Source organism: Oncorhynchus tshawytscha, linkage group LG14, assembly GCF_018296145.1.
Source record: "Oncorhynchus tshawytscha isolate Ot180627B linkage group LG14, Otsh_v2.0, whole genome shotgun sequence".
Taxonomy (NCBI): domain Eukaryota; kingdom Metazoa; phylum Chordata; class Actinopteri; order Salmoniformes; family Salmonidae; genus Oncorhynchus; species Oncorhynchus tshawytscha.
In genome coordinates this window covers 7566458-7638546 of record NC_056442.1, presented here as the reverse complement: position 1 = coordinate 7638546, position 72089 = coordinate 7566458, and positions in this window count along the sequence as shown.

The following is a 72089-nucleotide window of genomic DNA, read 5'->3' as shown; positions in this document are numbered from 1 at the left end:
GTTTGATTTCACAGAAGTGTGATTGACTTGGAGTTACATTGTGTTGTTTAAGTGTTTCCTTTATTTCTTTTGAGCAGTGTATATTGTGTTGTGCACTTCTGGCATTGAAATTGAACCCTGTCAACCCAGTATTCTACTTGTGTCGTTCTATAAATAAATGGGTCAATGTGTGACATCAGGGTCAACATTTCTTGCAGCTACACATGTCTAGTTACAGGAATACGAGTTATGTAGGCAGAATGACAACAAAACATCTACGTCATTCAATATGTCACATGAAACTTATTCTGTTTGTGCTTTAGTCAACTTCTGTATCATTTATAGCCACGCTAAACATTACAGAAGAATGAAAAAGCTAAACAACAGTTTTTCTATATATTTTTAGAGTTGCTATAATAATTTAATACATTAATATAATACAAATGGCTTCTGTCAATGAATTCAGCAGCACGACACTTAAGAAATTGGTTTGATGTTTAATTCCATTGCTATACACACACACATAGTTGCACAGGTGTAAACTGGATACGCCCACGGCAACCTTTAAGGCTGATCCGACAGGTCTGGGTAGCTGGAGACCTGATGTAAACAGTGATAGGATATATTTGCATGTCTACTATTCACACCCTTTCTTCATTCCAGCGAGTTAGATGTGCAACCACTTACTAACTATAGCTCGGGGCATATCTCCAGTCTACCAATAGATACTGTTGTTTTGGCTGTACAGCATCAAATACTAAGATCACCAATGGCTAGCTAGGTGGCTAACACATATCAGCCAGCTAACCATTTACAGTAATAGCTGTTAATGAATAAGTCAATACATACTAAATCTTATGGAGAAATTGAAAAATCTTACCTTATCTTGGCACTGTGGCACGGTATGTGCAGCTGTTAATCAATTAATTCATATATTATAGATTCATAAATTAAAGATAATGCAGTTAGAAAGGTGAACTTCTACTTTGAAAGGATAGGAAGTGTTGGCTGTGCGCTTGACCAGGCATTACACATTTAACCCCACCCACATTTGAACGTAGAAATATCAAGTTGTTTATGGTTTTATATGCAAAAGCGAATAAATGGGCCATTTTCACGTTTGCCGATTGGTCCGTTTCAACTCGGAAACAAGCGATCAAAACGTACAAGGACCATAATCGTACCGCTAAACAGCGAGACATCAAACAACTGTTACATGTAATTATTGAAGAACCCCATTAATGACAGTATACATTTTTGTTTTATTAATCCTATTAAAGTTACTTTCTGTTTGAAGCGTTGGATTTTACAATCACATGCATTATTTTGGATATGTGTGCCCATGAAAAATGATTTCACATTATCACAGAGAGATACCACATGTTACGAGGTTACAATACACTTCTGAGATACAAAAGAGTCTGACAGCAGTATCCAGGAAATTCACAGGATCCTCTTCCCTGTAACTATTTCCCAAGTCTTTGCTGTAAATGAGAATGTGTTCTCAGTCAACTTACCTGGTAAAATAAGGGTAAAATACGCTTAGTATTTGATATAACAACAAATAGAAATTGGCGACGACTTCAAGCATGAGAAAGGGTTCAAACATAGGTTGATTCAACTCATGACTTATATTGAAATGATCTATTATCTCTTTATATCATAATGTATTAACTTGATTGTATTACATCTAATGCATTTATGAAGCCCTTTTTGCATCAGCAGATCACCAAGTGCTTACACAGAAACCCAGCCTAAAACCCCAAACAGCAAGAAATGCAGATGTAGAAGCACAGTGGCTAGGAAAAACATCCTAAAAAGGCAGGAACATAGGAAGAAACCTAGAGAGGAACCAGGCTCTGAGGGGTGGCCAGTCATCTTATGGCTGTGCCAGAAGGAGATTATAAGAGTACATGGGTATTAAGGCCAGATTGTTCTTCAAGATGTTCAAACGTTCATACATGAACCGCATGGTCAAATAATAATCACAGTGGTTGTAGAAGCTGCAACAGGTCAGTACCTCAGGAGTAAATGTCTTTTCAAAGTTGAGCTTTTAGAGATTGAGACAGCAGGTGCGGAGAGAGAGAGAAAGAGAGGGAGGGAGAGTTGAAAACAACAGGTCTGGGACAAGGTAGCATGTCTGGTGAACAGGTCAGGGTTCCATAGCCGCAGGCAGAACAGTTGAAACTGGAGCAGAAGCACGACCAGGTGGACTGGGGACAGCCAGAAGTCATCAGGCCAGGTAGTCCAGAGGCATGGTCCTTGGGCTCAGGTCCCCCGGGAGGGAGAGAGAATACTTAAATTCACACAGGACACCAGATAACACAGGAGAATTATGCCAGATATAACAGACTGACCCCTAGCCTCCCGGCATATAGACTATTGCAGCACAGGTACTGGGAGGCTGAGACGGGGGGGGGGTCGGAGGACACTGTGGCCCCGTCCGACGATACCCCCGGACAGGGCCGAGCAGGCAGGACATAACCCCAACCACTTTGGCACAGTACAGGCCCACACCACTAGAGGGATATCTTCCAACATACCACCAACTTAGTACTACCCTGAGCCAAGTCTGAGGGGGCGCAAAACTGGACAGGAAGATTGCGTCGGTGACTCAACCCACTCAAGTAACACACCCCTCCTAGGGACAGCATGGAAGAGCACTAGAAATGCGCATGTACCAACATTGTTTTATGATCTTAATCATAGAAGTACATATAGAATCCCTATTAATTCAATTGAATCTCTGTGGGGCTAGTCGTAAAGATTTGTCATTTAACTATTAAAATGTATTACCTTTTATTGTGGCATAAACACAACCAGTCATGACCTTTTCATCTGATTGTCAAGCAATCACTTCAAAGGGCTCCTTTACTAGGCTACCCGAGCACGTTCATCCACTCGCAATATATTTCCAGACACATCTGTCACACAAAAACATAAGAAAGTGTAATGACATTTGGCGATTGTCATTAGGTCAGAATTTATGTGTCCAAGTGTCAGATAGTCAGATAGACAGATAGTCATCTCTGCTTTGGCAAAATGTCAGTGTTCTCGTCGAACTACTTCACATTTTGGGACATAGGATATACCAGCCATATTCAAGGTCTTTCGCAAATGTGTCATGCCTCTGACATGCATTAATGGTAAATCATGGTGTAGTAGCCTACAGTTTTCTTGACATTTTGTTTTAATAACTGTGATAGGCACATGTTTTACCGATACGGCGTGTCCCCACTATTTATTTTGCCGGGACACAACACTGTACTGCCTTACTTTCACCCCTGCTGAATACAGAAAGATTTTAACTTGGGCCTTTGCATTTCATTTAGCCATTTCCATTGTTGGTGAATTTGATATTGACTTCTCTCTTTTTCATTGCCATGCATTTTCATCAGCCTGCAAGCTCCCCTTGCTCCAATCCTATTTTCCACAACTCAAATTGCAATTCGAAAGCACTATCTTTAAAATGTATCAATTCAATTGGCTAATTTCACCACATTACACATGCATTTTTCCCTAATTTGTTTTTCCCAGAAATATCTTTGTTCTTTCCACAAGGAAGTCATGATCTCCATGATGGATTACCTCTGCTAGTCTGCTTGTAAACATAATGTAAGCTACTGCTCAGAGAATCATGATGTGCAGTACCGTTTTGGCAAGAAACAACACCTTTAAGTACTGTGTTCATCTCAGAAAATCCTCAAGCTTCAGCCATTAGTTGTTAAACCTTGATCAAAACAATGTTTTTCTCAAACCACCACCCTTTAGACAGGTCTCCTGTGATTTCATCACAAAATCATGTTGTTTTCTGACTATGCTAACACGCTACACACTTAGCTTGTTTTCCGCAGCAACAAGCTTCACATTTCAATCAGCTAGCAAGCTATGTTCTCTCAAAAGCAACCCATTTCACCAACCAAGGATCTTACCTAACAATCAGCACTCTCTGTGTGCTAAACTATGGAAATTAAACATCACTTGTAGCATTTCTCTTATTGCACATCATTCATATAATCTGGGGATGATTGATTAAATGAAAAATATTTAATTTCCATGCAATCAGTATACTGTCTGTTCCCCACCCTCACAGAGCCAGTATAATTTCCATTTGACAAATATCACATACATATTATTGGCCATCTGCTTGGCAATCTGCAGCTATTATTTCAGTGAGGAGACTACCTGCATTTTCCTGTTTTATCATCTCAAAGCACTAATTACGAGACAGACATATCGACGCTGTCTGACAAAAACCTTTACATTTATTGAAAGCAGTATCATGAATGTAGGACCAAGGAAATGTTTTCAAAATAGCTTCTGAAGTTTCATAATTGTATGTTTGTTAATGGGGAAATATGGTAATTGTCATAACCTGGCCATAGAGGCTTTTATTCTCTATTTTGGTTAGGCCAGGGTGTGACTAGGGTGGGCATTCTATGTTCATTTTCTATGTTTTGTATTTCTTTGTTTGGCCGGGTGTGGTTCTCAATCAGAGGCAGCTGTCTCTCGTTGTCTCTGATTGAGAACCATAGGAATCTTTTTTGTGGGTTTTGTGGGTAGTTGATTTCTGTTTAGTGTTTTCACCTTTCAGGACTGTTTCGGTTATTCCCTTTTGTTATTTTTGTATTTAGTGTTCAGTGTCAATAAACAAACATGATCACGCACCACGCTACACCTTGGTCCTCACCTTCTTCCAACAACAGCCGTTACAAATATTTTCAATTTCCTAAAAGATTTCTGGTTTTCATCAGACAGCGATGATACGCCTACTGTATGTTTATTTTATTGAGTTTCCATAGTGGGTTGTGTTGTTCGTGAAAGATTGGATGCTACAGACTTAAAGGAAATCACAACCATTTTCTGAAGGATATAATCAGTGGATGTAAACAACTGTGACACAGAATGCGGACATTACACAAATCACAAATTAATAACAGACCATGTGCAGTCAGTGCATTTTCAGAATAAGGTTGAGTACCGGGAAAATGTACTGTATAGCATTGATGTCAGCTTTAAGAAGTGTGTATGTATGCTTTGTAGATACTATAGCTAATAACAACTTGTATTGAGCTGTAAACAAAGTATGTGTTGCTATTGCTATCATTTATTATTTCTCATTGTTCTTGCTTTGTCCAGAAGGAACCTGCAGGTAAGCATTTTGTTGGACGATGTATACTATGCACATTCGGTACATACGACTAATAAAACTTGGACCTTCAAACAGCTGAGTTAGCTGAACTGATTCTGTGCTAATGGGAAATAATAAAGTGACATGTCACAATGCAGATCGATGTTGATTAAGATAATGAACTGACCGCGGATCTCCCAATAAACATACAGTTGAAGTCGGATGTTTACATACACTTAGGTTGGAGTCAATAAAACTTGTTTTTCAATCACTCAACAAATGTATTGTTAATTAACAAACTATAGTTTTGGTAAGTCTGTTAGTATATCTACTTTGTGCATGACACAAGTAACTAAAATTGTTTACAAACAGATTATTTCACTGTATCACAATTCCAGTGGGTCAGAAGTTTACATGCAATAAGTTGACTGTGCCTTTAAACACCTTGGGAAATTCCAAAAAATGTCATGGCTATAGAAGGTTCTGATAGGCTAATTGACATCATTTGAGTCAATTGTAGGTGGATGTATTTCAAGGCCTACCTTCAAACTCAGCGCCTCTTTGCTTGAAATCATGGGGAAAAACAAAAGAAATCAGCCAAGACCTCATGAAAATAATTGTAGACCTCCACAAGTCTGGTTCATCCTTGGGAGCAATTTCCAAATGCCTGAAGGTACCACATTCATCTGTACCAACAATAGTATGCAAGTATAAACACCATGGGACCACACATCCATCATACCGCTCAGGAAGGAGACATGTTCTGTCTCCTAGATATGAACGTACTTTGGTGCGAGAAGTGCAAATCATTCCCAGAACAACAGCAAAAGGACCTTGTGAAGATGCTGGCGGAAACAGGTACAAAAGTATCTATATCCACAGTAAAATGAATCATATATCAACATAACCTGAAAGGCCGCTCAGCAAGGAAGAAGCCACTGCTCCAAAACCGCCATAGAAAAGCTACACTATGGTTTGCAACTGCACATGGGGACAAAGATCGTACTTTTTGGAGAAAAGTCCTCTGGTCTGATGCCATAATGACCATTGTTATGTTTGGTGGTTTTGGCTTGCAAGCTGAAAAACATCATCCCAGCCGTGAAGCACGGGTGTCATGATCGTTGTAATAAAGAGACCAAGGCGCTGAGTGAGTAGAGTTACACATATTTTTGATCAACTGAAACTCACCAAAACAACAAACAAACCAACCAAACGAAACGCTACTAGTGTGCACACAGGCACCTAACTGTAGACAAGATCCCACAATAGAAAGTGGGAAACAGGGCTGCCTAAATATGATCCCCAATCAGAGACAATGATAAACAGCTGTCTCTGATTGGGAACCATATCAGGCCAACATAGAAATACAAAACCCCTAGACATACAAAACACTAGACATAAAACACTAGAGTACCCACCCTAGTCACACCCTGACCTAACCAAAATATATAGAAAACAGAGATATCTAAGGTCAGGGCGTGACAACGGGGGTGGCAGCATCATGTTGTAGGGGGTGCTTTGCTGCAGGAGGGACTGGTGCACTTCACAAAATAGATGGCATCATGAGGGAGAAAATTATGTGGATATATTGAAGCAGCATCTCAAGGCATCAGTCAGGAAGTTAAAGCTTGGTAGCAAATGGGTCTTCCAAATGGACAATGACCCCAAGCACACTTCCAAAGTTGTGGCAAAACGTCTTAAGGACAACAAAGTCAAGGTATTTGAGTGGCCATCACAAAGCCCTGACCTCAATCCTATAGACAATTTGTGGGCAGAATTGAAAAAGCATGTGCGAGCAAGGAGGCCTGCAAACCTGACTCAGTTACACCAGATCTGTCAGGAGGAATGGGCCTAAATTCACCCAACTTATTGTGGGAAGCTTGTGGAAGGCTACCCTAAATGTTTGACCCAAGATAAACAATTTAAAGGCAATGCTGCCAAATACTCATTTAGTGTATGTAAACTTCTGAGCCACTGGGAATGTGATGAAAGAAATAACTAATTCTCTCTACTATTATTCTGACATTTCACATTCTTAAAATGAAGTGGTGATCTTAACAGACCTACGACAGGGGATTTGTATCTGGATTAAATGCCAGGAATTATAAAAACTGAGTTTAAATGTATTTGGCGAATGTGTATGTCATCTTCCGACCTCAACTGTATTTACCTTTTTACATTTTTGGAACAAAAAATGAAGTCCTGTTGTACGAAGTCCTGTTGTAATATCCAATACCCAAAGTACCCATTTGGGATTCATGAAAGGGTACTTAAATTGCTACTAATTATAGTTTGATTTACAAATGCCTCATTAATAATAGACAAGCATTCATGTAAGTGACTTGTTTAACTATTACTGTATCAACATATTAGTGCATTACTCCGGTATGAATCCACTTGTAAAGTCGTTTACGTCAAACTGTTTGAAGGAATCTTAAAACTGTATTCAGTTGTGTAGAACTCAAGGACTTGGAGGATTTACTTTACATCTCTTACTGTGGATTGAGAAGCCTGGTGCAGGCTCCATATTTTCACGCACCATGCACAATTATGTTCTAATGAGTACTACTGCATGGAGACAAATTGATATGTATTTTTTATTATTTGTTTGTGCCTCCATGTGGTCAGAATAGACAGTATGATGTCCAGGGAAAAGCATTCAGCACGTGATAACACAACAGTTAGTCTGAAGGGCCCGAGGAGCTGTCTTCACTGAAAATAACACTCTGATCCTATCTCTTGGGGACTTATACATTAAGCTTTCCCCTGCCCTTTGCCAGTATGATTTTCTATTTCCCCGGATAAAGGTTTCATTAACGGGGGAGACAATTGTGAAGTGTCCAGGCCCAGGGGCAGAACAGTACACAACTCCATCTCAAAGCTTTGCCATCCTGAGAACAGTTAACAATCTAAATAGTGGATCAAAATGTCCATTACAATATTATGAATAGTTCTGTTTTTACATTATTCTGGTATGCTTCAGTGTGCAGCATTAGAATGTGAAATGTAGAATGTGCTATACTACTTTGGTTTAGTAGTTATTGTAACTTTTTCCCTCCTCTTCTGACGAGGAGGATGAAGGATCGGACCAATGCGCAGCGTGGTAAGTGTTCAAGTTATTTATTAGGAACAGTAACACAAAATAACAAAGAGAGTGAAACGAAAATGAAACAGTCCTGTACGGTGCAGCAACACAAAACAGAAAACAACTACCCACAAACACCAGGTGGGAACAGGCTACCTAAGTATGGTTCTCAATCAGAGACAATGATCGACAGCTGCCTTTGATTGGGAACCATACCAGGCCAAAACCAGAAATACAAAACATAGAACAAAAACATAGAATGCCCACCCCAACTCATGCCCTGACCAAACTAAAATAGAGACATAAAAAAGGAACTAAGGTCAGGACGCGACAGTTATTTGCTTCCTGATAATGTTTTAACAAGCACTTGTAATGAATGGCTCATAGTAGGCTTTTGTATTTAGTTTATTAGACAGGGGTTAAAGTTGCCTGATACATCAATTGAGTGGATTTTAATTTTGCCTGACATGTAACAGGGGAAGGTCAGGGACATTAATGGCTGGTGCATCGAAATTAAATTATTATTAACCCATGAAATTACTTAATTTGTTTCCGAAAAGGCGTGATCAGTGATTGCTCTTTTGGTAATTTTCAAAATTCAGAGCTTTATTATAAACAGACCACTGTTCAGTGAGATCATCATGCTTCATGGAAATCAAAGCACATACAGTATATAATACTCTATATTTGACATAAGCAAACATTGATATGTGTTTTAATGTGTACAGTGCCTTTAGAAAGTATCCACACCCCTTGACTTTTTCCACATTTTGTTGTGTTACAGAATGAATTTAAAATTGTTTTGCAACTGGCCTACACACAGTAACCCATAATGTCAATGTGGAATTATGTTTTTTTGAAGTTTACAAATTCATAAAAAATGAAAAGCTGAAATGTCTTGAGTCAATAAATATTCAACGTCACAAAAAAAGTTGCATAGACTCGCTCTGTGCAGTAATATTGTTTAACATTATGTTTCAATGAATACCTCATCACTCTACCGCACACATACAATTATCTGTAAGGTCCGTCAGTCGAGCAGTGAATTTCAAACATTCACTCACAAAGACCAGGTAGGTTTTCCAATGCCTCACATAGAAGGGCTCCTATTGGTAGATGGGTAAAATAAACAGACTTTGAATATCCCTTTGAGCATGGTGAAGTTATTAATTTCACTTTGGATAGTGTATCAATACACACAGTCACTTCAAAGATACAGACATCCTTCGTAACTAAGTTGCCAGAGAGGAAGGAAACTGTAATGGTTTTCCTCCTCCTCTTCGTCTGAGGAGGAGAGGCGAGAAGGATCGGAGGACCAATGCGCAGCGTGGTAAGTGTCCATGGTTGTTTATTTAAAAAACATAAACTGAACACTATGAATACAAAAACAATGAACGTGAAACGGACGAAAACCGAAACAGTACCGTGTGGTGAAAAACACAGACACGGAAACAAACACCCACAAACAAACAGTGAAACCCAGGCTACCTAAGTATGATTCTCAATCAGAGACAACTAATGACACCTGCCTCTGATTGAGAACCATACTAGGCCGAAACATAGAAATCCCAAAATCATAGAAAAACAAACATAGACTGCCCACCCCAACTCACGCCCTGACCATACTAAATAACGACAAAACAAAGGAAACAACGGTCAGTACGTGACAGAAACAGCTCAGGGATTTCACCATGAGGCCAATGGTGACTTTAAAACAGTTACAGAGTTTAATAGCTGTGATTGGAGAAAACTGAGGATATATCAACAACATTGTAGTTACTCCATAATACTGACCTAAATGATAGAGTGAAAATTAGGAAGCCTGTACAGAGTTAAATATATTACCATCCTGTATGCTAAAAGGCACTAAAGTAGAACTGCAAAACATGTGGCAAGGGATTTAACTTCTTGTCCTGAATACAAAGTGTTATGTTTGGGGCAAATCCAACACAACACATTACTGAGTACCACTCTCCATATTTTCAAGCATAGTGGTGGCTACATCATGTTATGGGTATGCTTGCAATAATTATGGACTTGGAGTTTTTCAGGAAAATAAAAATCACAGGCCAAATCCTAGAGAAAATCCTGGTTCGGTCTGCTTTCCAACAGACAATGAGAGATGAATTCACCTTTCAGCAGGACAATAACCTAAAACACAAGGCAAACATACTAATTTCCCTCATCAAAATGCAAATAAATGTATAACATTTTTGACATGCGTTTTTCTGGATTTTTTTGTTGGTATTCTGTCTCTCACTGTTCAAATAAACCTACCATTAAAATTATAGACTGATCATTTCTTTGTCAGTGGGCAAACGTACAAAATCAGCAGGTGATCAAATACCCCCCCCACTGTACATGACCGTATAATTAAAAGTGACTATGCATATAAGATAAACAGAGAGTAGCAGCAGCGTAAAGAGGGGTGGGGGGGCACACAATGCAAATAGTCCGGGGAACCATTTGGTTACCTGTTCAGGAGTCTTATTGCTTGAGGGTAAAAACTGTTGTCCAAGAGTTGGCACTCCGGTACCGCTTGCAATGCGGTAGTAGAGTGAACAGTCTATGACTGGGGTGGCTGGGGTCCTTGACAATTTTTAGGGCTTTCTTCTGGCACCTCTTGGTGTAGAGGTCCTGGATGGCAGGCAGCTTTGCCCCAGTGATGTACTGGGCCGTACGCACTACACTCTGAAGTGCCTTGCGGTCAGAGGCTGAGCAATTTCCGTACCAGGCAGTGATGCAACCGTTCAGGATGCTCTCGATGTTGCAGCTGTAGAACCTTTTGAGGATCTCAGGACCCATGCCAAATCTTTTTAGTTTCCTGAGGGGGAATAAGCTTTGTTGTGCCCTCTTCTGGAATGTTTGTTGTTATTGTTGTTGTTGATGTGGACACCAAGGAACTTGAAGCTCTCAACCTGCTCCACTACAGCCCCGTCGATGAGAATGGGGGCGTGCTTAGTGCTCCTTTTCCTGTAGTCCACAATCATCTCCTTAGTCTTGGTTACGTTGAGGGATAGGTTGTTATTCTGGCACCACCCGGCCAGGTCTCTGACCTCCTCCCTATAGCCTGTCTCATCGTTGTCGGTGATCAGGCCTACCACTGTTGTGTCGTCTGCAAACTTAATGATGGTGTTGGAGTCATGCCTGGCCATGCAGTCATGGATGAACAGGGAGTACTGGAGGGGACTGAGCACGCACCCCTGGGGAGCACCCCTGAGGAGCTCCAGTGTTGAGGGTCATGTGTTGCTACCTACCCTCACCACCCTGGGATGGCCCGTCAGGAAGTCCAGGATCCAGTTGCAGAGGGAGGTGTTTAGTCCAAGGTTCCTTAGCTTAGTGATGAGCTTTGTGGGTACTATGGTGTTGAACGCTGAGCTGTAGTCAATGAATAGCATTCTCACATAGGTGTTCCTTTTGTCCAGTTGGGAAAGGGCAGTGTGGAGTGCAATAGAGATTGCATCTTCTGTGGATCTGTTTGGGCGGTATTTTCAAATTGGAGTGGGTCTAGGATTTCTGGGATAATGGTGTTGACGTGAGCCATGACCAGCCTTTCAAAGCACTTCATGGCTACGGGCATGAGTGCTATGGGTCTGTAGTCATTTAGGCAGGTTGCCTTTGTGTTCTTGGGCACAGGAACTATGGTGGTCTGCTTGAAACATGTTGTTATTACAGACTCAATCATGTTGAAAATGTCAGTGAAGACACCTGCCAGTTGGTCAGCACATGCCCGGAGCACACATTCTGGTAATCCGTCTGGCCCCGCAGCCTTGTGTATGTTGACCTGTTTAAAGGTCTTAATCACGTCAGCTACAAAGAGCGTGATCACACAGTCGTCTGGAACAGCTGATGCTCTCATGCATGCCTCAGTGTTGCTTGCCTCGAAGTGAGCATAGAAGTGATTTAGCTCATCTGGTAGGCTCGTGTCACTGGGCAGTTCGCGGCTGTGCTTCCCTTTGTAGTCTGTATTAGTTTGCAAGCCCTTCCACATCCGACGAGCGTCAGAGCCGGTGTTGTATGATTCGATCTTAGCCCTGGATTTAAGCTTTGCCTGTTTGATGGTTCGTCGCAGGGTTAGAGTCCAACACCTTGAAAGCGGCAGCTCTACCCTTTAGCTCAGTGAGAATGTTGCCTGTATAATCCATGGCTTCTGATTGGGGTATGTACGTACAATCACTGTGGGGACGACGTCCTCAATGCACTTATTGATAAAGCCAGTGACTGATGTGGTGTATTCCTCAATGTCATCGGAAGAATCCCAGAACATGTTCCAGTCTGTGATAACAAAACATTCCTGTAGTTTAGCATCTGCTTCATCTGACCACTTTTTTATAGATCGAGTCACTGGTGCTTCCTGCTTTAATTTTAGCTTGTAAGCAGGAATCAGGAGGATAGAGTTGTGGTCATATTTACCAAATGGAGAGCTTGGGAGTGCTTTGTATGCGTCTGTGTGTGTGGAGTAGAGGTGATCTAGAATTTTTTTTCTCTCTGGTTGCACATTTAACATGTTGATAGAGATTTGGTAGAACTGATTTAAGTTTCCGGCCACTAGGAGCTGTCTCTGGGTGAGCGGTTTCCTGTTCGCTTATTTCCTTATACAGCTGACTGAGTGCGGTCTTAGTGCCGTATCTGTTTGTGGTGGTAAATAAACAGCCACAAAAAGTAGAGCTGAGAACTCTCTTGTCAAGTAGTGTGGCCTGCAATTTATCACAATATACTATTCTTCAGGCGAGCAAAATCTAGAGACTTCCTTAGATCTCGTGCACCAGCTGTTGTTTACAAATATTCCCCCCCTTGTCTTACCAGAGTGTGCTGTTCTATCCTGCCAGTGCAGCGTATATCCCGCTAGCTGAATATCCATGTCGTCATTCAGACGCGATTCTGTGAAACATAGGATAGCACAGTTTTTGATGTCCCTTTGGTAGGATATTTGGGATTGTACCTTGTCTTGTTTATTGTCCAATGATTGCACGTTGATACTGTTGGTAATGGCAGCTTTCCTACTCGCCTTCTGCGGGTCCAGATGAGGCATCCGGCTCTTCGCCCTCTACATCGCTTCCTTTTGCCAATAATTGGGGTGTTTGGAGAATATCGTGTGAGTCCTGCTTGTTGTTGAAAAAATCTTTGTCTATTCCGAGGTGAGTGATCTCTGTCCTGATATCCAGAAGCTCTTTTCTGCCGTAAGATACGGTTGCAAAAACATTACGTACAAAATCATTTTCAAATATCGCGAAAAAACCCCACATAATAGCACAATTGGTTAGGAGACCGTAAAACGGCAGCCATCTCCTCCGGTGCAATCTTGTTATAAAGTATTTAGTCAGGTGTGAATACTTATGTGAATGAGATATTTAAATAGAAAAAACTTGTTTCACTTTGTCATGATGGGGTGAGAAAATAATATATTTAATCCATTTTGTAATCCGGCTGTAACACAACAAAATGTGGAGTAAGTCATGGCGTACGAATACTTTCTGAAGGCACCGTAAGTACACTTACAACAACTTGTATCAAGAAAATATTATCTCCAAAGTGTTGCTTGACCCAGTAGTTAACATAGTCTAAACTGCTGATATGAACGTCACGAATAAGTACCTACTTACTTTAAGTTTCCATAAGTTTTTGTTTTTTTCTGTACCGAACTATGAGGAAGAGAGGTAGTGTGGTGCCTCTATTACATACAGAGTACAGAGAACCATGAGGTATTTTTGTGTTTCAAGCGAGTCCCCCCCGCCATGGACTTAAAAGGTTCATAATCAATTCCTTTTGTGCCATCCCATGTGTGTGTCGAGTGGCACCCTTTCCCCCTCAATCATGGGAGATGCTCCCCGTCACCTTGTCAGTTGACAATACAAATAAACTGCATCGTTTAGAGACGCCTGGAGATGTTGCTTTGACTGTGTTGAGTTCACTGGGATTTTTTTTTAATGATTTGAGGAACTATGATGAATTTGTTCCCCGGCACAAATAGTCATATAATTATTTCATTTTGAAATCGTCAGTGCATTTGTCCATAGCATATAATTGGTGATGTTTTCCAGAAAGACAACGTCACAAACTCTATTGTGTTGTGTGGTTCTGGCATTAAAATTCAGCCCTGTCAGGCCAGTAAGCAACTTCCAAAAACACTGGTAGGCCTGTACCTTTCTCATTTCTAACCCTGTCTCTCGAGTTCTCTCTGTTCCTCTCTGAGCTGACATTGGTCATTGACCTCTCCTACAATGTGCTGAACTGCGTATTGTAATCTACTCCGCACTCCTGGTTCTTTCTGCCCAGCCCTCAGATGCCTTGATTATCCTAGCAGCTCAACTTGTTGATCTCAACTCAGGCTGGCGTCATCATGGCTGTCTTTATGTTACAATAAAAAAGGTAACTCCCAATTGTCTATATTATGATATAACAGTATTCTTTCAATGTCACATCCTGAATCATCACAAAGGGATGGAGTGGCTCACAAGCCTCTGAATTGGAATTCCGATTAATTTAACTATGCACCATTGAAGGCATCTGTTGTGTACTGACACCCTAAATATAAAGTAGGCCAATCATGCAGCTTATTTCATCCCACTCATTTACTTTTGCACTCAATTTGGACACATCTAAGGCCCGGTTTCCCAAAAGCATCTTAAGGCTAAGTTCATCATAAGATTCTTCGTAGAAGCATCGTTAAATCTCAGAGCTGTTTCCCAAAACCATCGTTATTAACGTTGCACTTGAAAACCCTCGTAATCTAACGCCTGCCTCAGACCACTCGTAGATCAGCTAAGTGTGTTGTTAGAGGCTTTTTTTGCCCTTCCATGTCACTTTATACACCGAACATCTCCACTAAACATAAAATCTCATGGTTTTATCCGTCTCTCTCTGACCGGCAAGTGCCGATAACTTCACTACAAACACAAAATGTAAATTGTTTGCAATTGATACAAACAAGTGCCGTATCAAATGAAAACTGAGATGACTGCATTAAAATATAAATACAGTAAGCTACATACTGTATGCCTATCATATTGAAATACTTTTCATTTTCAATAAATTGAGTTTGCTACTTGTAGGTTACTGTTTGTAAATGGTCTCACTGTGTTTTATAATGTGTAGCCTAACATGTGCACAATGATATGCCAAACCTGTGATTTTGTGCATTTTTATTGGAGGATTAGAACAAGCCAAGTCAGCAGTTGTAGCCGTAAGTGGTAATATCTCTCCAGAAGCTGATCCGTCGTCAGTATTGTGAAATAATTATAATGTTAAGGTACGATTTGAATTGAGAAACCTGATCCGAGAGCAGCGCTGATTTTCTTTCAATCTTAAGTAGCTGGGAATACTTTTAGTAATAACATCCTATGTTCTCCAGAGCTGTTGTCTTCTGACTAGATGCCCACCTCTGCTGTCAATGTGTGTTATGTATTGATCTAATTGTTCAACAAATGGCTTGTGCACTGTAATAAAATAGGGCTTAACTTGAAGTGACATTGACGTGGCCAAAGAAATGTGTGGCACTGCCACTCTACAGACTTAAACAGCAGAGTAATATCAGTTAAATCATGCATATCAGTTAGCATTTTATTCAGGATATTAATTTTGAACTTTAAGGGCTTCATCATAAATACAAATGTGACATAGCAAAGATTCTGGAATGAGCATCTCGAAGATAAAGTGTCATTCTGTCATTTCAAATGTTCAGTCATCTCACACTCAGAGAGTGAACGTTATGGATATTGTAATGTACATTGAGATATTAAAACCTCTTGTCCTGTACAATAAAAGTTATATGCCCACTCAAGTCTTTTGTATTCCTGCCCTGTCAGTTCATCTGGCACATAATGTGTTTGTCAGGTATGAAAGGCCCCGGGCAGCACTGCCTGAACTTAAGCCATACGTCTTTCTTCCATTACTTTGTCATACGAATCCAGTGGTCTTGAACAGTGCCCATTAATCTCAGGACCAGGCATCTGACTCAGAGTGGCATACCATGTCATGCCTACCCACTGTTTGATGGGAGAATTACATTACGGCAAGTTGCAATCTGTTCAAATAAAGATGAGGGTGTATGTGCACTTAGTCACGGTCATTTGCTGACATTTTGTTTGTTGTGGAGACATTTTTGGTAACACAAAAACACATTTTTGTTTCACATGCATTATGAATAAGGTAGATACAAATTGCTATAGCAGTTGTGGTGAATGTGAGGAGTTAGCGGAGAGATTTGTATGTACTGTCTGGAATATTCAGAGAGCTATTTATGATTATAGATGGTTGCCAGAGCCATCTGTAATTCCCGTCTTAATTACTTTTCTTGGGGATAACAACACAATTATATGAAATTTGAGCGCAAATTACCTTTATTAGATTTTGTCATGTTTGGGTCCTCTGCTGAATCTCAAATTTAGCCGTCACGAGGTGTGATTCAATTAATTGTGTCACAATCATAGGTCAATATTACAGTTTGGAAATTGGGCCCAGTAACAGGGAGGTTCTGAACGCATTCAATAATTTCCCTCTTGTTGTTAGTATGCATTACATTCAATGATTTCCCTCTTGTTGTTAGTATGCATTACATTCAATGATTTCCCTCTTGTTGTTAGTATGCATTACATTCAATGATTTCCCTCTTGTTGTTAGTATGCATTACATTCAATGATTTCCTTCTTGTTGTTAGTATGCATTACATTCAATGATTTATGATCAATTTGTGAACTCAGCCACACTAACACTGGCCTGGGTAATTTACTGGACAGAAAATAAGGGTTGTCTCGCAAAATAAATACATTAGCATTCATTAAGGCATGTTACAGTGCCTGACACTGATCAGTGTCTATTAGGATTGGGTCTGATGTATCAAATACTTGTTTTCTTAAACACAGACGTGAGAGCATAGTCACGCACCTCTCTGAAGTCCTTCATGTCATTATCTACCTAATTGGTTTTAGAAAATGATCATCATGAAGGAGAATGATCCCAAAAGCCGGTGCTCATGAAGGGTTTATATTCTTACTGTATTTGTATGACGCTGATCTTTAAATGCTTTGCTCCCTGTTATTGAATGTATGTGATGTTCATCGCACTCCATATTTTGATTTGATTAAATATGAAGACAGACGGGCTGGGATTCACTGAACAATTTATCTAATTGTGTCTGGTATGCATTGATTGTAACGGCTCTCTTCTATCTCCTCCTCTGACGAAGAGGTAGAACAAGGATCGGACCAAAATGCAGCGTGATGATGATTCATGATATATTATAATGAAGGAAAACCTATACATACAGAAACTACAAAACTAACGGAATGAAATAATGAAAACCGAAACAGCCTATCTGGTGAAAATACAAAACACTAAGACAGGAACAATCACCCACAAAACACACAGTGAAACCCAGGCTACCTAAATATGGTTCCCAATCAGAGACAACGAGAATCACCTGACTCTGATTGAGAACCGCCTCAGGCAGCCATAGACTATGCTAGACACCCCTACTCAGCCACAATCCCAATACCTACTAAAACCCCAATACGAAAACACAACACAAAATAAACCCATGTCACACCCTGGCCTGACCAAATAAATATATAAACACAAAATACTAAGACCAGGGCGTGACATTGATGAGATATTATTGGCTACATGAAGTGTTTTCTTCAATACTGTCCTTTAACCTTGCTTATCATTGGGAAGTTGATGCTCCGTAGTGGATTTTGCTTGGAGCTTGCACTTTCAGAACAATTCCACTAATCCCATTGTGCCGTAAAAACAGAATAAAGCGCAGCGCAAGTATTTGGAAGTATTCAGCATATGTTTTCGACCCAGGTCTGTAGGTTATGTTTACGACTCGGCATTATGGTTTGCATTTTGTCCTTTGACTGAAAGGTGAGCTGTTGTATTGACAAGAGCGTCGGGATAAACCATGCTTATGTTTACCAACGCATTCCGCTAGACTTTAGTTAATCTCTGTTCATCCCCTCGTAACTGTGTGTACGACCAAAGCATTTGCAATTTGTTCGTTTGTGTTGTGTGCGGTGTGTACAAAGGGGCTTGATTTGCTTGAATGCCCATCCCTTTCTCAGCCAAACAAATCAGAGCATACTTCACTGGGTCTTCAGTGTTTTCATGCATACCAATGTGCTCAAATCTGCCAATCGATGGCATTTTTTAATTGAATGCAGATGAAGCCTTTTGTATTTAATGTGATTCATGCACCCTTCACACTTCTGTCAAAACATTGCAATTGCTAGGCCATGATATGTTTAAGTTAAGTGTGGACTTTGTTCCGGACAAATTGTCTGGATTCATTCCTCTTGAGGTAGAACCATTACTGATCTGTAGAACTAAGGCAATAACATCATTAGTCACTGAACAAATGTTTAATCATCCCTCCCTCAGCTATTGATTTACCATTAGATGGCAACTTTTTAAAGAAAACCTTGTATTGGAATCCAAGATTCACGAACAGCATCTCTTAATCACAATGGTAAACTGGATGACCTTGGATTGTTATTCTCTTCCTGTTGTCTCACTGCTGATTCCCTTAAGTTGAATCACAGCATTCTGTCATGAATACATAGTATGCTCACGTTTCTAGGAAAATATATCACTGGAACGTCCAGGGCATACTCTTTTGCTTTTGATTGTATTTTAGGAATACATGAGTAATAATAGATTGTCTGGAAGCAAAACATGAAATGAAATGCTTAGTTCTATGAAGATATTGGCTGCTTTGGTAGCAAAAGGCTTTCAGAAGCACAGAACGTCAATGAAAGTTTTGGCAAAAATCATGTTTTGAGAAAAGGACAGCTGTTCTTTTCAAAGAAACCCTATACCCCTCCCACAAAATTCTAAGGGGCTCTCATAAGCGGGATGTTTCAATACAAGCCGAGCATGGAGGCGCAAAACAAAGCAAGGTGAATTTGCTGAATTCCATCAGCAAGTCTGAATAGGTCCCATTTCCATCACAGGGACTGGGACTGAAGAATAGATAGTGAACAATAGATAGTGAACAATAGATAGTGAACAATAGATAGTGAACAATAGATAGTGAACAATAGATAGGTTACAATAAAAGTGACCCAAAAATAATGATATCTCTCCAGAGTTTTGTCATGTTATCAAGAGCAGTGGCATATGCAATGGGAAGTGAGCCTTGACTTTGGCTTACAGGACATGAAGTCTATAACAAATCCTAGAATTGCTTTTATACAGAGGAAACACAGCACTAATGTGTTAAGTTTCCATATAATGCTGCACTTCCACTGAAAGCTATATCAAACTAGTCTACATTTCACAAGTAAATATTAAATCAAGGTAGTGGGAGACAATTTAGTTGCATGATTACGTATTTGTGTCGGCTTGCATGAGCAACTCTAATGTATCCGTGGAGACAAAACAAAAAATTTGCTAGCTCCAAACATTTCTCCCTAGCAATAGGCCTCTCTGACACACATACCTGTACAAAACAACCTCTTGTGGAAAAAACAAACACAGAATAAATTGCCGTTGGGGTACTGCAATGTTAAAGAGAGCAAGGTTATGCAAAGGATGTCAAGCTGTCAAAGGATGTCAAGCTGTCAAAGGATGTCAATTGCTGAAATGCATTTAGCATGCGCATGTCCTAACAACTAATCATTTAACTGTGGGACCTTTCCATTGGCAAAAAGTGGCCAGGCTTTTCATACAACCTATGCTGGATATAGTCTTTTAGACTTCAGGGTAACCTTAGAGCGTACTGTATGCTGTCTTGGTAAATCACTATTGTCCTGAAAGAGAAGAAGTTACCATTATATTTCTAATAGGTATTTTCCTGAGAAATCCATTAATCAAATAAATAAATCAAGATTTATTGTCCATTGAATTTGTCTTACACACTCAACCAACTATACCAGAGAACCGCATCAATATAGGGAAAAGGGGTTATGCAATGAGCAATGTTCAAGCTAAGCTATTTGTTTCTAAAAAGGGAGTGTTATCTAAGGTGAGCCTCCCTCAAGCTCCAGTTAAGGTTTATTACTGCTAATAGTGGGAGCTGACTGTGATTAAAACCACAGGATCACTATTGATACGTTGGAGGAGGAGGAGTGGAAGCATGGAAGTTTGGAGGTCACGTCATGTTTTACAGTTGTGACTCAAGGGGATTCACTCCATTTAAATGCATGTTAATGTAACTGTCATGTTCTACAGTATATGCATGGCTGAACCAGACATGAAAATCCCTCACTCACAAGCTGCACACAAGGGATGAGAGTTTTTGATGGTGTCTTTTGGTGCTACTGTCTCTGAGACTCTGACAATAGCAGTGAAGGAAGGTATGCCCAAAAGAATTTCCTCCCAAAGTGCCAGTGTGTCAAAGTTAACTTGTGGACTTGCTTAATAGCTGCATAAATTACACTGATGTTGCAGCTAAGGTTGGGACAGTGCCTCTTGGAAATCCATGGGGAACCTTTTTAACCTGTAATGACTCCCCATCCCGCATGAGGGAGCGTAATCATCGCCTGACACTAATTAGCATAACGCAACGGACATAAATATTCCTAGAAAATATTCCTATTCATGAAAATCACAAATGAAATATATTGAGACACAGCTTAGCCTTTTGTTAATCACCCTGTCGTCTCAGGTTTTCAAAATATGCTTTACAGCCAAAGCTAGACAAGCATTTGTGTAAGTTTATCGATAGCCTAGCATACCATTTTGTCCAGCTAGCAGCAGGTAACTTGGTCACAGAAATCAGAAAAGCAATCAAATTAAATTGTTTACCTTTGATGAGCTTCGGATGTTTTCACTCACAAGACTCCCAGTTAGATAGCAAATGTTCCTTTTTTCCCAAAATATTATTTTTGTAGGCGAAATAGCTCCGTTTGTTCTTCACGTTTGGCTGAGAAATCGCACGGAAATTGCAGTCATGAAAACGGCGAAAAATATTCCAAATTAGCTCCATAATATCGACAGAAACATGGCAAACGTTGTTTATAATCAAGCCTCAAGGTGTTTTTCAAATATCTATTCGATAATATATCCATCGGGACAATTCGTTTTTCAGTAGGACTGATTGGAGTAATGGCTACCTCTGCATTTTACGCGAGAATCTCTCTGGGAGCATCAGGTGACCACTTGCGCAATGTAGCCGCTTTCGCCTGCAACATCAGTTCTGTTATACTCACAGACAATATTTTTACAGTTTTGGAAACTTTAGAGTGTTTTCTATTCTAAGCTGTCAATTATATGCATATTCTAGCATCTTGTCCTGACAAAATATCCCGTTTACTACGGGAACGTTTTTTTCCCCAAAAGTGAAAATACTGCCCCCTAGTCACAACAGGTTTTAACCTCTCTGCGCACGGAACCTGGTAGCGAGATGAAATTCGACAACATACGGTGATCACTACATAAATAGTCATATTAAACATTCATGAAAATACAAGTGTCTCACATGTTTCGAAAGCCTAGAATCTTGCTAATCCAACTGCGTTGTCAGATTTTAAAAAGTATTTACTGCGAAAGAATATGATTATCTGAGTATAGAGCACCATAAAAAACAACTATTTCAACCAGCACAGGCGTAACAAAATCACAAACTGCAATAAAATAAATTGTTTACCTTTGACGATCTTTTTCTGTTTACAATCCCAATGCTCATTGTTACACAATGAATGGTCTATTGTTTGATAAAATCCATGTTTATAGTCAAACACGAAACATTTTGTGGACCGCTTGTGTCGTGAATTCCGTCTCATTCCATTTTCGACGACACACTCGAGGTAAATACACACAAAACGTGACTTTTCCAATCATGTTTGGTTTCATTGCAATCAACTGGTTTGTTTGTAACAAACCAAACCTGATGGGTCATTTCACGGAACGTATTGACTGAAAGAAACCGATTTGAAGACAACAAGTAATGACATCATTGTGCATCAATGATTTGCCCGCTGTTTCGTTTATTGACTGCATTTTAACTCAATGACCACTGATCGTCTTGAAATCTAGCTGGGGGGGGCGCTAGAGAGCGTGCTATGGAGTAGACTTGCTTTGCTAGAGCTCTGCTCCATTTTGAAACAAATTAGTATTTTTCTTAACCTCTTACGACCTTTAACTTCAAACAAATATGACAAAGGGAAAAGGCACCAGAAAAGGGAGCGCTAAACAAGATCATTTGAATGAGATAGACAATTACCAATTTCAACGTCGCCAACCCACGAGGAGTTAGCTGAATAGGCTAGCTTCCAAGAGTTCCCCACAGAGCCTACGCAAAGTGACATACTGGCTGCCAGAAGCTCACTAAGCAAGAAGGTGGACACAAGGTTGGCTGATATCTCAAAGAGTATTGGGACTTTGGCCGAAACTGTGAAGGTAACTCAGAGAAGGGTGCATGAGGTTGAGCAGACGACAGTCGATCACGAGGCCAGGCTACAGGACATAGAGAAACAGTGCGCAATGTTAAAAAATGACAACAAAACCCTGAAAGCCCGACTGGAAATGCTCGAGTCGCGGAGGGGAGGGGGGGATGGGGTATGTGTTTTATGTTCACGTTTATTATTAGTACAGGTGGCACGACAAGCTCCCGCACAAGCTCCCGCACGGCGGGACGTTTTTCTTCTGAGTTTTGTATGACAGCAACAATTTGCTCTAAAATAAGAAATGACAGAGCACAGAGTAGACCAGGTGAAATAAAGATAGTCAGCTGGAACTGTAATGGCTTAGGGCATGTGGTGAAACGAACTAAGGTTTTTCTCATCTTAAATCACTGGGTGCTGACATAGTGTTTCTTCAAGAAACTCATATTAAACGCTCCGCTCAGGCCAAGCTACGAGTCGGCTGGATCAGTCAGATATACCAGTCTAACTTTGATGCAAAAGCGAGAGGGGTAGCAATCCTGATAAGGAAAAACATTCCATTTGTTTACTCATCCTCAATTTCAGATCCTAATGGTCGGCATATTATTGTGGCTGGTACACTGAATTCGAAACCAGTAACCTTGGTCAATTTATATGGACCCAACTTCGATGATCCATTATTTTTTCAGGGTATTTAAGGACAAATATCTCGGATACAAGTGTTATTGTTGGAGGGGACTTTAACTGTACGTTAGATCCTCTTTTAGATAAACAGCTATCAAGGTCACTTGAACAATCAAATGCCAGTGTCTGTCTAAATACATTGATGACAAACCTTAACATTGTCGATATTTGGAGACTGACGCACCCAACACAGAGGGATTACTCTTTCTTTTCATCAGTTCATAAATCATATTCCAGAATTGACAATTTTTTGTTGGACTCCAAACAAATTTCAGCAGCTGAGTTGGTTAGCTATCACCCTATTCTAATTACGGACCACTCTCCTGTGTCCATGGTGCTGAAACTCAACAATATGTCGACAGGTCGGCGACCGTGGCGCTTAGACGCATACCTGCTGAAAGATGAGGCTTTTTGTCAGTATTTGAAGGAGCAGATTGCCTTTTTCCTCGGAACTAACGACACGGGGGATGTTGACGACTCCACCCTTTGGGAATCTCTAAAGGCTGTGATTAGAGGTTACATTATTTCTTATACATCAGAGAGGAAGAAACCCGCCAATACTGGGCTGAGAGAAATTGAAAGAGAGTTAGGGGAACAGGAGAACGTTTTTAGGATGAATTCCTCGTATACAGTCCTTGAGAAGATCACAAAGTTAAAATATGAATACAATACCATCCTTTCGAAACGGGTGGGCTCTTTACTTGCTAGAACGCAACAAAGTTATTTTGAACTGGGTGACAAACCACATAATTATTAGCAAGACAGCTCAGGCATGCACAGGCATCTAGAGCTATTCACAAAATAAAAGACAAGAAGGGTAAAATAGTAACAGATCCGCAGGATGTTAATAAATGCTTTGCGCAGTTTTACTCAGAGCTATACCAATCAAAATGCGATGCTACTGATCCACAAACTATGGAACGCTTTCTCGCTGAATGTGAACTTCCTAAACTAGACAGGGGGGCAGCTACTGCACTCGATGCAGGAATAACTTTAGAGGAAATTAACACAGCGATAGCACAATTTCCAAACAGCAAGGCCCCTCGGCCCGATGGATATGTAATAGAATTCTAAAAGAAGTACTGCGCCAGTCTATCTCCACTTATGTTGCGAATTTTTAAACAATCCAAAGAAAATGACAAACTCCCGCAAACACTGTATGACGCTACAATAGCACTGATCTTGAAAAAAGATGGAGATTCCATGGAGATGTCATCTTATTGCCCCGTGTCGTTACTCCCCATAAAACAAGGTGTTGACAAAGATATTGGCAAACCGATTGAAAACATCATACACCCTGACCAGACAGGTTTTATCCCGGGCCGACATATACACTACAATTGGAGACGTCTTTTCAACGTAATGTATCACGATCATAAGGTTGAGGCAGTGGTAATAGCTCTTGATGCAGAGAAGGCGTTTGATCGGATTGAGTGGAAGTATATGATGTCGGTTCTGGAGCACTTCGGGTTCGGAAAGGAATTTATTAATTGGATAAGAATTATTTATGCACACCCAATGGCGTCCGTGGTAACCAATCAAGAAATGTCGCAGTCATTCCGCTTGTTCAAGGGGTGCCGACAGGGGTGCCCTATTTCGCCTGCTCTCTTCGCTATAGCCATGGAACCCCTTGCTACTCGCATTCGGGCATGTGCCGATATAGCTTCTGTTAAAATAAAGGACACACAGCACAAAAATGTCCCTATATGCAGACGATGTTCTTTTGTTTTTGTCCAAGCCTAAAACTTCTATTCCAACCTTACTTAACTTGATAAACACATTTGGCTCCGTCTCGGGCTACAAGATAAACTGGCAAAAAAGTGAGTTGATGCCAATATCACGGCCTGTGGATATGCAATTTCTGCAATCTACCCCGTTTAGAACAGTGATGGACAAGTTCACAAGCCTTGGCATTGTAGTGACAAGAGACCTTGATCAGCTATTGAAAGCGAATTGGGACATGAAAATATGTCAGCTTAAACAAAATATAGATTTTTGGAAAACTCTGCCTATCTCCTTGGTTGGCAGTATAAACGCTATTAAAATGGTTGTCCTACCCAGGTTTCTTTCCTCTTCCAATGTCTACCCAATTTCATACCACAAAGCTATTTTAAGAAACTGGATTCAATAGTAACTCCATTTTTATGGGATAACAAGGCAGCCAGAATTTCAAAGAAGCATTTATGCAAGTACAAAATAGAGGGGGACTTTGGCCTTCCTCACTTTAAACTGTATTATTGGGCTGCTAATCTGAACATTGTGTCTTTCTGGAGGGAAAGTTTACCTGCGATGAGACAGAAGGATATGTCAACGTTCCTCACTCCCTGCACTTGTTAATAGCCCATCATATGTGAAAAAATCCACTTATGACTCTAACCCAGTCACTTGTCATACACTTAGGATCTGGAAACAGATTAGGTATTTTCTTAACATACCCACTGTATACATTGACAGCCCGATTTGCCTGAATCATGCTTTCCACCCCACATTGGATGATGTGGTGTTTTCACAGTGGAGGGAGAAGGGGCTCACAACAATTGGTAATCTATCCATAGATGGTCAGTTAGCTTCATTTCAACAATTACAGGGAAAGTTCAACATGCCAACAACACATTTTTTCAGATACCTCCAAATCAGGAATTTCGTAAGGACACATATTCCACAGTATGACATGAAGCCAAATAGTCCTACATTAGATAGCTTGATCCTTGTCAAACCCCATTCAAAAGGGTCGGTCTCTAGACTGTATGATGTGCCACAGGCCCACATAGAGGTATCCACAGATACCATTAAAAGGGCTTGGGAACAAGAACTTGGGTCAGAAATCTCAGATGAGGACTGGGTAGAAGCTCTCAGGAATATAAACCAGTTCAGTGAATGCCAGACACAACCTTGTACAGTTTAAGGTGATACACAGGTTACATTACTCAAAAGTAAAACTGCATAAAATATTCCCGGACACCTCACCACTGTGTGAGAGGTGCAAGCAGGATGAGGGGACGTTGACCCACTTATTCTGGACATGTCCTAAGTTACATGTTTACTGGGCTCTCATTTTTGATTACTTATCTAGGGCCTTCGATAAAGTTCTAGCCCCAGACCCATTGACCGCTCTGTTTGGTACAGTTGATGGGAATAACCACGAAGGGAAAGCTGTCTCTCTTTGTACTCTATTAGCCAAAAGGCTCATGTTGCAATTTTGGAAACTGGAGACTATACCTACCTTTGAAATGTGGTTACGGGATTTAGGGAATGTAATACATATGGAAAAGATTCGATACAATACCTCCAATAGAAGTCCAATGTTTTACAAAATATGGCAGCCGATACTGGATAAATGGTCTAGTCCCGCTTCATAACTGGGTTGACGATCTGCTGCTACTCTGTGCTGTACTCCACTCAATATTTATTTTTGGCTGAACTACACTGCTTGTAAGGACTATATGCTGTCTTCTTATACATGTACCACCTAATAGGATTCTGTTTTATTTTGTGTATGTGTGAGTTAAGTTTTGTTTTGTCCTCTAAATTCAACAGTACAATGAATGTCATTGTTAGTATTGCTGTCTTTTTTATTTGATTTTTTATTGTAAAATAATAAATATATCATTAAAAAAAATTAAAATCTAGCTGGGTAGATAGCCAATGAGCTGAGGTAAACGGCAATATGTAATGTTTATGTGTTGGAAGACCAACCCATGTAGTAAACTCCGGCGTAAAGAGGGTCATTCGCCATTGAAGTTTCATACCGGAAGGAGCAACGCATGTTGCGCACAGCATTGTTTTGGTAAAGCGCATATTCAGCTATTTATATATCAATCAATATGGCGACTAAGTCAGGGAAAGCTAAATCTAAGTCTAGATATACAGATGTACACACAATTTTAGAAAAAATTGATTGAGGACGATTCATTTAGCGATTCCCAAATGGAGGAATATTTTTTGAACAGATAGGACATCATTTTGGACTGGTAAGTTCATCTCATGCTAATGCCGTTGTTTGAAATTAATAATATAGAATATTATATGTGAAATGAAATAGCCTATTTGAGGCTGTTGAGGGGAGGGCAGGCCCAGAACAATGGCCAAAGTGAAATGGAGACTGTAGATACAGCTGGTCTGTTGTAATATAATAAAGACAGTAGATCTAGCTGGTCTGTCATAATATAACAGAGACAGTAGATCTAGCTGAAATGTCATAATATAAATGAGACAGTAGATCTAGCAGGTATATAATAATATATTCAACCTTATGTTCCCTGTACTCTATATATATCTCTGTTTATTATACCTGTTGATACAGGGCTCATATGTGAAACTATTCTAACTGAACATTTTCTTTCACAGTGACACTGACTCCGAATGGAAGCCCCCACTCCGAATGGGAGCCCCCAGTGCCAAGGTGTCCATCCCCCACTGAAGCTGGGGAGGACTGTAGAGGACTGTAGAGGACTGAGGGTCTTCCAAATTATGAAAGTGTTATTTTGTAAATGTATATATTTTTTCTTCATGTTTTTCCCCAAAAATTTTTTTGGGGGGGGTGTATTAGAATACCATTTTGGTATTTTGTATATAATTATTCCATTCAAAATGTATAACTTCACCAATTTGGCCACTTGGGTACATTTGGGCTACTTGTGTGGGACACCTGGGTGAATTCATGATAAATGTCATGTAGCACACTCAGTTTGGAAGTTATCATTCTGAAACTTTGCACAAGTACTGTTGCCCTCTTATGTCTTTCTCTGAAATTGTCCCCATCATCCTATCTGAATGTTTGTTTTATCTTGTTCATTTTAAAGATAATGATACAACAATAAAAATAAACAACATTGTATTATAGTCCCCTACATTCAATTCACATTTACACAAACTTCAGAGTGTTTTCTTTCAAATATTACCAATAATATGCATATCCTTGGTTCTGTGCCTGAGCTACAGGCAGTTAGATTTGGGTATGTCTTCAGGCGGAAATTTAAATAAGTAGGGGGTAGCTCTAAGAGGTTTTATGGTAGGGCCTTTACTGTATTCATAATGTATTCATGCCATCTCATTCAAGACACATCTCATGTTCATGTACACATTTTTTTGAGGAGTCCTTTGGATCCTGGAAATTGATGATCATACTCAATTACTGAACACTCATGAGAGCTTGCCATTTCTGAGGAGCACCCAGAACCTAAACCTGACATGATGTGACATGATATTTATAGGATATCAATTGTATAATTTGTTTTTTTGATCTCCGTTTCTCTATCACATTTAATGGGATTACCTTTTAATTTGGACAGATAATTTGGGTCGGCTAACCTGACCGTTGAGCTCCTGAGGCAATGATGAAAATCCATTTATAACTTTGGAAACATTCCCTGATGAATAATTTTAATGCTTACAGAATAGTATACGTTTTTAATGTGTCAAATTTTCCCAGAGAAATAGCTATAGTACATTGAATGATTATGCCAATATTTCCTCAACAGCCAATGTTACATGACACACTCTGGTCTATCTTCCTTCCCCAACTGTCAAACAAAGCAACCTTCCTTGAATATAAATTGTTAGTTTACATCTCAATAATTCCTAAAATCCAGATTTAGCTGTCCTGCTTCCTAGAGATGTGGATTGAAGAGTTGGTGATGAATACTGTGATAGAGACAGATCGTTAACATATTGGAAGTGCACCACCAGATTACCAACAGTGATTATGAGATTACGTAATAATCCTTAGCCATAACCTCAACCCTAACAAGTGGCTATTTACCTTTGTGTAATTTGAGCAAACTGTCATTTATCGATTTTCTGAATGAGACAGGCTTCGATAAAATGGGTTGACGCCAAGTAATATCCGAACATACTTGCTTTGTACATGTCAAACTCATGACACTCATGCAAGCCTTTCGTTAGTGGCTGTTTAGGCATCTGGATAATTTTACACAAATCCTCAAGGACATTCTATATTATTTACCTCATTACTTCCTCATCATGACTGAATTTACATTAGACTCTGCAGAATTCCCATCAAGTATTATGTGGTCATAGCTAATATGTGAGTAGTTCTCATGAGAGGCCTTTTTGGGTGAAGATACCAATTTCCTTTCAGACCAGGTGAAATTGAACATCAACTTTGTCTTTCAGTCAGTTCCAAAATTTAAGAGACATGAAAGCAAACATATTAACTTTGTAGGGGAAGGAAAATAGACCAAACATGTCCTTTGACACAGAAGTACAGTATCTGCCACCAATGTGGTTAATCTCTTCAATTTTTTTATTCTTCCAAGAACACACATAAGAACAATTATTTAGTCCCACAGACCCTCCAGAGCAATGACAGCAGGAGTTGTAATTTAATATCACTCGAGACATACACACCACTTTACTCTGGAGGAAATACTTCAAATTTTGCTGAAGGGCTTTTCTTTTCAAACAGCTCTAGTTTGACTGGGCCCCCTGGAGTGCCTTTCCTGGTCCCCTAATGTGATTATGGCCACTGTGTGTATTTTCCCTCTGTCAGGACGATTACGTGTATTTGTGATGGGGTCTTTGCATTCTTCCCCGGCTCTTCCTGGCATGCATCTGGGCAGTTTTTGTATTGTCTGTCTTATTTTGGGTTCTTTTGTCCATTCTTCCGCCCTCCCATTTCTCTTTAAATCAATTCATCTCACGCTTTGGACGGCTGTCATATTTAGAGCATGTTCATATTGAGGCGACAATCGGTTTCTGCTTGGACAAACACCGATTGGTGTGGATGTGGACTCAACGTAGTGCTCCCTATTCTCCATCTTACGGCACCTGGAAAACCGTCAACCAGTTCCTTTCTTTGTGATTGTGCTGTTTTTAGCATAGAACTACACAGTGAATCTTTGAAATGGCATTAAACATTACTATCATGGCAACAGTGATAAGTAAAGAACTGTCTTGGTGCATAAGTGGCTTCGAGAGCCGTTCCTCATTTCAGTGCCCTTGAGTTCAGATTGAATTTACCCATGACAATTGCAGTGTCTGCAAAGAATATTGGGTATAAAGCAGTGCGTTGACAAGGACAAAGATGACTGGGTATCTCGCTCAGTGTGTTTAGTAGTTATGTACATGGATTCAACCACAATAGCACTGGATAACACAGTAATTCCTCTGGCTTTCAATGGTTACTGGTTGCTATGTAATGGAGTCGTAATGGGAACTATCTCAGAACAACTAGTGTTAAATCATATATAATTTGTTTCTTTCAAATACTATGTGTTTAAAACATTTTAAAATATATATTTTCACAAACACCAGATAGGTGTATCCCACGGAGGGCCGAGTGTCTGCGGGTTTTTCCTCCTCCTTTGTTATTGAGTGATGAATTAAGGTCACTAATCAGTAAAGAACTCTTTTTTTTTTAAACCCACAGACACTAGGACCTCCATGGAATGAGTTTGACACCCCTGTTTTACAGGGCCAGCCATAGTAGTACGGCACACATTAGGGTTAAGTGCCTTGCTGAAGTATTCGAACCAGCAACCTTTCAGTTACTGGCCCAACGTGCCGCCCTGATAATAAGCCTGATCGGAGTGCCAGATTGGCATGGTTTGCACGATGGGACAATTCTAATTGTTCAAATGTGACAGTTAAGCTAAAAACAAAGTACAGCTACAGTCTTTCAAAGAAAACATATACTGTTTGAACCCAGGTTTAAATTCCTCCAGGTTAAATCAATCCTTACTTAGGCACTAGACTGATAGTGACGATACTGAATTCCTCTTTACGACACCCACTTGAAAAACCTCAGAGGCTGTCGTCCATGGAGCCTCATAATCATGCTCACCGTGCCTGATCCCATATGAAATATCTCCCTATCCCTGGGCCATTTGAACTCCATTTAAAGTTGAAAACTCCTTTGAGCTTCAAAATAGTCATTTACTGTGACCTGGCTTCGTAAAATGTGGCCACGGAACTCACGATGATTAAACTTCCAATCCTACGATTAATCTTTAAAGGGACTTCGCATACAGTACAATGCCACTGGATAATAGTTAACAGTACAAAAGAGAACACGACATAATCAATGCTGTCTGTACAAGGGAAAAGAATGACAAATACACAACAACTTTATCTAGGCTGAAGTGTTTCACTGCCTGTTTGATGTTGGGCACATAACGCTTCTTATTACATTGTCCTTTAAATATCCTAGAATGAGATAAGTTTGAACGTCTGCGCCACAAATGATGGACAGCGACAGCATATTAAAGTATAGTGTCTCTGTCATCGCTAGGCTACAGCATGGAATACTGCTGGGGCCAAGATGGCAGTATGCGGAGTATTGAGGAGAAGATAAAGACTTCAGGAAAGGTCACAGCAAATGACATCAACATTTCACCTACGGATTAAAAAGCACTCCTCTTCAACAGTAGTGGCATACTGCGCAGTAGAATGTGGTTAACAGATGAACTATGGATCACAACATGTAATGGGTTGTGCTATTGTTTAAAGGGGTATATGGCTTCCAGTTGGAACAGTTTTCTCAGTCTACAATCTACAACAAAGACATTGAGCATACACACACAATAGTACAAGCAAAGCAATCTCACAGTAATGTTGTGAAATTACACGCCAACATATAAGTAAATTTCTAAATAGGCTTGGGATTGGTATACCAGTCAGACAGTGGAATGTACAGTATACAAATAGCAATACACATTTTGAGTAAGTATTTTGTTTTCTACTATTTTTACCCACAACCACTTGTACTTTCTTTTTTAAGAGATGGGGAGGGGGAGGGACCAGCAGTACCAGTAATAATTACGTACTTGCGTTTCCTGTTCATTTACCAAACACTTCCTGACAAACCCCTATAATTATAATGTGACTTGCTAATGAATACCTTACAAATGTACTCTGATTTTTAGGCCCTTACCCGATAAAAAAAAGTTATTTACCCTGACAAGTATGACTTAATATCTCTTTATAAATAATGGCATGACCCGTCACAGATGGTGTTGAGTCACTGCACAAGACAGATAAAGAAATGTTCTTACACCTTCATGAATGTGGTAGGAACACTTCAGGCTTATATGTGCTGTTCTGAATAGTTTATGTACAGTGTGTGACCTTCAAAGCAAGTGTTACCATTGCGTTCCCCAAGGGAAGGTAATGCAAGCATTCACACCTGATGCTTTGAGCATGTAATTACTTTCGCATGACTGACTGATTGACGGTCATACAGACAAGGGAATTGCATGGATGGACCACCAGCATAGAGTACTGATATAAATTGTGATATTTTCCAGACAGCTATTCAGATTTGCCAGGTTTTTCTGGAACATCACGTCCTCTGTGATTGATTGCACATTGGCTGAAACGAGACTGGCAAAAGTGATTTATGCAACCGAACCACCTGTTTCCAATGACACCGCCACTGTGGGAACAGGGCAGGGCACAACTCTCCCCTAGGGGTTCAAGAACAGGACGTAACTCCGTCATGGACTGTGTGGTTTAACTAAAATATGAATGCTATTTGGTTCCAGTAAGACAGGCACTTGTCCTTACAAACACAAGTGTATTAAAAAAAACAAGGATGCAATTGTATTTTTAGGAACACAATAGTTCCTAAAATATATGCAATGTGAGCGACCGGGTATTGCTGACAGTCAAGCGTGTATAGTCATCACTTTATCATCATTCATTAGACTGAACCAAAGCCAAGGACTGCTAATGCCTATTTAATGACATGGTGTCAGGATAATAGTTTTTATTTTATCTTCGTCTGGGGGAGGCCAACCCTGTGCGGGTCAATACTATCATTTTAGAACATTCCCTGGCCTCTGGTGCATCTCCGAGTCTCCTATCTAAGATAATCCCTCTCACACAATGTTCTTAAACAGTCTTGGTCGGCGATGGCAATTACAGACAGGTGGGCGCTACGCAGGGGGTCTCTGAGCGTGGTATCACGCATTACACAGGGGTCATTTAAACCAGCACACTGAACTCCCAGCCTCAGAGCCATGTTGGGGATTGTTTGTGTTCTTTTTCTCCTTATTACTTCTAAAACACTTCTGATTCTATCGCTTGTCGTGCTTTATGAGGTTTTCCTATCATATTTTCCTCTTTGGTTTTCTTGTGTCTATATGGAGAGAGGCTTAGTTGGCCGTGAACTGAGGTCTGGGATTTTTGAAAAAAACTTGTAGAAATGGAGGAATGTCATACACACCAAGATAAGAGAGTAAAAGCCTTGCTGACTCTCTATAAGAGCCATGGCATGTGGCATTGTGAATGATTAAACTACAAAGTCAGGAGGGCTCAGGTGTGAGATCTTCTACACTATACTTCCTGGTGGGTGACCCCATGCTCCTGTGGCTTCTTTTGCCTTGGATACACCCTCTCAGGTAGCAACCTGGGATGATTGAAAAACCACCCCTCATATCTAGACAATTGCCTTCAACTGGTTTCTAAATTGACGCGGAAATAGGCTGTTGAGAGGCACCTATGCCTGTGACAAGCCTGGGAGGTAGCTGTACTGTTGATCAGCTTATGAGGTAGCTGTACTGTTGATCAACCTATGAGGCAGAGTTGTCAATGTTACTAACCGTAACATGAACCACAAACTTACACAACTTAGCAATTTGCAATATGAGTCTCATGTATATCATTGTCACTCCCCTTTCCTTGTTTTTACCCAGCGAGTTGTACAAGTCGATTTCCATCGGCGAGTTTCAAATCTTTTCAGGCGGGGATGAACTCTTCAGTCACAGTTCAGCAAAATACATGGACATTGACATGGCATTCCATTGTCATTAACCTCTGTTTTCACTACAAACCAATGGCTTTGGGAAGACAGGCCTCTCTACAGTTCCAGGGTGTTGGGTGACAAGGAGGCAGGGTTAGATTGAACATGATGAATGCTAATCAATGGTGCAGTATGCTCTAAACTGCATAATGTCCATGCGTCTCCACAGCTCGGCATGTGCAGTTTGGATTCTCCACTCATTCAGTATTCAAGCCACTAAGAACTATTGAATCCACACTTGGCTTGGTGAGCTTGGTGAAGAATAGCCCCAATAGTTCTTATAGTTGTTATTTTTACCATAACATTTATTTGATCTGTTTCTGGCCTCTAGTTTTGGCCTTGTATTGTGAAGCCTGTGTTTTGTATGTTTTGGCAGGCAAACTGGTACTGTTGATCTGTATCGTTGAAGATGGTGATTTGCCAGTTTATACCAAACCCTTTGGGCTCCATCTACCTCCCAAAAGCAAACAAACAAACAAAACTAAAGTTGATATGGGAAGAGTGGAGTAAACCGTGGCAGGATGGCTTTTGATAAGTCTCGGGGAACTTTTTTATTGATATACTGCACATAAGGCACTGCACCAAATACCGTAGTTTCGTACCCCTAGTTATTCTTACACCTCTGAAGACTCTTTCAACTTCCTTGCCACTCTGACGATCTATCATCTTTTATCTGATGTCTCAAAAGCAGCGTTACCTCGTGACTGTTTGGAACAGACTCAATGGGCACTGCAAATCCTGACTGGCACTGTGTCCATCATTGATAGATGTTGGAAGATATCACACCACACCATTGCCACATACTTAGCCTTTGCTCGTTATGATTAAAGACGTTTGGGCACACCTGTACAACACACATTTAGGCCAATTTGAGGGTATTTCATAGAAAACTCATGATTTAGTTTAGAAACAGGAAAGCTATTTGGAGTCCTCTTCTTTTTGACTGAACATGTTCAATCGGCAATCGACTCCAGAATGATTTAATTGCTCAATAAAAGTCTGTCTCTTCAGTTTCCTACAACAAATTAATATTGCTATCTTCAATTATAGTTTTAATTGTATAAGAGTTAGATTTTCAACTTGATATTTTATTCAGCATGAATTGAGCTACACTATTCTATCCAATTCTCCATTGTCACACTCATTGACCTTTTGATTCCATTTAATTAAACACATAGAGCCTAATCTGCTGCCATTTCCACAAATGGCACAGAGACCATATTTAAATCATGCCTGAAAATGGCAGGCTAAACTACAACCTGCAATATTCTCCAGTCATGTAATGGCTGACATGTTCCTGGGATACATCAATCAATTCAGATCTGTTATTAGTTTGACATTTCCACAGAGGTCTATCGCAATTAACTACAGTATGTTAATATGGATATTATATGCAGAGTTCTTTGATACTGTCATGATATACACAAGAGACAAATTGTCTGTTGCTTTCCTTAACCAAGGGAATCGTGTCTTCCCATGACCAAGTAAATGATCAAAGATGGACAGAATGATGAAACAGAGAGAAACGTGTGTACTCTACTGATTGCATCACACGGCCCAAGTTCCAAGCATTTCAGATTGGAGAACCATTGTGGTTTTCCTACACTGTAAAAGTAACTAGCATTCCGCTAGCCCCATTCTGTACAAACATGTACATGCTATGTTGAAGACTGTCAAAAAAGAACAAAGAAGTTAATGGCTGCTATGTCTGGTTAGCATTAGTGCTAACCAATTTTGAAACAGGGTTTGATTCTCAGAGAGCCATTCGTATGGTGATTACAACCTAGGAAGCCCAGCGATATCCCGGATTGGTTGCTTGGTACAGTATGAAAGAGGGGAGTTTGTATAAGACCCTAGCCACAGGAAACGTGTCACAATAGATTAAGATGAAGGCAAGAGTGTCATTGTGGAAGTAGAAACATGCCCTTTGTGCTGGTGGGGTGTTCCCTAAGGAGACGACACCCAGCGGTGAAACAAATGGTAAAAAGGGGAGATGATCAACCCTTGGCTGTTGGACTTGGCTGCAGGTTGCCCAGCTCTCAGGGAGCCTTGGAGGTAGCTCAAACAGTAAACAATGACTGCAGAAGCCAAGAGGGGTCTACCTCTGTTCAGCAGCATCAAAACGGAGGCACGAAAATAACAATTTACAGCGGTCAATTAAACAGATCGCATTCTAGTCCCAATGCCCCTCATTTCTCTTGAGGAATGGCATATAGTCAACCAGCTAACCATGCTTCAATATATCTGAATTCAGTCTACATGAATCATACCCTCAAGTGAACTAAGGAAGTCATTGTAAGCATCTATCCCAGCTACTATACAATGCAAGTAGCATAGTTAAAGAAGAAAAGTGGCACATAATTAATTGCACTCTTTGACGTTACCCACCGATTACCCTATTATACCCCAGTTGTCATGAGAGAAAAATTCTACCCGCAGTCAATACTCAGTCGGAACAACGTTGTATCTCTAAACTGGTACACTAACTGCAATGGACGAGAGACTTGAGACCTATTTCAGTAGATCAGGTGCACCTCAATGCGATAGTGACACAAATGAAGTGTGACATAACTATTGACCTCGTCATTTGCTCCTTTCTGTCCGGGTAAGAAGTCTGGATTGTTGTCAGGCCTATCATATCATGCTCTTCAAGCAACCACTCTTCACTTCAAAGACCTGTTCCATAGATTGAGGGCGTTCCTCCACTTTGATGTTAGACGTGAAAATGTCAACTCTTTGTTGACAGTGAAATGTTTGTTTTTGCATAGCATGTGATGGTAGGCTAACTATTTTTTTACACTTCTTAACTTGAATTTACTAGGTGGACATGGGAGTTTCCCTATTGGATATTCCCACTCCAGAATTGAGTTCCTTGTTATGATGTATCCTTTGAGGGAACCTTTGTCATATTCCTGTCCACCAGATGTGTACAGAATGGCATGTCTGAAATGTGTATGACCTGAAAAATGGCTTTTCATTTTTGGTATTACAATAAGTTGTTTTTATTTATATAAAACTACATTTCCACCCTCTTAACATTTGATAACATAATGGACGAGTCAGGATTATCCCCATAGTGATGTTGTGAAGGATGTTGTACAAAACAACATCGCCCTTTCAGTTATCTGCAAAAAGCTTTTATATATCTCAGATATTTTTTTTTTCTTCCCTCACCAACCCTCGTAAATATTACGTTCACCTTGAAAATAGGATTCTAGGTTGAAACTTGTACATAAACTGTTTTGATAGAAGGTAAGAGGCGTTGTGAATTGAATTGATGTCTTTGAGAATTGAAATGTCGCATGTTAGATACTGAAATGCATTGAGATACTGAAATGCATTGAGATACTGAAATGCATGTACAGATTTCTACCTCTATCATTCCAGTATCCCTGCACAATGTTAATATGGTATTGTAACTGACCCTGTATATATGTTCTTACTTTCTAATGTTCTTTTCATTTCATATGTTTATTTCTTGTGTGTTTATTCTACCTCGGGTTTAAAGATTGAAAGAAAGGCATTTCACTGTGCTTGTGCACATGACATTAACACTTGAAACTTGAAACACACACAACAAAATAAGATTTGTAGATTCCTGACAGGTAATGATAAAGATTTGCACCTATTATCATTATCTCATTCAATAGCAATCCATGGTCATCAGACTGCAGAGGATTTTACAGTTAGAGGTTGAAGGTTACTCACATTAAGCTAACGTGAAAATGGCCAAGCCTTTTCTGGCTGTAGAGCTTGTCACCACTGGAGAGATATTACAAGCTAAACCCGTAAGGTCCCTGCGTGTGAAATATTTTCCTATTATCCAAATCGCGAAGGTCATCAAAGGCCCAGTCCCATCAAAAAAGTGATTTTCCTGCATTTTATATTCAGTATACGTCGACAGTATGAGGTTGGAAAAATTCTGGGAAAGTATGAAAATGATGGTAGTGCCCTTTAAGTGTAAGAGCTTCTACACCTGCATTGCTTGCTGTTTGGGGTTTTAGGCTGGGTTTCTGTACAGCACTTTGAGATATCAGCTGATGTACGAAGGGCTATATAAATACATTTGATTTGATTTGATTTGAAGGGCTGTTTGAAAAGACCGCCTGAAATGTCAGCCTGTTTCAGTGGAATGGCATCACCAGGCGGCAAATTAGTTAATAGAGTTCCAGCCAATAACAGCTCCCTACTCTGACCAGTCCCATACAGTTCTATCAAAATTCTTGTTTGAGAAATTTCTCTTTCCTCAGAAGTTATTTTTGTTTATTTTTTAAACATTTTAATTTAAAATAATCACAGTAAGGTACATAATTGTTACCCAGAAATGATTTGATGTTGAGATAAAAATGGCTGCATTGAACCTTTAAGAAATGTATCTCTGATACGGGTGCTGTAAGTCATGGTCCTCAGAGAAAGTATGCCGTGACACTTTATTGCAGTCAAATTACCTAGTGGCCTCATGAGTAGAATGTTATTAATATTTATCATAATTAATAGACATTATTGAAAACAACTGTTGAATATCCAGAAAATGTAACTCACTGACCAAAATTCACAATTGTTCTTTTGAATTTATATATCTAATGCCCCAGCACGTACCTTAGCCAAACCTGAAGACACTTGCGTGCTGAGACAAAGGTAACTCTACCAAAACAGTCTCTGCGGTGTGAGGGTCTAGTTCTGTCAAACGTGCTCAGCGACTGCAGGCTCATGTGGGACGATTAGACTCCCACGTTCAGCCTTTGATTTGTATGCACACTGATGGGCCAGCGACAGAAGAATAATTTATTTCCCCTAGTAAATGTGACTTTATTTGAGCAAACGAGTTGAGGAGGCCATGCCTATGATGGAACGGCCCCAGTCAGTCTTCCCTCTCTGGGTTTACGGAGAGTTCATCAGTCTAAGACCATGGTTAACATTTAAAGCAACGTGATTAGAATGATTGGGTGCTTGTGGTAAAGACATGATCACTTACATGGACATGTGTAAAAAATGTCCATAGGCAATTTGTGTTATGTACATCTGTCCATTACAATAATAGTGCTCTACATTCCACTGGGGGATGCCTTCATTCTCACTTTGTTTCCATTGTTAGCATGATGCTGATCGATCTTGATCTGGGGTCAGATCTGATAGATCTAACCACGTATCCAATACCAGTCTTCTTTTCATAAAGCATGTTGGCAGAAATGGTCGGCATTTCAGGGGGCCAATATGAACGTTTTTTTTTTCTTCATGAGTTGAATATGCTGCCTGACATGGCTTCACTTATCATACCATACCATATCCCTCTATGACTCCATGACCTGAACTACCAAAAGGACAAAGCTCAGAGCTCCACGTATGACCCTTTAAGATGTGTAGGGTTGTGAGTTGTAATTCAAAGGTGCTAGTGAAAATTGTAAGCATCCACTATTGGTAAGTGTCAAAGGAAACAATACTGTCGTTTCCCACCCAGAAAATAGGATTGTGTGAGAATAATCTCTCCACCACTTTACTTGAATACATGAATACATAAACAGGGTAGTATATACCAGGAATGTAATGTTATTGCGTCTACCTTTTGCTTTGTTTTGCAGATAGCTCTAAGAAAGATTTAGCGCAGCACACTGAAAAAAAAGGTACTATCTTGAACCTGAAAGGGTTTTTCAACTGTCCCCATAAGAGAACCATCTGAATAAACTTTTTGGGGTTCACGGGAGAACCCTTTCAGGTTCATTTTAGAACCCTTTTACAGTGGGATCTACATGGAACACGAAAGGGTTCTACCTGGAAAACCTAAAAAGCATTGTTCTTTGGGAACAGCCAAAGAACCCTTTTGGAACTCTTTTTTTTCTAGTGTATAGAGAGGTAAAACCTTACTACTAACGCCTTGTACCGTCTAATGATTTATGAATGAGTTATCATCATCTATCCTATTCTAAAGTGGGACTTGACGTATCATTTATGAATAAGTTACCACTTTTTATAACCGTCCTTGTAGTTATTTACTGCAAAAATGTATCACTTGGTGAGGAAAAAATATGTTTCTTAATAAAATAGTAATTTCCTTGTATCTGTTCATCTTTTGTATCATATAAGTTACTGTGCGAACCAAGTGGCGCAGCGGTCTAAGACACCACTACAGCCTGGAGCTGTGTTAAATCCGGCCGTAACTGGGAGCCCCATAGAACGGTGCACAATTGGTCCAGCACTGTCCGGCTTAGGGGAGAGTTTGGGGATTTCCATGGCTAATTGCGCTCTAGCAACTGCTAGTGGTGGGCCGGGCACCTGCAAGCTGACTAGGCTGTTCAAGGATGTACATTTGAAGTCGGAAGTTTACATACACCTTATAGCCAAATATATTTAAACTCAGCTTTTCGCAATTCATTACATTTAATCCAAGTAAAAATTCCTTGTCTTAGGTCAGTTAGGATCACCACTTTATTTTAAGAATGTGAAATGTCAGAATAATAGTAGAGAGAATGATTGGTTTCAGCTTTTATTTCTTTCATCACATTCTCAGTGGGTCAGAAGTTTACATACATTCAATTAGTATTTGGTAGCATTGGCTTTAAATTGTTTAACATGGGTCAAACGTTTCAGGTAGCCGTCCACAAGCTTCCCACAATAAGTCAGGTGAATTTTGGCCCATTCCTCCTGAAAGAGCTGGTGTAACTGAGACAGGTTTGTAGGCCTCCTTGCTCGCACACAATATTTTAGTTCTGCCCACAAATGTTCTATAAGATTGAGGTCAGGGCTTTGTGATGGCCACTCAAATACCTTGACTTTGTTGTCCTTAAGACATTTTGTCACAACTTTGGAAGTATGCCACAACTTTGGAAGTATGTGTGGGGTCATTGTTCATTTGGAAGACCCATTTGCGACCAAGCTTTAACTTCCTGACTGATGTCATGAGATGTTGCTTCAATATATCCACAGAATTTTTCTGCCTCATGATGCCATATATTTTGTGAAGTGCACCTGTCCCTCCTGCAGCAAAGCAGCCCCACAACATGATGCTGCCACCCCCGTGCTTCACGGTTGGGATGGTGTTCTTCGGCTTGCAAGCCTCCCCCTTTTTCCTCCGAACATATCAATGGTCATTTATAGCCAAACAGTTTTATTTTTGTTTCATCAGACCAGAGGACATTTCTCCAAAAAGTCTGATCTTTGTCCCCATGTGTATCTGCAAACCGTAGTCTGGATTTTTTATGGCGGTTTTGGAGCAGTGGCTTCTTCCTTGCTGAGTGGCCTTTCAGGTTATGTTGATATAGGACTCGTATAGGACTCCTCCGGCATCTTCACAAGGTCTTTTGCTGTTGTTCTGGGATTGATTTGCACTTTTCGCACCAAAGTACATTCATCTCTAGGAGACAGAATTGCATCTCTTTCCTGAGCGGTAAGACGGTTGTGTGGTCCCATGGTGTTTATCCTTGCGTACTATTGTTTGTACAGATGACATGGTACCTTAAGGCGTTTGGAAATTGCTCCCAAGGATGAACCAGACTTGTGGAGGTCTACAAAAATTTGTCTGAGGTCTTGGCTGATTTCTTTTGATTTTCCCGTGTTGTCAAGCAAAGAGGCACTGAGTTTGAAGGTAGGCCTTGAAATACATCCACAGGTAAACCTCCAATTGACTCAAATGATGTCAATTAGCCTAACAGAAGCTTCTAAAGCCATGAGATAATTTTCTGGAATTTTCCAAGCTGTTTAAAGGCACTAAGGTCAAATTAGTGTATGTGAACTTCTGACCCACTAGAATTGTTATACACTGATTTATAAGTGAAATAATCTGTCTGTACATTTTTGGTGGAAAATATACTTGTGTCATGCACAAAGTAGATGTCCTAATCGACTTGCCAAAACTATAGTTTGTTAACAAGAAAGTTGTGGAGTGGTTGAAAAATGAGTTTTAATGACAGCAACCTAAGTGTGTGTAAACTTCCGACTTCAACTGTAAGTGATTTTATAACTGCCCGGTCAAAAATGAACATAATACAATCTTTGTACCGTGGTGGTGTACAGCTTTCATGGAAATATGAAAAAAAGGCTATGTTTCTCCTTTTCAAATTTTGAGGTCACTCTAGGAAAAGAGTCATCAAATTTAAACTTTAAAAAAGTACATTTAAGGAGTTTTCTCTATTGTTAAAACATCTTCGGGATCAGTGTCCCTTCCACAGGAAGGTTGAGCTAACGTAGGCTAATGCGATTAGCATAAGGTTATAAGTAACAGGACATAGACATAACTGATATTTGCAAAAAGCTTAAATGATTGTGAATCTAACTGCACTGTCCAATTCACAGTAGCTATTACAGTGAAATAATACCGTGCTATTGTTTGAGGAGAGTGCACAATTTCGAACATAAAAAGTTATTCATAAACATATTTGGCATATTTGGGCAGTCTTGATACAACATTTTGAACAGAAATGCAATGGTTCATTGGAACAATCTTAGACTTTGCACATACACTGCTGGCTGGAATAATACATTATGGCCTTTCTCTTGCATTTCAAATATGATGGTTAAAACAAATACAAAAGAACGTTTGGTTTGTTCTTTGTATTATTTTTTACCAGATCTATTGTGTTATATTGTCCTACATTCCTTTCACATTTACACAAACGTCAAAGTGTTTCCTTTCAAATGGTACCAAGAATACGCATATCCTTGCTTCAGGGCCTGAGCTACAGGCAGTTAGATTTGAGTATGTCATTTCAGGAGAAATTTGAAAAAAAATGGGCGGATCCTTAACATAGTTAAACATAGTGGAGGGTCATGTTTTACTATTAAGACAACACAAGGATTAAGACCGTTACAGAGTTAAAGGGATTCTTTGGGATTTTGGCAATGAGAAACTTGTGGATACCATTTGTATGTCTTTGTGGCCAGTGTGAAGGAAGTTAGAGGTAGTTTTGTGAGTCAGAAGTCTATGGGTATATGCTAGTATGCAAGTAGATACCCATAGATAAAAAGGGCCTCATTTCCAAACTCCTGAAGTATCCCTTTAATGGCTGTGATATGAGAAAACTGAGGATGGATCAACAATATGGTACTTACTCCACAATACTAACCTAAATGATAGCTTGAAAAGAAGGAAGCCTATCCAGAATAAAAATATTCCCACACATGCATCCTGTTTGCAATAAGTTAAACTGAATCAAAAAATGGCAAAGTAAATAACTTTTTGTACTGAAAACATAGAAATTTGTTTGGGGCAATTTTCAACACTGAGTACCACTCTGTATATTTTCAAGCATGGTGGTGGCTGCATCAAGTTATGGGTATGCTTGTCGTTGGCAAGGACTAAGGAGCTATTTAGGATTTTTTTTTAAATGGAATGGAGGTAAGCACAGGTTAAATCCTAGAAGAAAACATGGTTCAGTCTGCTTTGCCAACAGACACTGGGCGACAAATGCACCTTTCAACAGGACAATAACCTAAAACACAAGGCCAAATATACAGTGGAGTTGCTTACCGAGATCATATTTAATGATCCTGAGTGGCCTAGTTACAGTTTTAAATCGGCTTGATAAACAACCAATTTGACAGATTTTTAAGAGTTAAAAAAATTATAATCTTCAAATATTGTACAATCCAGGTCTGCAAAGCCCTTAGAGACGTATCCGGAGTCTCACAGCTGTAATCACAGCCTAACATCTGTTAACTTAGGGGTGTGAATACTTATGTAAATTATATATTTCTTTATTTCATTGTCAATCTTTTTTAAAATTCTAGTAACGTGTTTTTACTTTGTCATTACGAGGTATTGTTTGTAGATTGGTCAGAAAAACAACAACTACTTAATCCAGTTTGAATTCAGGCTGTATCACTACAAAACATTGAATAAGTAAAGGGATATGAGTACTTTCTGAAGGCACTGTGTCCAATGTATCAAGACGTAACGCATGAAGCATACATATTGCAGTGGCATGTTAGAAAAACATATTGTGGAAAAAAAAGATAGAAACTCTGAATTCCACTTCTGTGTGGATGTGGCCCTGTGAACTACGGTCTGCCAAGGTTGCTGAAAATCAATCATATGAAATATTGATGTATATCAATACAAGACACAACAGAAATGTACTGAGCTGTTTACAGTTAAGGTCAAAAACAGGTGCTTGACCTCTCATGAGTTGAGTCCACATTGCATTAGACTTTTAGAAGATAACACAAATAGCTTAGATGATACATGAGCACTGCACCGGTTAAAATGTGTATCTATTGCTCCCTTTTGAATATAACATCATTTGTTTGCAATGTTGAAATTGTAATTGTGTAGTATTGTATTGAAATGATCATGCTTGAATTATTGTTCCAATGGCACCATGTGAAAAGAGACCCTGGTCTTAATGGGTCCCCCTGATACCGATACCGATTAATCGGCCGATATATACAGTGGGGAGAACAAGTATTTGATACACTGCCGATTCTGCCAGTTTTCCTACTTACAAAGCATGTAGCGGTCTGTAATTTTTATCATAGGTACACTTCAACTGTGAGAGACGGAATCTAAAAATAAATAAAAAAATCCAGAAAATCACATTGTATGATTTTTAAGTAATTTATTAGCATTTTATTGCATGTCATAAGGATTTGATACATCAGAAAAGCAGAACTTAACATTTGGTACAGAAACCTTTGTTTGCAATTACAGAGATCATACATTTCCTGTAGTTCTTGACCAGGTTTGCACACACTGCAGCAGAGATTTTGGCCCACTCCTCCATACAGACCTACTCCAGATCCTTCAGGTTTCGGGGCTGTCGCTGGGCAATATGAACTTTCAGCTCCCTCCAAAGATTTTCTATTGGGTTCAGGTCTGGAGACTGGCTAGGCCACTCCAGGACCTTGAGATGCTTCTTACGGAGCCACTCCTTAGTTGCCCTGGCTGTATGTTTCGAGTCGTTGTCATGCTGGAAGTCCCAGCCACGACCCATCTTCAATGCTCTTACTGAGGGAAGGAGGTTGTTGGCCAAAATCTCGCAATACATGGCCCCATCCATCCTCCGCTCAATATGGTGCAGTCGTCCTGTCCCCTTTGCAGAATCCTTATCTTCACACTGGAGGCACTGACTACTTACCATCCAATGTTAACCTCATTAACCTCACCATTTTACCACCATCCAAGTTATACAGTGCCTTGCGAAAGTATTCGGCTCCCTTGAACTTTGCGACCTTTTGCCACATTTCAGGCTTCAAACATAAAGACATAAAACTGTATTTTTTTGTGAAGAATCAACAACAAGTGGGACACAATCATGAAGTGGAACGACATTTATTGGATATTTCAAACTTTTTTAACAAATCAAAAACTGAAAAATTGGGCGTGCAAAATTATTCAGCCCCCTTCAGTTAATACTTTGTAGCGCCACCTTTTGCTGCGATTACAGCTGTAAGTCGCTTGGGGTATGTCTCTATCAGTTTTGCACATCGAGAGACTGAAATGTTTTCCCATTCCTCCTTGCAAAACAGCTCAAGCTCAGTGAGGTTGGATGGAGAGCGTTTGTGAACAGTTTTCAGTTCTTTCCACAGATTCTCGATTGGATTCAGGTCTGGACTTTGACTTGGCCATTCTGGATATGGATATATTCTGGATATAACACCTGGATATGTTTATTTTTGAACCATTCCATTGTAGATTTTGCTTTATGTTTTGGATCATTGTCTTGTTGGAAGACAAATCTCCATCCCAGTCTCAGGTCTTTTGCAGACTCCATCAGGTTTTCTTCCAGAATGGTCCTGTATTTGGCTCCATCCATCTTCCCATCAATTTTAACCATCTTCCCTGTCCCTGCTGAAGAAAAGCAGGCCCAAACCATGATGCTGCCACCACCATGTTTGACAGTGGGGATGGTGTGTTCAGGGTGATGAGCTGTGTTGCTTTTACGCCAAACATAACGTTTTGCAATGTTGCCAAAAAGTTCAATTTTGGTTTCATCTGACCAGAGCACCTTCTTCCACATGTTTGGTGTGTCTCCCAGGTGGCTTGTGGCAAACTTTAAACGACACTTTTTATGGATATCTTTAAGAAATGGCTTTCTTCTTGCCACTCTTCCATAAAGGCCAGATTTGTGCAATATACGAATGATTGTTGTCCTATGGACAGAGTCTCCCACCTCAGCTGTAGATCTCTGCAGTTCATCCAGAGTGATCATGGGCCTCTTGGCTGCATCTCTGATCAGTCTTCTCCTTGTATGAGCTGAAAGTTTAGAGGGACGGCCAGGTCTTGGTAGATTTGCAGTGGTCTGATACTCCTTCCATTTCAATATTATCTCTTGCACAGTGCTCCTTGGGATGTTTAAAGCTTGGGAAATCTTTTTGTATACAAATCCGGCTTTAAACGTCTTCACAACAGTATCTCAGACCTGCCTGGTGTGTTCCTTGTTCTTCATGATGCTCTCTGCGCTTTTAACGGACCTCTGAGACTATCACAGTGCAGGTGCATTTATACGGAGACTTGATTACACACAGGTGGATTGTATTTATCATCATTAGTCATTTAGGTCAACATTGGATCATTCAGAGATCCTCACTGAACTTCTGGAGAGAGTTTGCTGCACTGAAAGTAAAGGGGCTGAATCATTTTGCACGCCCAATTTTTCAGTTTTTGATTTGTTAAAAAAGTTTGAAATATCCAATAAATGTCGTTCCACTTCATGATTGTGTCCCACTTGTTGTTGATTCTTCACAAAAAAATACAGTTTTATATCTTTATGTTTGAAGCCTGAAATGTGGCAAAAGGTCACAAAGTTCAAGGGGGCCGAAAACATTCGCAAGGCACTGTATATTGAACACTATGAAGCACAGATAATATTTGTTTTCTCTCTCTTAGAAATAAATGACTTCATCTGGCATGCTGATAGAATGTTCCAGCCTTTCTTCTGCTTCTCTAAGAAACACGCTGGCACCTAGTTAACATTCTCCTATAATACATAGCTGAAATTCTTCCTCTATAATACATAGTTAATGTTCTCCTCCAATATTTCTGCACTGGAGCATGTAAAGCCCGGGCAACATCACACAGGGACCATATGTTCACTCAACCAAATTAAGGGTGGTATTGGATCCTTTGTGTCAATTCCTTTGCAATTTGACCAGTAGAGTGGAGGCCAATGGAGCATGGGTTCTTATCTTCCAGCCTCCTGCCCGTTAAGTTTAAAATATGTTCCTCGTCTAAGCCATGAAGAAAGAAAAAAACCTGTAATCACAGCCATATCTCCATGAACAGACCCTCGTGCTCATCACAACATGCACATGTGACGGGAAGGTTGTATTCACCTTTAAAGTTGTACAAGTCAACTGCCATAGGAAAATCAGGCCTGCTGACTTCAGAATGTCCATCACAATGTACATTTAAGATAATGCTTATGCGTATCAGTGTTGTTGACGTACGTGGACGCAGGATAAAATGCTGTTTTTGAGATACTGACGTCTACAGCTGAGCCAATTTAAACGTTGTAGCATGGCTCATCCTCCACACCTCCACACCTCCTAGTTGTTATTCAAACCAATGCCAGTTAGATTTTCTACTCTACTCTGTCCTTTTAGATTAGATGTATCCATAAAAATGAGATGAGTATCTCTGAGCAGTAGAAGAGTTGGCCTTTACAAAACCAGGGATACGTTTATCCCCCCCGGAGACTTAATTTACTCTTTCACCTTGTCAAAGCTATAGCATCAATGACAGGGACACCCTGGCAGCTTTTTTTTGTCTCCACACCACCATGTTACATCACAATTTCTCTGTCCCAAATGGCACCCTTTTCCCTATGTGGTGCACTACTTTTGACCTAAAACAAGTGCATCACATAAGGAATAGGTAACCATTTGGAAACAAGGCATTTCTTCTCCACTGTCTCTGAGTGGACCCGGCTTTTTTCGTTTACAAAGTGAAATCGCAGCATCTCGCTGCAGTTTTTAAGCACGCATGCTCGCTCATTTTGTATTAGTTGCGAAAACCCTTCACACTTTGCTGAGCGTGTCGGGATACCACTTCACCACTTCGCTCTGTAGCCTCTGTAGTGCTGGCTCAGTCAGCAATGGCTACCCGACAGTCTAGTTAGCCTCTAACCCATAGATGATTTTTCACCTCCTTAGCTGTGAGCAATCTTGAATATGGCAGAGGTGCGTGTAAACACACAAATAGAAAGCAGAGGGGCTAGTTGAGAGGGAAGGGATTTATCCCATAAGTGGCTACCGTATTTGGGAGTGTAAAGTGTTAGGTATAGGTAACAGAAATTATCACCCATCAATCCAAATAATTTTTATTTTTTATTTATCTAACTAGGCAAGTCAGTTAAGAACAAATTCTTCTTTACAATTATGACTTAGGAAAAGTGGTTTAACTGCCTTGTTCAGGGGAAGAGTGACAGATTTTTACCTTGTCGGCTCAGGGATTCGATCTAGCAACTTTTCAGTTACTGACCCAATGCTCTAAACACTAGGCTATCTGCCACGTTTGCGATAGCAAACACATTCTAATAGACAACAATGGATGGACATTTTAGTTTTGTCTCCTGGATCAAGCTGGTGTGATATAATGTGTATGACTGAAATCCAGCAATATCACAGATGATATCAGGCTATCTTGTCTTGCCGAGAAGCCCATCTGGAGGCAGTATTGGGACAGTGCACCTCAAATCACCCTGGAGAGACTGAGCTGGCCTTGTCTCTTTCAGCTAGGCATCAACGTGAATGATGCCAGATTACCTGCGAAACTCAATCCCAGAAAGGGATTTTCTGAATCCAGGAAGACTATTTCCAGGAGCACACCTCAGTGACAAATGCAGCAAAAGCAGCCAACTTCTACCTTCACAGTTCTGTATACCTCACTCCTCCTTAAATCTCTTACTTGGAGGCTGCCGTGTCAGATTTTCCAATCTCTCCTCAGCCTATTGGAGACTGCACTCAATGCACCTTTCCGTGTGTAAATGATTTCACAGGGGGTTTAGATCTCTCCGAAGCATGTATTTGAAGGAGAAAGACGTGAAGAAGAAATGTAGAATGTCATGTTTATCAAGCAAACCTAATGAGATCAGGCACACACATTCAGGTTAAGGGTTCTAGTCATCTACTATTGAGTTACTGTCGCCTGTAAGCTTCATGCAGTTGATTACAAATTACATTTCAGACTGTTATCTTGCCTTCGGGATTAGTAACAATCGTGTTAGGTTGTCACCTTTGCCGCTGAATATTTGACATATCCCCTAACCAGGGGTATATTCTGTTCATGACAGGTTGATGAATGAAGCAAAGTCATCCTATATGGGTGCATTGGACAGGGGAATTTACAATGCCAATTTGGACCATTTGCATACCATTTGACTGCATGTTAAGTAAGCCCATTAAATACGATCTTGGAGGAGGATTTAGTATGTGTTGAGGGCATTATTGACGTAAAACAATTATAATGTGTAATTAAATAGAACCTGCATAGTAATTACTTTAATGACTGTGTCACTACACGAGACGTTTTTAGATAGCATCGAAAATTATTTGCCACAGCTTAGCAATATTTGGGGGAAAGGCATTAAAACTGAGAGGTATATTATCTTTTCTGTTATCATTGAACCAACACTTCAAAGAAAATGCTAGTAGAAGCTCAATCAATCTATGATCTGTCCTATAATTGATTGAGAGCTTTTACAGGGTTAACCTTTACATTTTTTATGCTTTGAGCTTAATGACTTGTACACTATGATGAACAGAAGAAGCAGATATACATGACTCTTCTGATGATGCAGGGTGGTATGATGACTGACCGCTGTGTGTGTGTGTGTGTGTGTGTGTGTGTGTGTGTGTGTGTGTGTGTGTGTGTGTGTGTGTGTGTGTGTGTGTGTGTGTGTGTGTGTGTGTGTTCGTGTGTGTGTGTGTGTGTGTGTGTGTGTGTGTGTGTGTGTGTGTGAGACATAGACCTAGAGCGAGAGAGAGAGAGATGAGATAGAGAGGGAGTGGGATAGGAAGAGATGAGATGGAGAGAGAGAGAGAGAGAGAGAGAGAGAGAGAGAGAGAGAGGGAAATAGTGAATTATGTTAGAGAGGTATCCCCTCAACCCCAGGAGGAGTGCAAGATGGTCTCGGCCCTCATTAGATCTGGAGCTCATCTCTCTGAGCCAGTGGAGAGGAATCTGTCTAGAGGCCGCCACAAATCCACTTTCTTAGCCATGCTCCAACTCCTCAACTGACATCCTTCCACAGACACATGCTCTCCTCTCTCTCTCTCTCTCTCTCTCTCTCTCTCTCTCTCTCTCACACACACAATCATTCTACTCATTCATTGTGAACAAATGAACGGCAATTCCTCAACAGTGAATCCCTCACAAATGAGATGACTCAACATTTCCAGTATTGTGTGTTCCACAAAGGGCTTTCTAGAGGATACATGAGAGAGTTAAGATCAATGACTCAGCATTATCACTTATACTCTATATAGCTTTGGATATTGTGTGTTGTGCATACAGTATTTCACACAAGCAGTGGAACATTATATGTACCAAATGATGTCACAACCTATGGCTTCTGATAATTTCGGAATCTGTTCATGACCTCGTTATGATAATTATAGTATATCCTTACTGCAACAGTGTGTGTTTGTGTGTGTGCGCGTGCGTGTGTGCGCACTTGCAATTTCATCCAAGTTTGGCTATGTTGCTAAGTAACGTGACATGTAAACCTAATCGCCCTAACACCCCACTGTATATACTGTAGGTTAATTATTGAAATGAATGTTGCGTTACAATTCATTTCCCTCCCGTAGAAAACATGTGATCATTGTAACATGGGACGTGTTCCTCCATCTGGGAATCACATTATTCCCCTTTAATCTCTATGTACATACATTGTCATGGGAAAGGATCATAGCCATTGTATCCCCTGTAGCAAAGTCTTGGCCTGCTACGAAATAATGGATGTGGTAATCAGCAATTCAACCCAATAATACAATAGCAACTGGCAGCGGGAGAACTAAGCTTCTTCAAGATGCACTATGCAGAAATTGCTCCACCATTTCCTGGTTGATAAAGTTATATTAGTTTGCCTAATTTCTGTTTATGTGACCAAACAAGCAAGTATAGTGTAGAGAATAATTGTACCATCTATTGCATTTTCAGCTGTTTGAAGCTGGTGTGAAAAACTGAAAGTAAAAGACTCAAAAATGAAACTTAAGAACGGGAAGCATAGATATAGCGCACATAGAACATATCTTCCACTTCTTAGACTTTTCTTCAATGATACTGACAGATGTATAACACATATTTCTATATGAATTTGGTCGGGTCGCCCAAAAAGGTACGTATTGCAGCTTTAATGAAGCATCTTTCCTATTTTGCAGCCCACTCTGTGCATGTTATGGAGATGGCAGATTTTGACGACTATGTTGATTTAGCCTCTAGAACGAGTGAGCTGGGTAGACAAGAATAAGCTGCAGGGCTCTTGGGGGTCCTTTAGTCTGAGGGCCCATATAATCACCACTAGCATTTCCCCCCAAAAAATGAATGACTCACGAGTCAAGCATTAGATGTTGATGCACTGTGGCATCGCAGATCAACACTGCGTCACACTAAAGAGGTGCATGTTGTCTTCATATTTTATCATCTCATGTTGAGTTCGCCCAGGAGAAAATCCAAACATTACTCATGTGGGAGAGTTCAGGGATGAATTATGTAGCTGTGCTTCACTTAATAGTTTCTGAAGGTTTTTTTATGGACACAAGATTTGTAATGTTTTCAGTAGTCTGTATGATAGAACAGACACAAAATAACTCTGTATAAGCAATCATTTTGTAATTTGACAGTTATTTTGCAAGGTGTATCAATATCTCCAGTGGTGGAAAAAGTACCCAATTGTCATACTTGAGTAAAAGTAAAGGTACCTTAATAGAAAATGACTCAAGTAAAAGTGAAAGTCACCCAGTAAAATCCTACTTGAGTAAAAGTCTAAAAGTATTTGGTTTTAAATATACTTAAGTATCTAAAGTAAAAGTGAAAGTATAAATTATTTCAAATTCCTTATATTATGCAAACCATAAAGGCACCATTTCATTTTTTGTTTACTTATAGCAAGGGGCACACTCCAACCCTCAGACATGATTTACAAACAAATCATGTGTTTAGTGACTGTGCTAGATCAGAGGCGGTAGAGATGACCAGGAATGTTCTCTTGATAAGTGTGAGTTAGACCATTTTCCTGTCCTGCTAAGCATTCAAAATGTAATGAGTACATTTGGGTGTCAAGGAAAATGTATACAGTAAAAAGTACATACTTTTCTTTAGGTATGTAGTGAAGTAAAAGTAAAAGTTGTCAAAAATATGAAATGTTAAGTAAAGTCCAGGTAACTCCAGGAACTACTTAAGTAGTACTTTCAAGTATTTTTACTTAAGTACTTTACACCACTGAAAATCTCCCAAATGCAATCTGGTGATGAAACTTATAATTGGTTTTTAGAACTTCAAAGACATTTGAGTCAAAATAAAATCTATCCTGAAAAAAATAAGTCATTTGTTTTCAATAAGTTGCAATTGCAATCTACTCATCAGGTAAAGCCAATCAAAGGGAGGTTTATTACATTTTGAAATTAGTCGATATTATTTTAAAGTAGGTCTACTACCAAGCAGGGAAATTAAACTGTGCAGAGTATAAAAAAAAGAATGCAGTCCTGCTAGATGAGTATAGACATATTCGAGTACGCCCTTGTTCTAGTGATTGGGATCCCCCGCCCCTCAAAAGCCTTTCCAGAAATGTTCACAATACGGTTCCATTTGTATTAATCCCTTGCTAAACCAGCTAAACCATTGTTGGATAGACCAATATTTTCAATGATTTCCCAATACGGCTGTATTCTGGACTGTTGCTTGCCCTGTGTTTCTCATCATAGCAGGTATCAACAACGTACCAACATTTATTTGACAGCTTCTACATATATATTTGACAGCTTTCATATCTATTTTTCAATACACCATTCGATACAACCAATAATTGGTGATTGTTTTGAGTGTGTGGATGAGTCATCCCAAAATATACCGTTTTTGAGTATTCTGTGTACCCATTGCACAAGGCCATGTCTCAAGCACAGGCATATTATTATGTATCCCCTGCAAGACGCCTACATACATCACGTTGATCCATCTCCGGAGTCATTAACAAAATCACTTTAGCGCGATTTTGACAAGCCTCAGTGATTGCCACTAATGAACATAGCACATCACAGATAAATCAAAGCCCCGAAAAAGCTATGTTTATGCACATCTCTAAGGATGAGCCTGCAACTGGAGGTCTAATTTCAGAGAAGGCCCCTTGAAGATCAGAAGCGTCTTGGCCAAAACCAGTCACCACATAGGCCAGGCCAACTGACTTCGAAGAGACGTGTATCAAGTTCCATTTTTTTCCCCTGGATATTACTAACATCACAAATCGTTAGTTTTATTCAATAGAAATGAAATGTTGCTATTCCCCACTCTATTTACATTGGTCTCGAAACTGACTGCCATGGAAACTGTTAGCGCACAGTGTATGCAGTGTGCAAGTTTAATAAAGGCAATCCATAAATGCAAAAAAATATAAAGCGTGTCGTGAAAGCGGGTCGTGAAAATTCCTTGCCTTTTTTATAGTTATTAATATTGTGATTCCTCAATGTCACTGTCTCTCGTTTGTGTTACTAGCCGTCGCATTGGTTTCCTAGCCACAGGTCTAACTTGACTGAAGCTTTCCTAATATGGACACCGTATGCCCAAAGATGGAGGCAGGTCACAAGAACTCTAGACTCAAACCTTCCCTGGGATCCTTGATATACACATACAGTGGGGCAAAAAAGTATTTAGTCAGCCACCAATTGTGCAAGTTCTCCCACTTAAAAAGATGAGAGAGGCCTGTAATTTTCATCATAGGTACACTTCAACTATAACAGACAAAATGAGAAAAAAAAATCCAGAAAACCACATTGTAGGATTTTTAATGAATTTATTTGCAAATTATGGTGGAAAATAAGTATAAGTAAGTAATAATAAGTAAGTATAAATAAGTAAGTAATAAGTATTATATATATATATATATTTATATTTAACCTTTATTTAACTAGGCAGGTCAGTTAAGAACAAATTCTTATTTACAATGACTGCATAGGAACAGTGGGTTAACTGCCTTGTTCAGGAGCAGAACGACAGATTTTTACCGGGGATTCAAACTAGCAACCTTTTGGTTACTGGACCCAACGCTCTAAGCTACCTGGCGCCCCTATATATATATATATAACTTCATTTAAATATAATTTTGTATTTCCATACCTCATACATGAATATATCAGTACCACCCTTGTTGGTTATTAAACATACATTAGTTCAAATATTTGTCCATGTTGTATGACTTGTGTATCGTTTATGTTATAGGTCTATCAGAATGCTGGATGTCACTCACTTGAATCTAGAGGTCAACAGAGGTGTTTTCAGAGGAACAGTATGCTCCACATTTGATTGTTGCAACCTAGTCTCTTTGCCTTGATAGAATAAGAAAATCAAATATATTTGGGATGGAACACAAAATAATTGTAATAGCTAGAATACAATACAACTGAACACAATTGCATTACTTTAGATGTACGCCATCACTGGAATCTCCATTTCCATGGCAATCCTATCTCTCCTTGGCACTGAATTTGTTGTTGCAAGTCTACTACAGTTTGTACCCAGCTGGTCATGCATCTGCAAAAGTGTATTTCCAAACTCAAGCTGTTCATCCTAGGCCACTTCCTGTTGCCTGTCTTTTCTACAAGTAGATAATGAATCATTTTTGGTGAGTTATACTTCCTTTTGGCTCTGACAAAGCCCAACAAGTAAAAAAACAACAACCCCAAAACTTTTTTAAATGGAGGCATACAACGGCACTAGTTCTTTCCCTCTTATCTCCGGCTCGGGTTTGCATCATATCAAAGCACTCCCATAATTTGCTCTTGAAACGATAATGGTTGAGACAATTGACCCGTTTCACTCCATAGAGGCACAAGCCCTGCATGCATTCTCTGTTTTTCTTTTGACATCACACGATCCTGCAGGCCCCTGAATTTCAAATTGTCTCTGGCACACAAAGGCAGAGCCCCCAAAAAGGTGCTTAATGAGACACAAAGGGCGTATCACTACGCTGCTGAGAGTATATCTGGCATGTAAAACAGCTACTTTGATGAGCTCAGTCTGTCTCTAACTCGTCTCTGTCTCTCTCCTTTCATTCTACTCCCGTTCTAAACTCTTGGGTCCACAGCACTGCTTCTTGTCTCATCTCGCAGGGAACCAGCAGCAAGGATTGTTACATAAGCCAAGTGGCAATTTCGAAGATTCATTCGATAATTAACTCATGCAGACATATGATATGTGCTTAATCTCTTAGGGGGGAATTCTGTCCCAGGTTAAGCCGCATAAATGGAACTTCATTCCCTTTGTATGCACTTTTCTCTCTTTGCGTATTCTGACCATGGACTTAATCTCTTAGAAAACAAGTCATAGTTTAAACCCGCTTTTAGTCGGGTTCTGGCGTTGTGTTACTTTGTTAATTCAAAAGTTACAATAGCGTTCATTTTTGAGTAATGACACATTTTCAATTTGAGTGCTCTGGGAACAACCTTGGAAGGGTGTCCTTAGTCGCAGTCTGAAATGATGCAGGGGAATAATACCAATGTTTTCTGAGGAAAAAGTCACGCATAATGAAGAGCCAACCACAGAATATCAGCATATTATGGATGCTATGGTATAACATGCTATGGTAGAACAGAAGTGAGTAGAGTAAGGATAATTGACAACACTTTATTTGAATGATGCTCTACAGACAGATCAGTAACACTTCAACTATTAACCCTAACCTAAAACCTGACCCTAACCCTTATTCTAACCAAATCTTAGCAAGCAGTTGCTTATCAACAGATAGGCAGTTGCTTATCAACAGAGTTTGTTGATAGCACGACCATTTGTACAGATGGACTATCCAAATAAAGTGTGACTGGAATGGTTTTGTGTAATCACTCTCCTTAGTATGGATCGAAGGTTGATATATGTTTGCTTGTAGCTGTGCCGGTGGACATGTGTGTGAAGTAGTTACAGTGAATGCCAACAACGAAACCATCAGCCTCGTTTGCCAAGCTTTTAAATAAAACATTGCAGCTCACCCTCTAGGCTCAGCATCACTTCTATAGGAATGCTAACGCTTATTAAGCAACTCTCATTTCTAGAACATGTCACATCTCCAAATATAGAAATCTTAATTGCAATTGCAGAATGGTCTTCTGTGGTAGGTAGCACAGGACTGTTCTCTAGCTCCTGTCCCATTAACAAAAAGCGGCTGACGCTGTAGTAATCTCAGAAATATTTAAATGTACTGCAAATGTGTGTGTGAGAGAGAGAGAGTGAGAGTGAGAGTGAGAGAGAGAGAGAGAGCCAGCCAGCTAGCCAGCCAGCCAGCCATTGAGCTCCCATCTCCTCAGTGTCAGGAAATGCAAATAGCTCATGATAATGTATTGATGCCTTAGATTAAGCCTCTTTATGAGAATGGTAGGCGGCTTGTTTCTCGAGAGCGTGACATTTCAATAAAGGAAAATGGTTCCTCTGAGTCCTATAGGGAAGTGTTGACCTGTATTTTAGACATCAAATCAAATGTTATTTGTCACATACACATGGTTAGCAGATGTTAATGCGAGTGTAGCGAAATGCTACATACATGTATTACTTGGGTACTTTCCTTAAATTCTTCATAAAAGTCTTGTAGGACTCAGGGGGCTCTGGTAGTTCCTGAAGTTAGAAGGTATTTCCTTTCAAACTTTACATAGGCAACGTGTGAGCTCAGCTTTATCCCCATGAAATGGTGGTAACTCTGACCTTACGTCTTACATGTTGGCAGGGGATCAGGCAGGGATCTGAGGAGACACTGACGAAGAGTGCGGTACAAGGAGACAAACCTTTGTACTTGCATTTGATGATTCAGCCAGGTACTGTATAATCAATGCTGAGTCAATCTAGACAAGCTAACAAAGCAGACTGATACAGGTAATTCGCTGATGTGTAGTTAAGTGCAGATTCCAGAGAAATGGAGATTCTAGGATTTGTGTTGTTTTGTTTTCTGGTCCAAACCTTATCTGGAAAAGACTATTGAATCGTGTACTCTCTACCCTGTTTTTTTGGAGAAAGCCAGTCGGCCCAGCGTTTCCTCTGCTGTTGCATTCTGGGAGGATCAATACTTCCTGAGTGTGTGCTATAACAGGCCTCATCTTGCGCATAATAAAACTCGGAGTGAATGCCTTTTCCCGACCGCAGGGATGACATGGTGCATTCAGAATCCACCAGCTCACCAGCTCACCAGGAAAGATGTCTCAGCGCAGCGGGTCGAATGCTCGCTCAGATGAGACAGCAGGGTAACGCCTGCTCCACAAGTTGCCCTGAGACAAAAGGTTTCTCTGAGAGTGAAAAGCGCAGCTGCTGTCTCTGTTGTTTGCATCGGCTTCCAGCTCTGACTGTTAGCTCTGAAGGTATTTGTTAGGGCGCACTGGTAGTGTGTAGTACTGTAAAGTGTGCCATTTGTGCTGGAGAGGCTCTCGGCTCGGCACGGCTCTCGTTCGAATACAAAGACAATTTGTAAGGACTTTTTTTTGTAGAAGCCCTGTGATCACGGGGTTTGTAATTGATTCTGCTTCCTCAACACAGAGAGCTGGTTACTTGTTTGACTTGGTTTGGGGGATTATCTGGCTTGCAATGGGGAGAGCTCTATCGACTGAAAAGGAAAAATCCTTTTCCCCTCGTTTTCTCTGTTATTCCTTGTGTTGGGTTCATCCGTAATTAGGCGATCAAGTGAGTTATTCCGATCAACTCTGACAGGGTCATTAACTCACTAAACATCACATGATCGTCTGTAGTAGACCAGAACGATCTAGAAGAAACAGACAACAAGCAACCTTACGGTAACTAATTACGTGTGAAAATGAATAGCTAGAATACAATACAAAAAGGACTCTGTGTCATAGAGTCCTTTACTACACGCCAAGTGAAACTCAGGAGCAGTAATTGGTTCCCGAGCCCAACACCTCAAAAAAGCACCATCCTTACCGAAGCCGTAGAAAATAAGCAAAAAACAGAGAGATTCCCGACATTTATCTGTCCCCCGTGAACAATGCCTGGAAAAGGACTGAAGCAAGCGAAGGGAGAGGAGACGCTTATCAAAGAGACTGTGTTTCTTTTCTAGTCATGCAAATATACCGGCATTTTGCAAAAAAGGATGAGCATCAGAGAGAAGAGGAGGATCCTGGGAAGAAAAGCTTGCTGTTCTCACAGTCTTGTCTTCTGGAACAAGAGGTTATTTTTCAGGAGCACGGAACCATGTTTGTTTTACTTACAGACAAACTGCTTTTCTGGTGGAAACTCACAGGACCAACCGTGCCACAGACATTTGTCTTGTCTGTTCTCTATGCCATACTGTATGTATCTGCCGTAGCTTCAACGGCAAATCATTTGATATGAATTGATTCGGTGAGATGAGCTTTTTGTATGGGGCTGTGAATTGATTCTTTGATTCATTTTACATGGACTTGGAGAAGAACAGTCAAAACATATTGGCTCAGAAAGGTTCCATATACTGTAGTCTTGTTTCAAAAACAGTACAGAACTCATTCACTGCCACGGTCACATCAATAGTTTACACTCTCACACTCAGCTCCCCAGAGCCCAAGCACAGCCAGGCTATCAGCCCAATAAAATAGAATGCAGCTCCAATGCACATGGAGCTGTTGTGAGGACACTGCTGTTTACTCTCCCACACCAGCATTGACGTACATATGAATGAGCCGTACACTATCACCCAACTTGCTGTCCCTGAACAACCCTGCCCTTCCTCCTACCCTTCTCTTCACTGCACACTGATTAAACACTCTCTTCGTCTTCCTTTCCCTTCCTCTCTCTCTCTCCCCTTTTTATCCGTTTTCCCCTCCTCTCTTTTACTCTTTCTTTCCCCCTTTCACTTCATCCTGATTCTGTGCGCGTGTGTGCGTGTGTGCATGTGTACGTGTGTGTGCGTGTGTGCGTGTGTGCATGTGTGCATGTGTACGTGTGTGTGCGTGTGTGCGTGTGTGCATGTGTACGTGTGTGTGCGTGTGTGCGTGTGTGCATGTGTACGTGTGTGTGCGTGTGTGCGTGTGTGCATGTGTGCATGTGTGCATGTGTACGTGTGTGTGCGTGTGTGCGTGTGTGCATGTGTGCATGTGTACGTGTGTGTGCGTGTGTGCGTGTGTGCATGTGTGCGTGTGTGTACGTGTGTGTGCGTGTGTACGTGTGTGTGCGTGTGTGTGCGTGTGTGTGCGTGTGTGTGCGTGTGTGTGCGTGTGTACGTGTGTGTGCGTGTGTGTGCGTGTGTGTGCGTGTGTGTGCGTGTACGTGTGTGTGCGTGTGTGTGTGCGTGTGTGCATGTGTGTGCGTGTGTGTGCGTGTGTGCGTGTGTGTGAATGCATACGTGTGTAAAGAACATGTAGGTAGCTATTCATCATGCACTCACTGAGCGGGTACATTGGGGATATGTAACTGTTGTAACCTTGCATAGAGAGTTGTTGACAAAGCACTATAATACATGGGAGTATCCTTGGGATCCTTTTGAACATTCTACAAACATTCACATTGTATTCATTCATATAATTTTACATTTGAACAAGTTTAATTGGGGTCATTCCAAGCCGGAAGTCAATACTGGGGCAAATGGACTTGCATTTAAAATTGTTAGAGAGGAGTAACGAACACGCGTCTTAGATGTGTTAGATTGCCTTTGTGTTAATCAACGTTTGTGCTAAACCATGTTAATCTAAGATGATTATTTTTTGGTCCAACTGTGGTCACTCAGAAAACCAAAATGAAAGCTTCAGAGCAGATATCAGGAATAAATTCTGCCAATTAGATAATTCTTAGGTTAAACATCTCACGCAAACTGATCAATATAAACTACTCTGTATTTTGAATTGTTTCCTAGATTTCCTTCAAAAGTGCATTATTGAAAAATCCGTTGAATATCTACCTCAAACCAATGCTGTTCACAAAGTAGTGTCCTTTGACTGAGAATCATACTTCTGAAATCAAGTGGCCCTCGAGTAATCTGAGAGGGCCTCATCTTCAGACATTGTGAACCAGTGATTCAACCTTTGATCACACTTAAGTCAGTCTGTAGTTTTTTCCCCCAAGGGCAAGTGGGCATTGCACATTGAGAGTACAAGCACTATAATGAACACTTAAAGCCACAAGAAGATATGGAGGAAATATCAATGATTCCTGAAGAACATGATTGCTTTGCATTTTACACATAAGATGAATTGAAAATTACTGGTAACATCCTAAATGCACACCTGATAAAATGTCCAATCATTGATATTAGTAGAGAATAATCCGTATTTACAATACAACATCTGTTCAAATGTAGTATTACAGTAGCTGCTATTCCCGGGAAAAAAAAACATGATGTGTGTGTACCTCCTTAGCTGTTGTAAGGAATGCAGGGTGGACCACTGCAAATTCCAAGAGTTCACATCAAAGCATTTTCAGGCCCTAAGAGGCTTTTTTTTTGTGCACAAAAGTACTGAGAGGAAAAGAGGGAAAGCTAACTCCAAACACCATTGAGAAGGAGTCAGCACCTTGGGCGCTTAAAGCCCTGATCCTTTGTAGTGGATTCACAGGTCTGTCTCCCCCTACCCTGTACAGCGATCATTAATCGTATGAGTCCCCATCCATCCATGAGCAAAATTGGACCCATTTCCTCCTGCCAACACGTCTCCCTATTGCTTAATAAGTGGAAAATATGCATGGCTGACCACTTGTCCTCAATTTAATTAGCAGAAAAATACCTGTCGTGCTTTTTCTATTCATTGACCACTCACTCGATCTGCCTCTGCCGACAGCCCCTCACAATGCAGTTTAATTTGAGATGACCAGGCATATGGTTGGAGAGTGTCTCGGAGATATGGTGGGGGGTTGTGTAGTGAAAATCTGCAGCACTACGGGGCTTCATAAGAACTGAGCAGAACTGAACAGAGCTCCCCTGGGATCCCCACCCAGGTAATTATTTTGTATTCGAGCCCCTAAGATAAGCTACACATTATCACTGTGTTCTGTAAGGAGGAACTGCTTTATGTGAAATTCTCAAGAGCCTCCATCTAGGAACAGGCGCCTAGTGCGGAGGATAGTGAGAACTGTAGGTGAGGGAGGCTGTTTGCAAGGGTGTGAAGGATTCCCACTGAAAACAGACTAACATATTAAAATAACTACTACCACTATTATTAAAGGACCATTGTTCAAGGTCTATTTGGAGCTGGAGCCTTCCATCTACAGTAATTATAGATGCTGATTAGTCCACTGAGGTGTAATCACCTTAACATGTGTTTATCTAGTGTACTTGTGTATTCCTCTCAAAATACCCCTATACTCACTCACACACACACACACACACACACACACACACACACACACACACACACACACACACACACACACACACACACACACACACACACACACACACACACACACACACAGCTCTAGATGCTACAGTATGCTGTTCTTCTCAACACATTCTTCGGGTGTATACAAAGTCTTGGAGAAATACTGTGACACTGATCTGAGCATGATTAAAACAGAGGAACGACCCCCCCCTTGTCCATGCTTCAGCAGTCACATATTCTTTGAAGGAGAGATTTAATTGGATCACATCAGAAGGTGCTATCGGATTAACCATGCATAAAAAACTGGGTTTGACTGGTCATGCTTCCATCAGGGCCTCGGATTGCATCTGACAGACAGCGATCTGCCTAATTCCCTAGCGACATGATAAAAGGACGAGATACATTTGATCAAAAAAGCATGTGCTTTTTTAATGCATTCTGAAGGCCTCATAGCTGATTTTGAGATACATGTATGGTAGTGATGCTGTGCATTACAATAGTAGTCCCTCAGATGTGGAAAAAGAGATCTTCCCATATTAGTGGTGAAGTATATCTGGTATATCTGGTACCGTATTATATTGTAAACATTATCTTGTAAACCTGAAAAATATTATATTATATAATTGAATTGAATAAAATGTATTAAAGCTGATTAATATAATATAATATAATTGAAAAAACGTGATTAAACCTGAGAAATATAATATAATTGAATAAACTTTATTAAACCTGATATATAGGAGGTATTGTATGAGACACAGTGTACCACAATCACTATCAATGAACACAGATGATTGAAAAGCCCACTGATTATTATCCTCTTAAGGATCCGGCCCTTTTTTTCAATTTTTGCATGAATAAATCTGTACCGTATTTGTTCGGGCACCATTGCTTAGTCAACAACCTCAACGGTACTCAACCTCCAAGCAGATATAGATTGCCTAACTGGTACAAATTGAAAACTACTGGGTTGCTATACGACAATAGACATATTCAATGGCATTGTGCTTTCTGAAAAGGCAATGATTTACAAAGCAAGACATTTATCTCAGAGGAACAGAAATGTATGATATTAACAGCACCCAATTTTGATATGATGCATTATTTTCCATGACTTGGACCACTGTGATGACACTCAAGGTAGCAATCATTGTGAGTGTTTTATGACTCAGTGGCACATCCATTACTTCTTCTTTCGTTGTATTGTTCTGTGCCATTACCACTGCATCTAAGAAGGTCAGCTGTAGAAAATACAATTGCAGTCCAACATGCTGCTTTAAACAAAAGATATTGACATTGGTTGGTTGAGTTATTTGTTCATTGGCAGTGTACAGTATATTCGACAGCCACTAAATGAGTCCGCTAACACTAACTTTTGCGCCTTTCCTTAATGCTAACCTTAGCCTTGCTGAAACAGTATACAGTAACCTTAACCACACCTTTGTAAACCTAACCATAATTCATTTAGATCCCTATGCCTTAAATTTACATTTTTGTTCTGAATGTCAAATATACACTTCCCTTAATTTGCCATATTTCAGTCAGTTGCTGGCATATCATTGGTCCATATCCATAGCGACATGGAGCTGCTACGTACTGTTGGTCGCAGTTCACAGATTGCGTTGATGGCACTCTTATGCAGAGTGCCAATCATTTGTCAGAGTTCAGCTGTGAAACAATGACATACAATGTGATCTGGCACTCTCAGGCAAGTTGGTAAGCTGATAAATTCGGTCACATTTATTCCCACATCGGCTGTATATTGAGGGGCACTTGGGTGACGGTTGCTATGGGAACAATTGAGGAAGCTGGCCACCTCTGTTCTCGGTGAAAATGTCCTGTACGATGCTTGAATGACCAAGGGAACAGCCCGCTTTAAGGAACATATTCAGCCACTCTTGGTGGACAATATAACTTTGTCTGATTTCAGAGCTGCTTCTGTAAAAGTGTGTTGGTGTGTCGCTATGATCAGGGTTTTAGAGGTCAAAGAAGACAAGTTAAAATATTGAGAATTGAGGCCATTACTGGCAGAAAATATATCTCACAGGGATTTCTTAGTAAGTGCATGTATAAGTATGGTCATTGTACACAAAAACACATATATTTTGAGAAATCTAGAGAAGTGGTCTGGGCACTGCACTGTAAGTAAATCAGTTAAACTGGTACAGTCTAACACATTGTGTGTGTGCGCGCGTATGTGTGTGTGCGCGTACGTGTGTGTGTGTGTGTGGGGTGGGGGTGGGGGGGGGTTATTGAATGCTTAAGGATGGAGCAACAATAAATAAAATATTATAATGATTTCCCTTTAGGAGATTATGGAAATTGCCTTATGAACAAGTGATGCATTTGGGAAGCATGAGAGATACTTATGTCTTCCTTGTCCCTATTGGTTGCTTCGAGTGTGTCGAAGGTAGCCTGATTGGGTACACGGTAATGTATTATGTACACTACTGAGAAATGGTTGTGCACATTGATATCACCCTGTTTTTGCAATGAACCACCTTCCTTCTGGTTGTGATTATAACCTGCCTATGGGGTCATTAGGCGGATCAATTATTTGTACAAAAATAAAATAAAACAATTCCCAATTATACACAGTTTACGAGCCCCCTTGATTATGTTTGGACTGAGGCAATTTCCTCTTCTGCCTAATGATAACTCCGCCACTGAGCACAACTTAAGTAATTAAAAAGAAAACAAAAACATATTCGACCTACTGTAGGTCTGGACTGAGCCCTCTCTGTAAATGTCTATGTCATATTACCCCAGCTTGTCACATCTCTAAAACCATACAACATTTATTCTATGATAAACACAACACATTCACTCTCATTGAGGACTTGCTATCATCGCCAAGTGGGGAGATTAAAACAAAATGTGTGGGAACATCATCATGTGTATTAGAGCTCTGTGACACCCTCATAATACCACTGCAATGAACCTTTCCACCAGCTGGGATATATGACCAATTACAGCTCAGGACGAGTCGTGACAGAAGAACACCAAAGATGTCAAATGGGGGGAAAGCTATAACCAGCTGCTTAAGCGAGGGCTTGTTGTTCAGTGACCAATCTGAAACAACATGAGCCCATCACCCATTTTTATGATTCTTTTTGATTAGGTTTTCACACTGGATAAAGTTAATCACTGAGAAGTACTACTGAGAAATAACTCATGCACCCCATTAGCCAATGGTGTATTATGCATAGTGTCCGCGAGGAGTATGATAAACTCTCACGTTGGAAATTACTTTTGATAAAGGTCATACGGTTAAATACTTGCTGGATGCCTTTCGCAAATTTCATTTGCTGCGCCTGATGCTGCAGCACTCATTTCAACGTATTTTGGCTTGTCTGTAGTTGAGGGGAAGGACTTTAATATGCATTTTATAGAAGTAACCCAAACCATCAGCATACATTACAATAGACACTCTCCACATCTGAGGAGATATATTTACTATTTACAATCTAGAGCACTTATCATTTGTGCAACTTCTAAGAGTCTTACATGCTGACCACACCACTCGCATCACATGCGCGAGCGTTGAAAAATAAATGTACACATACTGTACATGTTATTCAATCACTGCACCCACACTGCTCGCGCAAATCAACAAGTGTATGTGTAGCCAGGCGCTAACATAGAACTTGGTTGTATTTGTGACGCTTGATGTGCTGCAAATCCCACCTCTCCCATCCCCTCATTGGTTTTTAGGAGCATATAACCACTTGGGTGATTGAAAGATGAACTGAGGTCCACATTCCAGTCCAGTTGGAAGTGGTAATGCACCTTAAAGTTGGTTACCAACCACCATATAAAGTCCAAAGAGGAAGAAGAATCCTGAAGGAGGAGAGATTACTAGAAACAAACTCGGTTGACCTGTCATGCCTGCTCCCGCTCCGCCTCTCTGGTGCTCGAGGGCGCCAGGCGGCCCATCACGCACACCTGTCACCATTGTTACGCACATCAGAGCTTCATGGGACTCACCTGGACTCATTTACCTCATTGATTGCCTCCCTTATATCTGTAACTCCCTCAGTTTCTTCCCTGTGTCTGCATTTAATGTCCTTTTGTTCCCCTTGTCCTGACGCTGTCCTTGTTTTGTTTATTGCTGTTATTTATTAAACATTCACTCCCTGTACTTGCTTCTCGTCTCCCGGTGTCTGTCCTCACAGAATGCAGACACCAATAGTGGAAGCATTAGGGAGTTTCTTTGTTTTTTTTGTTGGGGTTGGTGACGTCAGGTCCGGGTGCTGCTGCCGAAGGAACTAGTGGTCTTGTCAGCATGTTAGATGGACAATGGGTGTTATGGCTATGATTTAAAACGGGACATTTTTTTTACTATGGAAAATGGAATTCATATAATCCAAAACTGGGAGCATATTAACTTATATGTCCCTATGGGGCTCAAAGGGCCGGAAGAAAGATTGCCACCCAGTGATTGGTGGAGCCTGAAATAGGTGCAGATTAAAGGTGTAAGAACACCCCTAGGTCTGTGATTAGAGAAATAATGACTTCATATGAGAGAGATGAACAGAACACAGGTTTATCACCAAGTTACATAAGAACACACACTATCAATAAAGCCTCCCATGCTTTAATGCTATGTTTTAAATCATCCCTGTATGTCTAATAAATCACTGTATGTGTTTATTTCATGAAAATCAAAATAGGTTTTTTTATAATTTATTTCCCTGAGCCTCCTTATACCATTGAAAGGCTCAGTCTGATCATGTGAGCGTAAAGATATACATTTTAATATACTTTCATACACAGCCCTGATTGGCAGATGGGTGCCTCAGCCACTTACCCCTTTAAAGTAAGATAATACATATTTAAATCAAATATGACTGGTCATTGGTCAGAATAATCAAATCGGATTGTGATGTCATGACCTCAGCCAAAAAAGCCATTCCACCTGAATAGGCTGAAATTCCAGGCATATTTTACACAAAAAGAGCATTATCATAATTTTCACAATTTCAGAGTGTTATTTTGACCTCATAGTGTCGAAATATCAATTAAAAACAAGATTAACACTTTGACTATTCACTGTTTCCTTCAACTCATGCTATTGTTTGTCCTGATGCAGCTTGGTAATAAAACTGTGTTCTGTTAATCTGCCCGAGGGGATGTGGTATATGGCCAATGTACCACGATTAAGTGTTGTTCTTAGGCACGTCGTAATGCGGATATACCACAGCTGTCAGCCAGTCAGCATTCAGGGCTCGAACCACCCAGTTTATAATAAAGAATACAACCATCCTCTTATCTTCTCTGTGTTTTAGTGAATAATAAAGTCCCTCTGGTTCATCGGGGTTAGGTGATTCATCTTAGTCCATGTCATGTTTCTAAATGGCAACAACAATTGTCTCATGATGTGATGTGTGAATGAGGCTCATGCCTTCTTGGCTGGGTTCATGCTCCATCTGCCAAGATTAGCTGGCCAACTGAGTTGCTGGGATCCCTCCATGTGTCCTGCAGCTCTTTCCAGAATGGTCTGAGCAGAGAGGCCTTCTCAATCAAAATCAATCACCAGAATTTATGGGAAAATGTGAAATGTCTCTCAACACTCATTCCCATGTGTATGTTGCCCTTCATCCTCCTCAAGTCAAATCAAGTCAAATGTTATTTGTAACATACACAACAGCTGTAGACTTTACAGTTGAAATGCTTGCTTATGAGTCCTTCTTGAAGATGCAGAGTTAGAAAAGAATAGCAACAAAAGAGAAATATAATACACAAGAATGGATCTATATACACGGAGTACCAGTACCAGATCAATGTGCAGGGGTACGAGGTATTTGAGGTAGATATGTACATAAAGACAGGGTAAAGTGACTAGGCATCTGGATAGATAAAAATAACAAAATAATGAACAGAGCACCAGCAGCATACGATGAGTGTGAAAGTATGTGTGTATGCGTGTATGTGTGTGTGTATGTCTGTGTGTGTTGTGTTGGTATGCGTATGGGTTCAGTGTAGTGAGTGTATATATATATATATAGTGTGTGTTTATATACAGTTGAAGTCGGACATTTACGTACACCAAATACATTTAAACTCAGTTTTTCACAATTCCTGACATTTAATCCATGTAAAAATGCCATGTCTTAGGTCAGTTAGGATCACCACTTTATATTAAGTATGTGAAATGTCAGAATAATAGTAGAGAGAATGATTTATTTTGGCTTTTATTTCTTTCATCACATTCCCAGTGGGTCAGAAGTTTACATACACTTAATTAGTATTTGGGAGCATTGCCTTTAAATTGTTTAACTTGGGTCAAACGTTTCAGAGAGCTTTCCACAAGCTTAAATTGGGTGAATTTTGGCCCATTCCCCCTGACAGAGCTGGTGTAAGTAAGTCAAGTTTGTAGGCCTCCTTGCTCACACATGCTTTTTCAGTTTTGCCCACAAATATTCTATGGGATTGAAGTCAGGACTTCATATATTTTTTTACATTTTTTTACATTTTATTTCACCTTTATTTAACCAGGTAGGCTAGCTGAGAACAAGTTCTCATTTACAACTGCAACCTGGCCAAGATAAAGCATAGCAGTGTGAACAGACAACACAGAGTTACACATGGAGTAAACAATTAACAAGTCAATAACACAGTAGAAAAAAAAGAAAAAAAAGAGTCTATATACATTGTGTGCAAAAGGCATGAGGAGGTAGGCGAATAAATACAATTTTGCAGATTAACACTGGGGTGATAAATGATCAGATGGTCATGTACAGGTAGAGATATTGGTGTGCAAAAGAGCAGAAAAGTAAGTAAATAAATAAAAACAGTATGGGGATGAGGTAGGTAAATTGGGTGGGCTATTTACCGATAGACTATGGTACAGCTGCAGCGATCAGTTAGCTGCTCAGATAGCAGATGTTTGAAGTTGGTGAGGGAGATAAAAGTCTCCAACTTCAGCGATTTTTGCAATTCATTCCAGTCACAGGCAGCAGAGAACTGGAACGAAAGGCGGCCAAATGAAGTGTTGACTTTAGGGATTATCAGTGAGATACACCTGCTGGAGCGCGTGCTACGGGTGGGTGTTGCCATCGTGACCAGTGAACTGAGATAAGGCGGAGCTTTACCTAGCATGGACTTGTAGATGACCTGGAGCCAGTGGGTCTGGCGACGAATATGTAGGCAGGGCCAGCCGACTAGAGCATACAGGTCGCAGTGGTGGGTGGTATAAGGTGCTTTAGTAACAAAACGGATGGCACTGTAATAAACTGCATCCAGTTTGCTGAGTAGAGTATTTGAAGCTATTTTGTAGATGACATCGAAGTCTAGGATCGGTAGGATAATCAGTTTTACTAGGGTAAGTTTGGCGGTGTGAGTGAAGGAGGCTTTGTTGCAGAATAGAAAGCAGACTCTAGATTTGATTTTAGATTGGAGATGTTTGATATGAGTCTGGAAGGAGAGATTACAGTCTAGCCAGACACCTAGGTACTTATAGATGTCCACATATTCTAGGTCGGAACCATCCAGGGTGGTGATGCTAGTCGGGCGTGCGGGTGCAGGCAGCGAACGGTTGAAAAGCATGCATTTGGTTTTACTTGCATTTAAGAGCAGTTGGAGGCCACGAAAGGAGTGTTTGTATGGCGTTGAAGCTCGTTTGGAAGTTAGATAGCACAGTGTCCAAGGAAGAGCCGGAAGTATACAGAATGGTATCATCTGCGTAGAGGTGGATCAGGGAATCGCCCGCAGCAAGAGCAACATCATTGATATATACACTGAACTCTGTCTGCAAAGTAGTTGGTGAACCAGGCAAGGCAGTCATTAGAAAAACCGAGGCTACTGAGTCTGCCGATAAGAATATGGTGATTGACAGAGTCGAAAGCCTTGGCCAGGTTGATGAAGACGGCTGCACAGTACTGTCTTTTATCGATGGCGATTATGATATCGTTTAGTACCTTGAGTGTGGCTGAGGTGCACCCGTGACTGGCTCGGAAACCAGATTGCACAGCGGAAACCAGATGGTCAGTGACCTGTTTGTTGACTTGGCTTTCGAAGACCTTAGATAGGCAGGGCAGGATGGATATAGGTCTGTAACAGTCTGGGTGTCACCCCCTTTGAAGAGGGGGATGACTGTGGCAGCTTTCAATCCTTGGGGATCTCAGACGATTGAAAGAAAACAGGCTGGTAATAGGGGTTGAAATGGCGGCGGATAGTTTCAGAAATAGTGGGTCCAGATTGTCAAGCCCAGCTGATTTGTTGGTTTTGCAGCTCTTTCAGAACATCTGCTATCTGGATTTGGGTAAAGGAGAACCTGGAGAGGCTTGGGCGAAGCTGTTGGTCGAAGTATGGCCAGCCGTTGAGAAATGCTTGTAAGTTAAAGTTAAATACCTTGACTTGGTCCTTAAGACCCATTTTGCGACCAAGCTTTAACTTCTGATGTTTTGAGATGTTGCTTCAATATATCCACATCATTTTCCTGCCTCATGATGCCATGTATTTTGTGAAGTGCACCAGTTCCCCCTGCAGCATAGCACCCCCACAACATGATGCTGCCACCCACGTGCTTCACGGTTGGGATGGTGTTCTTCAAGCCTCCCCTTTTTCCTCCAAACATAATGATGGTCATTATGGCCAAACAGTTTTTTGAGTCATCAGAACAGAGGACATTTCTCCAAAAAGTATGATCTTTGTCCCCATGTGCAGTTGACAACCATAGTCTGGCTTTTTTTATGGCTGTTTTGGAGCAGTGGTTTCTTCCTTGCCGAGCGGCCTTTCAGGTTATGTCGATTTAGGACTAGTTTTACTGTGGATATAAATACTTTTGTACCTGTTTCCTCTAGCATCTTCACAAGGTGCTTTGCTGTTGTTCTGGGATTGATTTGCAATTTTCACATCAAATTATGTTAATTTCTAGGAGAATGCATCTCCTTCCTGAGCGGCATGACGGCTGCATGGTCTCATGGTGTTTATACTTATGTACTATTGTTTGTACAGATGATCGTGGTACCTTCAGGTGTTTGGAAATTGCTTCTGAGGATGAACCAGACCTGCGGAGGTCTACATTTGTTTTTTGAGGTCTTGGCTGATTTCTTTTGATTTTCCCATGATGTCAAGCAAAGAAGCACTCAGTTTGAAGGTAGGCCTTGAAACGCATCCACAGGTATACCTCCAATTGACTCAAATGATGTCAATTAGCCTATCAGAAGATTCTAAAGCCATGACATAATTTTCTGGAATTTTCCAAGCCGTTTGAAGGAACCTAGTGTATGTAACCTAGTGTATGTAAACTTCTGACCCACTGGAATTGTAATACAGTGAATTATAAGTGAAACAATTGGAGGAACAATTACTTGTGTCATGCACAATGTAGATGCCCTGACTTGCCAAAACTATGGTTTGTTAACAAGACATTGGTGGAGTGGTTGAAAAACGATTTTAATGACTCCAACCTAATTGTATGTAAACTTCCGACTTCAACTGTAGTCTTGTGAGTGTGCCTAGGGTCTGTGCAAGATAGGCTCAATTCAGATAGTCCGGGTAACCATTTAATTAACTACTATTAGCAGTCTTTTGGCTATTTAGCAGTCATGGCTTGAGGGAGAGGCACCTCTAGTATTCACTAATATATTCACTAGCTGTAATATTGTCTTGGCTAGTACATATATTTCCCACCTATACAAATTACTCATCATACCAAATACATTTGCAAGACCTCCTCTAATTACCTGGCTCCATCTGCACCTTTGTTTAAGAAATTCAATGTCTTGTCTATTTAAGACATTAACTTACGCCATTTATGCACTTTCATCTAAAAAAAATACTCATACCTCCCAGACAGTTTACCTAAACTCTTCAATGGATTCTTCCGGGTTAATACTGAAATCCATCTATATAGCACAAGACACCGCGATAACCTTCACCCTCCCCAGTGTAGCACATCACATAGTCAATTCTCTATCAGATATAGAGGTGCCATACTCTTGAATTCTTATCTTCACATTGCCAAAACATCATTATCCCTCAATAACTTCAAGCGAAGAGAAGACTCCTTCCTCCATGTTGCCTAACTCTCACACAGTCACACGCTCACATTACTGATTAATGAATGTGTTCATTTATAATTAGTAGGTTTGGTTATCTGTTTTTTAACAAACCTTTTTTATTGTTGTACTTACGTACTGTATATTGTTTTTGTGTGGTGTGGTTTTCATATAAGCCCTTGGGCTTCCAACCACACATGCACAACATTTATTATTTATTTATTCTTTTTTATCCGGATTGTTGTTTATCACTTGCTTTCTTGGTGCAAATACATTTAACTAAAATATCACTTAATCCTAATTGCTCCAAAAAGTGACTCTAGATAAAAAAAAATCGACTGAAATGTAATTTGTTATTATCTGCAAGCTCTACCACGAACTCCGTTGTTGTAGGATTTCCTCTTATCTTGTCCTTTTGCATGTTTGATGTCTATTTTGAGTCAAACCACAACTCAGGGTTGGCCCATATTGTACTAGTACACTATATGCAGAAGTTGTCTAATTAGAATAACGTGGCTTGGGTCCCCAGTCCGAGGTCGGCGGCGAGGGTCGCCGCTCTTAAGAGGCCACGGAGGCGGTTAAGGAGGTGGAGAAAGACTATGGTGGAGTGGGGTCCACGTCCCGCGCCAGAGCTGCCACCGCGGACAGACACCCACCCAGACCCTCCCCTATAGGTTCAGGTTTTGCGGCCGGAGTCCGCACCTTTGGA